The 72,089-nt window shown below is 44.1% G+C and overlaps 1 protein-coding gene across 1 annotated transcript; it reads right to left on the bottom strand.

Moving 5' to 3' along the window:
* Positions 1-28,373: 28,373 nt before the first annotated feature.
* On the bottom strand, positions 28,374-67,784 carry pcf11 (PCF11 cleavage and polyadenylation factor subunit). The gene is made up of 17 exons (XM_084339464.1): positions 67,484-67,784; positions 58,445-58,570; positions 57,403-57,585; positions 56,725-56,973; positions 55,343-56,343; positions 55,076-55,250; positions 54,503-54,914; positions 54,092-54,250; positions 46,069-47,675; positions 42,486-42,552; positions 42,162-42,311; positions 41,687-41,801; positions 37,644-37,827; positions 36,605-36,760; positions 35,845-35,937; positions 32,607-32,642; positions 28,374-29,977 (listed from the first exon to the last, which is right to left on the bottom strand). Exons 1-17 carry the CDS (start codon positions 67,631-67,633, stop codon positions 29,783-29,785), a joined length of 5,058 nt encoding a protein of 1,685 aa, XP_084195590.1. The 5' UTR covers positions 67,634-67,784; the 3' UTR covers positions 28,374-29,782.
* Positions 67,785-72,089: the final 4,305 nt, after the last annotated feature.

Raw genomic sequence — 72,089 nt, 5'->3', positions numbered from 1 at the left:
AAGTGAAGATATCACTTGTTGTTTCCGGCTAGTTGTCTGTAAGCTTGAATATATTCTGTAGATACCATTTTAAAATCCCCACATGGAAAAGGAAACAATGTCCCGTACAATCCTTAATGAGCTGCATCTGGAGGGAAGGCTCTGTGATGTGGTTATTAAAGTCAACAGCACTGAGTTGAATGCCCACAAGGCCCTCCTGTGTGACTGCAGTGACTATTTCAGGTACGTTTAGCTTGGTTCAGGTTAGCTTGGTTCAGGTTAGCTTGGTTAGTAAACAGATACCATACTGTACTTTTACTGTAAACAGATACTATACTTCTACTGTAAACAAATACTATACTGTATGTCTACTGTAAAAATATACTATACTGTACTTCGAATGTAAAAATATACTATACTGTACTTCTACTGTAAACAGATACTGTACTTATACTGTAAACAGATACTGTACTGTACTTCTACTGTAAACAGATAATATACTGTACTTCTACTGTACACAGATACTATACTGTATGTCTACTGTAAACAGATACTATACTGTACTTATACTGTAAACAGATAATATACTGTACTTTGAATGTAAAAAATATACTATACTGTACTTCTACTGTACACATATACTGTACTTCTACTGTAAACCAATACTATACTGTACTTCTACTGTAAACAGATACTATACTGCACTTCTACTGTAAAAAGATACTATACTGCACTTCTACTGTAAACAGATAATATACTGTACTTCTACTGTAAACAGATACTATACTGTACTTCTACTGTAAACAGATACTATACTTCTACTGTGCTAAGACCCTATACTTCTACAGTGAAAATATATTACTACTAGGGCTGTCCCCGACTAAGGATTTGGATAGTCGACTATGATTGGCCAAAATTTGCCATCGACAAAAGATAAATAAAAAATAAAAGTATAATATATATTTTTTTTTTATTTTATCATTCCATTTGGGCTGTGGGGGGTGCTTAATGTCTGAAGGAGTCGACTGAAGGCTTGTTGTCCTCTGCAAAAGCATGCAATTGGTCCACTGATGGATACATCTTGATATTTGTCTAGTCTAGTGTGTTCATTAGATGGGTGAAATCCTCTTTCAGTGCCTCTGTGCCTGTTTTCTTAGGCAGTTGGCCTCTGATATGCGTGCCATTAGAGTTAGCTACGCTTCTAAGAGGTTGGCAGTCGACTACGGCTCCTTTCGACCAATTAGTCGACGACTAATAGGGGTCAGCCTTAATTACTACACAGGACAGAATGTTGCTTACTGTTTACTCATCAGATATCTCTATACTCTGCGTCCCACAGAGCCTTCTTCACTCGCTGGAGCGACTCAGAGAAAGCAGTCTACACTATCCCTGGGGTGTCCCCGGGTATGATGCAGCTCATCATAGAGTACTCCTACACACGCTTTGTGGTGGTGACAGCAGAGAATGTGGAAGAGCTTCTGGCGGCTGCAGACCAGTTTCTCGTCACTGGCATAGTAGGAGCGTGCTCTGACTTCCTAGAAGGCCAGCTGTCTCTGGACTGTGTCGGTATCTGGAGGTTCACGGACATCTACTGCTGCCCTGACCTGAGGCGCAAGGCCCATCTCTGCATCGTGTGCCACTTTGAGGAGATGTTGCACGTCTCACAGGAGCTTGTGGAGCTGTCCCCGCAGCAACTGGTGGACATCATCGAGAGGGATGATCTGAACGTGAAGAGCGAGGAGACGGTGTTCGAGGCCGTCCTCCGTTGGATTGACCACTCCCGTGAGGAGCGTAAAACACACATCCCTTTGCTGCTGCCCAAGGTAACTAATTGTATTACGGATACACAAACATGGTTGCTAGTGTAGCCGGTCTGATCTTGTCTGCGTTGTGTTTTTTTGTCGATTCGACCCCTGTTAAGGGATCGCCCTGAGTGGGAGTTGAACCCCGGACGCCCGCGTCGCGGGCGGCATCACAGACCACTAAGCAAGAAGTGAATTCACTACTTGCTTCCGGGTCTGGATGCCTCTGGGGAGTGAGTTTACTTGCAGTACCGCTTACCATCCACAGCCACGTCACTACTTGTACCCGTGACTGTGGATATACTGCGGTACTATTTTACTATTTTATTTTACTTTTTCTTGTTTGTCTGTCTCTTGTCAAGGTCATTATGATGCATGTTACGAAGGATCAGATTAAACCGAATATATATATATTTATTACTTGATATATATTGCATAGTATTTGTATATCGTCTGATATCCCTTGTGTATTCTTTGTACATATACACGGAATATCCCTTTACCTAGTACAGACCATAATATTTCGTTCTCCTATTGGAAGCGATCCCCTAGGCGCCACGGCCATACCCCCCAATGTCTAGTTCAAAGTCACCGCCAAGGCTTGCCTGGACATGACCGGCTCTGCGCAAGAATACGAGACAGGAATAAGGCTGGTACTAGTTTGTTCACCTAACGTATAAATACGGCGCAGGTGAATACAGAAGTAGAGTTACCCAATAAGTTGAAGCCTCACACCACGATACAACGTGCTGTGAAGCGGGCCCGTTTTGCCCCAAAATAGAGCCTTGAGACCGCGTGCAAATTGATAGCTGAAGTGTCAGAGTTTAACGCTGTATCGTCGAGTTCGACCTATTCTATTATTTAAGTAATAGTCTATTTATGTATAGTGTATCGTGCGGCTACCGTTCCACAGTGACCAGCATTACCAACGCTTCCTCGTACCGAGCTAGTGTGCTTATCCAGGCTGGGCGGCTTAACCTGGTGCCGTCATCCGAGGAGCCCTAGACGAGGACCGTGTGGATATGTACACTGGATAACCTACCCGACGACTACAGAGCCCTTTTCGGCTGGATTATATTTGCTTTGGTCCTGTATCTGATGGAGCGGAGAATCGTCTACACCCACAACTGTGTGGGATTTACCCTGTGAGGAGCATCGTCGAGCCCGCCTCTAGGACGCCTGAGGCTGGCTAGCTTTCCTCCATGCTGCACTGCATACCGGAGAATAGCTGTTGTTCGTCTGCGGATCAAGAGATTATTGCACTGTCTCCTGTACCTGGAGTCTCCCTATTCTTCGTTGACCCAGACTTTCGTTACCGACAAATCCTCCCCCCTGCTGGCCTACAACCGGAGGGACCCTACTAGTATCTCCCGCTGCCCTACTAGTGTACCATATATATAATTCTTATGATACAGGTGGTATTCATTATCTCCTGCGTAATATGCTCATGGACTTACGCTCTTGACCTATTCATGCACATTCTTCGCCTTACAAGCGCGACTCTAATTCTCAAGTAATGTAAGATAATCTTCGTGCTGCTAATAAATATTATTCTAACCAATATTTGTTGTGGAACCGTGTCATTGTGGAGATGTTCATCTCACCTGTGTACTGTATGGCCAGTAGTAATGTACATAAGACAGTAGTGGTTTAATGATACCATACTTATTCAATACAGTCAGGGAATTGTACCCCTCAGTTACATTACTGTTATTATTGTTGTCGTCCCTGTTGTCATTGTTATTATTATTATTATTATTATTATTATTATTATTATTATTATTATTATTATTATTATTATTATTATTATTATTATTATTATTATTGTTGTACTGTTATGTTCTGTTTTATGTATGAAAAGAAAAGAAAAGAAAAGAAAAACATTTATAAAAAAAAAATAAAAAAAAATCCTTTCTTGTAAAAAAATGTACCTTGTTGGGACATAATTGGACCCTTATTACTAAATATGATCTTATACTCAGTCAAGGAGGGGAACTTCCATAAAAACGACAATATTGCACTCATAACAGTCCTTCTCAAAAAAGACAAAGACCCCACCGAGTGCGGTAGTTACAGACCCTTAAGCCTCCTCGGAACCGATATCAAACTGTACTCTAAGGTATTAGCCATCAGATTACAAAAGCATATGACGTCTTTAGTTCATCCGGACCAAACTGGCTTCATAAGAGGCCGCCTGATCACTGATAACATAAGACGAACACGTACTAGATGCCGACAAGGACGACACCATACCTAAGGCGATGCTGTCCCTGGATACTATGAAAGCCTTTGACAGGCTGGAATGGTCGTATCTATGGGCAGTATTAGAAAGGATGGGGTTAGGAAAAGGATTCATTGATATGATTAAAGTATTATACAAAGACCCATCGGCCATGATTACAACAGGTACAATCATCTCCAAAATCTTTCCGGTATCACGCTCAGCCAGACAGGGTTGCCCTCTTAGTCCCGGACTATTCGATCTATCATTAGAGCCTTTAGCACAATATATAAGACAATCCCAATCCATAGAACCAATCGTAATCAAGGGCACACAACATAAAATTAGTTTATATGCGGACGACGTAATATTGTTCATGCAAAACCCCAACACCACATTGCATTGCATTGAGAACTTTGGTGATTTATCGGGATTCAAGATAAATTGGCCGAAGTCGGCTTTCCTTCCACTTAACACCCCTGCAAAAAAAGATATAACCCTCCCAGGAGAGATACCTATGGTAAAACATTTTAGATGCTTCGGAGTGGAAATATTCCCCACCATAAGACAAACGGTGAAGCACAATTACACAAAAATCCAAAACAAAATCAAAGACGACCTTGATAGGTGGGCAAAACTTAAAAACTCAGTACAGGCACGGATATCAATAGTTAAGATGGATGTACTACCTAGAATCAACTTCTTCAGTTCAATGCTACCGTTACCCCCTCCAGAGGGTTACTGGAAAAGATTACACTCCTCCACATACAAATTTATTTGGAATAACAAACCACCACGTATAAAAATATCCACCATACAGAGAAATGAAGCAGACGGTGGCATGGCATTTCCAGATTTTTTCCACTATTTTAAGGCGTACACATTAAGACCATTGACAACATGGTTTGATCCCCAAGCATTAGTATCCTGGAGAAAATTAGAAGAAAACATAGTAGCCCCACATAGACTGAAGGACATAGCATACACTAAACTACCAATCAAGCACTGAACGAAAATTTGGCCCCATAATTACTCATGCGATCCGGATATGGCGTGAAACACACAAAAAATATCCTAACCCACATAAATGGCACAATCATACTCCCTTATTCAATAACAATGCACTCTTAATTGAAAAACGACCTATAAGATTCCCTATATGGGAAGAGCAAGGCATACACTCATTAGGGGATGTTTTTAACAAACAGGGTTTTTGTAGTTATGGAGAAATATGCAAAAAATGTAATCTCACCAAGTCCACATGGCTTTTTTACATACAGTTACGGCTATGTTTGAAGTCTCACGGTGTTCCATTAGACATACCAATTGAACACCACAGATACCACAAATTCTTCTATGAAAGAGAGACATCGAGAGGTTTTGTTTCAGATTTTTATCATCAATTACTAACGTCCTCGTATGAAACCCTCCAACTAGACTCTGTCTGGAGGAGGGATATACCAGACCTGGAAAGTGATTTTGATTGGCAAGGAGCCTGGGCAAATGTCCGACTTACATCAAGGAACCCGGACCATCAACAAATCAATCTTAACTATATTCACAGGACATACTTGACTCCTATAAGACTGAACAGAATGGGTCTTAAACAAGACTCCAAATGCTCCTAATGTACAAATGGGGACGAAGGGACATGTATGCACATGTATTGGGACTGCCCACCAGTTAAGATATTCTGGAAAGAAGTGACCCAACAATTATCAAAACTCGTATCTTGGGTGGTCGAGCGGAGATTGCGTTCGTCACCAGCCCCGGAGCTGTGAGCTTGGTTCGCCTGTTCGAATCCAGCTCACAGCTCCGGGGTTGTCACCAGCTTGGCTGGCCGTCTGCACTGATACAATTGGCTGTATCAGAGGGTGGGAGAAGCTGGCGGGGTGGGTCCGGGTCGTTGTAAACAGCGACTCCTACAGTTCGGTCGGGGCGCCTGCTAAGCGCGGATTGGACGTGAGGGGGATAGTGTGGTCCTCCCACACGCTACGCCCTCTCAATGAGAATCCGCGCTGCCAGGTGAAAAGAAGCGGTGATTGGCTGGATGTGTGTCGGAGGAAGCACGTGGTAGCCTCCACTCTCCCAAATGATCTGACTGTGGGGGGTAAAGCGCAGCGACCAGGAAGGGACTGGGAATTGGCATACGACTAACATTGGGATGGGAGAAAATCGGAGGAAAATGGAGGGAAAAAAAAAAAAAAAAAAAAAAAAAAAAAAAAAAATCGTATCTTGGAATATACCTGTACACCCCTCTGTATTACTATTGAATGATGTTTTTGAGTTTGCAGTAAATCCACAGCTAAAGAGATTGGTTTTATCGGGTATCACAGTAGCTAGAAAGCTGATCGCATCACGCTGGTTTCAACCGGAAGAAATGTGCCGGAAAGTTTGGTTTCTTACATATCTCGATGTGATTTATCAAGAAATATCTACAGCAAGAATTCTGGGTCTCAATGAATCCAAAATGTCAATGTGGTTAGAAGTGGTGGAGAGAATAAAAGCTAGCTTATAATGGTAGTGTCTGGTTAGGAGCGAGGGATAATGGAGGGGTCCAGGAGGGGGGGGGTTCGAGCTGGAGCATATGTGTGTAGGTTTTTAGATAACAGGTATTAGGGGTATATCCTGTATAAGACATTGGTATAAATGGTAATTTCGTTGGATATACACTGTATATTAATGCTTGTGTATCTTATCGTGTGTTGTCATGTTTGTTTATATGTGTGTTTAAAAAAAAATTAAAAAAAAATTATTACTGTGCATTAAATTAAAACAACACTAGGTTCCCTAGTACAGTGGTTCTCAAACATTTGGGTCCAAACTGTTCCCTAGCAACAGAAACCGTCTACAACCGATGTCTAAGTTGTACCCGCTGTCTGCTTGTCTCTTCCCAGGTTCGCATGGGCTTGATGAGGCCTGACTACTTCAGGAACAACATCCAGAACAACCCTGTGGTGAGGGACAGCCACGACTGCAGGCCCCTCATCCTCAGCGTCCTGAACCCCCCTGGCTCCGACAGGCTCCCAAACCCCCTGATGCGTCCACGCCTGCCCCAGGAGGTCCTATTGGCCATCGGAGGCTGCGGTGGCGGCATCCTGACTATGGAGGCTTACAATATCCGAGCCGGTTGATGGATGGACGTGAGCGTTGAGGGGGAGAGTCCCTGGTGGTGCCATGGCACCGCTTATCTCCACGGTCTGGTCTACTGCGTCCGCGGCCGGGACGGCGTAGAGCGTCTCAGCAGTGTGTGCAGGTTCAACCCTGTCACTCGCAGCTGGCTGCAGGCGGCTCCCATGCACTCACGCCGCAGTCACCTCAGCGTGGTCGTGTTGGACGGCTGTATCTACGCCATGGGAGGGCACGACGGACGCGTGCGACTGAACACCGCCGAGCGCTACGAGCCTGAAACCAACCAGTGGACAGTGGTCTCACCCATGCTGGAGCACAGGAGCGTCGCCGGGGCAGCAGCCCTCCAGGGCAAGGTGGGTGGAACTGAGGGACACAAGGTGCTAGATGAACACAAGGAACGTTAGATCAGAAATCATAAATGTCTTTATTTATTTATATAAGTAAGCTTGCACATACAAAAGATGTGTCTGGGTCCTTTGGTGCATCAACATTAACAGACAATTAAAGTAGAATGAAATCAAATGGAATATATAAACTAAATTAGAATATTATTTTTTATTACAGGTTTACATCTGTGGTGGCTGCAACAGGACGGGGCATCTGTTCACAGCTGAGTGCTACAGCCCAGACCCCGATCAGTGGACTCTGATCGCCCCCATGAGCAGCAGGCGTTACGGACTGGGAGTCGCTGCATACGGAGGACATGTCTATGCAGTCGGTGCACACAGAGACAAATGCTTTATACTAGATATTTCTATAGATATGTATCATTTGACTTGCAATGCTGCTGTGATGCCCTCATTTCCTTAAATGGATTAATACAGTGTCTGCCTGCCTGAGCCACACACTAAAACATTCCTCTCATGTGTTCTGTCCTCAGGTGGGAGGGGGGGACGGTGTAAACTACCTGTGTAGCGCGGAGGCCTACAGCCCCTTGACTGACTCCTGGAGCGCCCTGCCCAACATGCTCACCCCCCGCAGCAGCTTTGGCATCGCGGTGCTGGACGACCTGCTCTTCGAGGTCGGAGGCTACACTGATGACTTCAACCCCATCTCCAACGTGGAGCACTACGACCAGAGCAGCGACAAGTGGACTGTAGCCGAGGACATGAAGATCCCGCGCGATGGCCAAAGCTGCTGCATAATGCATGGCCTGCCATTTAATATGAGCCAGTACGCTGCTCCACGTGGAGGAGGAGGAGGAGGAGGAGGAGGAGGAGGAGGAGGAGGAGCAGGAGGAGGAAGAGGAGCAGGAGGAGGAGGAGGAGGAGGAAGAGGAGGAGGAGGCAGCAGGAGATCCATCTAAGAACCTTACACATTTATTAGACCAAAAGAAATCCTAAGAAATTAATAAATTACTATCAGCCAAAGGTGGTGCATTTCTTTCTTCAAATAATTCAGACAATATCGGTTTTTAGTTTGTGTAATGTAATGTAATATCTGTTTTTAGTTTGTGTAATGTAATGTAATATCTGTTTTTAGTTTGTGTAATGTAATGTAATATCTGTTTTTAGTTTGTGTACCATGCCTGCTCGCTGTGCCCTTGAGCAAGGCACCTCAGCTTTAACCGCTCCAGTGCTCAGCGGCCAGTAGTAGAGTGCCTGACCATAGTGTCTTTATACCTGTATCACTGAACATATAAATGCATATTAAATCAAATCAAATTGATTTGTAAAGCCCGAAATCACAAGTTAATGTCCCCATGGGCCGGACAAGTCTTCTTTAAACTATTCAAGAAGAAACATCCCAATAAATCAAGAACAAAAAACCCACCATGAAATCCAAAATAAATGTAAAGTAATAAATGCAACACTCTCAGACATACCCCAGCGAAGGTAAGGAAAAACCTAGCAATAGGAAAAAAGCACCACAGGCGATGTGGAGGATAGAAACCTTAGAAGGGCCGTTCAAGGGGGGATCCCCCTTCTTGGATGTCGGTGATAATAGTGTTGCTATGGATGGGTGGAGAATAAAAACAGGCAAATAGTTGGTATGTATGTACATATACGTGTAATAAAACACAAATATGTGCATGCAATAACAACTGGGGTACATAAGAACATTTTTTAAACATTTAAATATATTACAACTCATACATGTGATTAGCATTATACTCAGTAGAACAAATGTATATATCTTATACCCAGCTTAATCACTATATTAATTACTATTGCACTTTACTGTTACATTTGCACTCGGGTTGGATGCCCCACTTATTTTCATTGTAATGTACTTATGCTGTATGATGACATAATAATCTAATCTAACTGGTACTATGACCTGAATGATGGTCCTAGAGGTCAGTGATTTGATGCTCTTTTGGTGTTTTGGCGATGGTGGCGTTAGAGAGTGCTGTCTTAACGTAAGTGTCATGTACAGAGGTCTAACGACCATACAGGATAGTAACTGGGCAGGTGGTACATGAGCAGAAACAACCCTCTCAGTAGAAAATTGCTTTTCAAAACAGTCCCGTGTAGGCAGATAGTAAACAAAGACGTTTTTCAAATGGTAAATTATGTTTATTGTAATGTGGGGCTTCCAACTCACGGCCTTTTCCCAAAGGGAAAAGGGATGTTGTCAGTGGGGATTTCAACCCACAACACACACAAAGGGAAAGGGTAAGGGGAGAACAAACAAGGTGAAAACAATAATAAACAAGGCAAACCCTAACCACACAACCACATGCCACGTGGTTGGCAATCTGGGAACGAAGGAACACCACTCTAACCATGTAGCTTACAGTGTAGGATGAATCTAAAATGGCCAACAATATACATACCCCCCACAGGGTTTGGTCCACGCAGGCAGCACATAATCAAAAGTCCATACACAGTGGCAATTGGCATAAACCAGCAAAATAATAATAACTACACAACCAGAGGCAACCTCACTCCACTTGGTCACTGGCAAAATGACACAGTGAGGCGCGCCGACGTGTGTTGCTATCAGCTACTTGTGCACCCGTCCCTCTTGATGTGATTGCCATCAGCTGTCCCTCATTAGGCAATCAGCACCCTTCAGTATAGGGACGGGCAGCACCTGACAGGAAGAGAAGAAGAGATATCATTAGCTCTCATGTTCACACACACACACACACATACAAATGATACTAATCTGATGTTCACATGGTCTTCCAAATACAGTAATAATGATAATGACCAACCCACGTACGTCACAGTAAGAGAGTGCCGTCTTAACAGGTCGTGGGAAATCTCCCATATAGGAATTGGATTGGGTGGAGAGCTGGTGACTGCATGCAAATGCCCTTGTATGCCCTGTGTATGGGGACATGTCACCCATATAGAAACACACCTCTTCAATCAATATCTGAGATGCAAATAAATAAATAAATAACCTTCTTAATAAATATAATATTTATATTGCAGTGGGTTCTATAGAGACATAATTCCCCATGGTATTGTTTTGATGTGTTGATGGGGCACTGTCACTTTAAGGAGGTTGGTTTTGGGTTGGGCTGAGAGGAGACGCCCTGTGTGGGGTTTCATTGATAAATGTTTGATTACTACGAGCTGTCAGAAGCTAGCACGGCATAGTTCTGACAGCTGTCACTTGTGCTACTGCGAAATAAATGACACACGGCTTTGTGTTGTAAACTGATAGAAATTGTGCGTTTCTCTATTCCGATGATTTCTACAATATAATATATATATAAATAACTGTCTTTTACTAGTACCTTACTACTATGTACTATGTTACTATCCGTATACTACTACCTACCATGCTAATATGTCTATTTTACTATGCACTCAGGGTGTAACACTCAAGTTCAACACTATTTGACGAACAATGCCACTGACCATAAGCTGCCAGAGATGCACATCTCCTGCTGACCAGAAAACCACACACTTTTCTGATAGTGGGGTGCCTGGACACTCAGTCATTTAAAATGTATATGCGATTTCGTTTCCACTTCTAATTTGAAGATAAGGATCTATAGAACAATTTTGGCTTGAGTTCACACAATTGCTGTCTAATATAATGTTGTATTGCTATTTTAAGTTAATACTGTGTGAGGAATCAACTTGAGTTCAAATATTGATGTTTTGAATATTCTGGTATGGAAAAAATCAAAGATGGCTGCAATTTCTGTATTTATTTCGAATTACGCTTCATAACTTTTATTCTATTAAACCTAGAATGGTGATGTTGGTGCCTGTACCTAGGTTTTCATGAATGACTAATTGAATACAAATAAAATAAACATGATTGGAGCATATCTTATATGATATTTCACACAATGAGACAATAAATATGTGGAGAACTAGAGTTAGATATGAGAACTGTAAACAACAGTTGATTGTGAAGAACAAACGATGATTGTGAAGAACGTCCTCATCACAAGAAAGGATCTGCATCTCAGCACCAATGTCAACGCCATGCCAAAGACCTGATGGAGGTGTTGCTGAGCAATGGGAATCCCTTTGAGCAGGGCAGTAAAGACCTGGTTACATTAGACAATAAGGTGTGTGAGGGCGGAGCTTCCTACAGGCGATATAGGCAGTTGCCTAAAAATCTAAAACGGTCGGTCGGTCTGAGCCTCAGCTTTAGGTGTTCACAGTCAGAACATGCTAGAGCGCTGTGCATTGATGGGTATCGGTCAAGTGTTTATAGAATTGAACGTTGAGGAAAGAAAGACTAACGTTAGAGAACTATGAAGAGGCAAAAGCCATCCGGCCATCCAGTATAAAAAGAGAAGAAAAGAAGAAGACGAGAAACATGCCAAGGTGAAAGGTATGCAATTTTGTACAACTTCCAAGACCTGCCACACCAAATCAAATCAAATGTATTTGTAAGGCCCGACAACACACGTTAATGTCCGCATGGGCCGGACACGTCTTCTTTAAACAAGTCAAGAAGAAACATAACAATAAGTCAAGAACAAAACAAGAACACCATAAGGTCCAACAAATTTAAAATAAATGCAAAATAAATGAATGAATGCAAACACCCCCAGACATACCCCACGCGAAGGTAAGGAAAAACTCACTAAAACCTAACAATAGGAAGAAATGCACCACAGGCAGTGTGGAGGAGAGAAACCTTAGAAGGGCCATTCAAGGGGGGATCTCCCTTCTTAGATGTCGGTGATAGTAGTGTTGCAGACTGACAGTTGGTAAGCATGCACTCATGTGTGTAGTGAAACACAGATGAGTGCATGCAATAGCAACTGAACATTTAGAAAAATTAAAGATAGAGCTGATAGCGATAGCAACTGAACATTTTGAAAGATTAAAGATAGAGCTGATAGCGGATCTATTTGAGGCACAGGGGCGGCGCAAAGAGGGTCGCATCCTCCCCTCTTCTTCTGTGCATGCAGTAGGAGTAGGAAGACCCACACAGTTAGCCTAGCTTAGCGTCATTCACTGGAAGTAGGTTCCCAAAAAGTTGGCGTGTTCCTTTAAGTGTCTTGCTCGAGGACACTTTGACGCGCTGCGGGGAGGAGTTGGAATCGAACCGGGAACCTTCCGATTACCTGGCGGCCGCTCTTGCTCTTGAGTTTACTTTTTCAGGGACAACTTCACGATCGTGCCAGTTACCGCAGAGGCTGGTTTGGAAGACTTGGCAATTATTTATTAAACAGACTGCTTACATTGCGGTAGAGAATTGGTCTCAAGCATAATAGAAAGCACATTATTTTCACACCATATGTTCAGGTTACAGTTGAGTTGAAGGCTTGAAAGAGAAACTAGTTGGGCGACTAGGTGGTGCAGTGGGCAAGGCGCTCACCACCAATGCTGGAGACGCTAGGTTCGAGCCCAGCTCTCCACATTGCTTTCAGTTTGGCTGGTCGTCCGTACTAATATATTTGGCAGTATTAGGGGGTGGGAAACTGATGGGTGGGGATCAGACATTGTGGACAGCGACTCCTACAGGTCGGTTGGTGCGCCTGCGCAGTAGAATCAGGAAGCGACGGGGGCGGCGTCCCTCCAAAGCGCAGACCCCTGACGCTGAAAGATCGCGCTGTGCAGGTGAAAAGATGCGATGGCTGCTACCTCGAGTACCGGAGGGGACACGTGCAACGTCCACATTGCAGCCGGCTTGTGGGAGGCAAGAAACAGCGTTCGTGACAGGGGAGGGTTGAATTGGACGATACGAAATTGGGATGGGAGAAAAATTGAAAATGGGAGAAAAAGTGGATAAAAAAAAGAAAGAGAAACTAGTTTAAATTTGAACACTGTTGTGAAGGATCAGATTAAACCGAATATATATATTTATTTATGGATATATATTTAATAGTATTTGTATATCGTTTGATATCCCTTGTATATTCCTTGTACATATACACTGAATATCCCTTTAGTCTACTAACAGCCCATAATAGTTTCATTCTCTCATTGGACAAGAACCTGGCGCCAGCAGCCAAGCCCCTTGGTTCAAGTTCAATCGTGCCGACGAACATGTCGTTACTAGCCCCGGTTCCGCGTAGGAATACGTCTGCCGAAATACGAATGGTACTATTTGTTCACAGCGCATATATATATGGCGCAAGTAAAGTAGAATTGTCTTTTAGTCCCTTAGCCCTTAGTTCTTTACCCTACAACCTAGTGGCAAGACGTTAAGCCTCACCCACGATACATGTGTGGTGCAGTATGGTCAACTTGGCCTCAGAATGGCATTGAGACATCGTGTGGATTAATAGTTGAATTGTCATAGTTTGGCACTATACCGTCGAGTGGGACGTATTTCTATTAAGTTAATAATAGTCTATTATGTATGGTGCATCGTTCGGTTAGAGTTATAAAGTGAGCAGTACCCCCATCGTTCCTCGCGTTATCTAGAGTCTTAACCAGGCTGGGCAGACCACGTGTGGTGCTTTCATCCGAGGAGTTCTGGGCCAGGACGAGTGGACCTGCACATTGGATTACCTTACCCGGACGACGGCGAGCCCTACACGGCTTGGATTATCTACTTGCTTTGGGTGCTTTGATTTATGCCATGGATAACAGCCAACACTGGTGAGTGTTGGAACTACCCCCCGAGAGGAGTCCAGGTGAGACGGCGCTCTACCCCGAGTGAGGTCGCCTCACGTCTCTTCGTTGTGGACCGGCAGCTACCGTCTACAAGAGGGCCCAGCTGTATTCATCTGTGGACCGAGGTTCTGTGGGCACCGTGTTCAGCACTCTGAATTCTCCCAAGAAATCGTTGGCCAGATGGGATATCGCCAGCGGCTCTCCTAACCCCCCCCCCTACTGACTTACAACCAGCGGGACCCCCTTTTAGTATATCCAGCTATAATCATTTAAGTACCATCGCTATAGTTCCCTAAAGAACCAGGTTGTACACTTGCTTCCTGCGTAACCAGAGATTGGACATTCAATGTTGATTTGCCTACGAATACTCATTTGCCTTACAAGTGCATTCAAATCATAAATGTCATTAAGTGAACGTTGTATATACCCTTTGCTATATAAAATATTCGATTTATACATTTGTGTGGACTTCGTTTCATGGTGGGAAAGTGTTCATCATATCTATATCATGTACTGTGTGGCCAGTAGTTAAAGTACATAATCGGTAGTGGTTTAATGATACCATACTTATCAATACAGTCAGGGAATTGTACCCCTCAGTTACAAACACGGTACACATTGTATGTTTACAATGAGTTGTTGACACATGAATCTGTGTCTCTCTGGCATTCTATTGTTTGCCTCTCTCTCTCTCTCTCTCTCTCTCTCTCAGAGTGCATCTTCCAGACCTCTAACTCACACCTAATCCTGGCACCACATCACCCCAGTTCTAAAAGACCACTGCAGGCTTCCTGTCTCCAACCAGATCAACTACAACATCCTGGACACCTACGAAGCCCTTCACCAACTACTCCCCCCCCCATATCTCACTGACCTCCTCTCCCTCAGTTATACCTCAGCCTGCCTCCTCTCCCTCTACCAACCCTCTCACCCCTCAGCCTGCCTCCTCTCCTCCTACCAACCCTCTCACCCCTCAGCCTGCCTCCTCTCCTTCTACCAACCCTCTCACTCCTCAGCCTGCCTCCTCTCCTCATACCAACCCTCTCACCCCTCAGCCTGCCTCCTCTCCCTCTACCAACCCTCTCACCCCTCAGCCTGCCTCCTCTCCTCCTACCAACCCTCTCACCCCTCAGCCTGCCTCCTCTCCCTCTACCAACCCTCTCACCCCTCAGCCTGCCTCCTCTCCCTCTACTAACCCTCTCACCCCTCAGCCTGCCTCCTCTCCTCCTACCAACCCTCTCACCCCTCAGCCTGCCTCCTCTCCCTCTACCAACCCTCTCACCCCTCAGCCTGCCTCCTCTCCCTCTACCAACCCTCTCACCCCTCAGCCTGCCTCCTCTCCCTCTACCAACCCTCTCACCCCTCAGCCTGCCTCCTCTCCTCCTACCAACCCTCTCACCCCTCAGCCTGCCTCCTCTCCCTCTACCAACCCTCTCACCCCTCAGCCTGCCTCCTCTCCCTCTACTAACCCTCTCACTCCTCAGCCTGCCTCCTCTCCTCCTACCAACCCTCTCACCCCTCAGCCTGCCTCCTCTCCTTCTACCAACCCTCTCACCCCTCAGCCTGCCTCCTCTCCTCCTACTAACCCTCTCTGTCCCTCAGATCCTCGAGGGAAGTTTTTCCAATCGGGCCACGAGACCCCGTCTCGTCTCCATTGTTCTCCGCCAGTAAAAGTGAGAGCCTCGTAGACTCATAGACACCATGTGTTTATTCCACGTACGTGTCGTCGTTACAAACCATCAAAAGTCTCACTTTTCTGAAGACTGCATCTTTCAGAAAGCACTAGAGGCACTGGAGGGAATATTATTGTCTGTATTTAGTATGTAGTACTGTATGTATGTATATGTATGTATATGTGTATATATGTATATTTGTACTCCTGTTGGGGCCTCTTGGACCAGATCAATGTTTTATCTGGCTAAATAAAGGTTAAATAAATAAATAAGAAACTGATGATTTGGTCCTGTTAACTTTGAATTTTCTATGGGGACTGCCCAGATCCCTCCCATGGACCTGGACCTCACTTTGAGAACCTCTAATCTAGTTATTCAGTATTCATCTCTAATTACTCTAAAATCGCGTATTTCTGTGTTAAATTTATTTTTGAGAGAACCCCCCCTTCCTTCACCCAACGGCAGGCGACACCGACTGGACATTAAGTGTTTTCTAATTGTGCATCAAAGACGAGGATTCCCCGCAAGCCGAGTGTCTACCAGGACATCAGGATAGTCGCTACACAAGTAAAAACCTCCATCTTACCTGGACATGTCCTAACCCAACCCCCTCCAATGTACAGTAAATTACCAAGTATGGTTTTGTCAACATTCCAATGTACAGTTTTGCTTGTACAGTTGTACAGTGTCCCCCACCCACCCCTCCTACCCAGTACAGTACAGCTCAATACACACAATTGTTAAGGGGATGCAGACCAGAGAAAGACCAGGGTCCCCCATTTTCAATTCATCATAACATACATGACATACAGATAGACAGTGCTGCTACATCTAGACATTTATGACATACCAGACTTACAAATACAGTAGTTTGTGATACAAAAATAGTTAAAAAAAAAGAAGAGAGTATATACATTTGACGAAGAAACTGTACATTGTAGGAGGGGGGGGGGGGGTTGGGTAGGCGGGGGGGGTAACTGTACATTGGATTATCGACGAAACCTTACTTGGTCCCAAGAAGAGGGTCTCGTGTATTATTGGGTTTAATAGGACATTTACTGTACATTGGAGGGGGTTGGGTTAGGACATTTACAGGGGCCAGTTTCGAATTGCAGTCTCCCGTAGGTGTTCTTTGAGAGTGTTTTTGAAAGTGAGTAGTGATTCACATTCCTTTACAGCTTTGGGTAGGGCGTTCCACATTGTTGTGGCATAATTGCGAAACGTGTTTAGTCCCTTGTTTGAGCCGAATCTGGGTTTAACATGATTTGTGGAGCTCCCTCTGGTGTTGTGGTCGTGGTATTCACTGACCTTTGGGAAGTATCTTGACATGTACATGGGTACCTTAGTCGTGTAGTGTATCTTGTAGACCGGCCCATTGCAAGTTGCTGTAGGGTAATCATTTAAAAAATAATGATAATACAGAGCTTTTAGAAAGGTGTGGAATAAGGGCGGTCGGATGGCGTAGCGGAGATTGCGCTCGTCACCAATGCAAGAGGATGCGGTCTCGACTCCCGGAGTCAGCATTGCCTGCTGCTTGGGCCGATCGTCATACTAACTCGTTTCGCTGAGTTAGCGGGAGGGAAGTCGTGGGTGGTAATCTGGCGTTGTGGATCTACAGGTCAGGTCTGGGGGCGCCTGCTCAGCGAAAGGCAGGAAATGGTGAAGGCAGCGTGACCTCCCACACGTTACGCTTCACCAATGAGTAGTGGTAGTAGTAGAGGACGCGACCCTGGTCAGACGCCTCTGGTTTTAGCTCCGCAACGATGTACACACTTTTAGCTATTATGTTTGTTTTTTCGACTTTTTTATTTAAAGCAACACTGGCGGGTACGTCATACGACCGTCAGACACTTGTGGACCTGAACCCCGGGCTCAAAGAGGAGTTTGGAGACACTTTTGACCTAGAATGGCCAGCAGAAATCAGACGGGAGAATGGCGGCAAGGAAAAGAACAAAGGCTACGGCAGGAGGAGACACAGAGGGAGACGTGGAGGTATCAGACTGAGACTAAAAAGAGCTGCTTACCGCCCAGCAATTCCATCCATCTTTCTGGCGAATGCCCGTTCGTTGGAGGGTAGGATGGATGACCTGAGGGCGAGGGTCCGGTTCCAACGGGAGATGAGAGACATCAACATTATGTGTCTCACGGAGACATGGCTCACGTCGGCGACTCCGGACAAAAGCGTATCTCCCTCGGATGCCTTCACAGTCTTACGTGCAGATCGTACCGCTGCCTCAGGAAAGACCATCGGCGGCGGAGTCTGCCTCATCACAAACAATTCCTGGGTTAATCCCGAGGGGGTGCAGGTTCTCTCAAACTCGTGTTCTCCGGACATGGAACATCTTTCTATCCTGTGTCGTCCGTTTCACCACATTTGTGCCTCCCTCCCCAGTGATATGGACCCTATGCAATTTGCATACAGGACAAACAGGTCCACTGACGACGCGGTCTCCCAGGTACTGCACAGCACCCTCTCCCACCTTGACCGTCAGAAGGGGGGCTATGTGAGACTGTTGTTCATTGACTACAGCTCAGCATTCAACACCATAGTCCCCACCAGACTGGTGGACAAGCTGATCGAGCTGGGTCTGAGCTCCGCCCTGAGCGCCTGGGTACTGGACTTTCTGAGTGAAAGACCCCAGGCGGTCAGGGTGGGGGGTCAGACCTCCAACACCATCACCCTGAGCATCGGGTCCCCCCAGGGCTGTGTTCTAAGCCCCCTGCTGTACTCACTCTACACACACGACTGTGTGGCCAAGTTCAGCTCCAACTCCATAGTGAAGTTCGCAGACGACACAGTGGTGGTGGGGCTGATCTCGGACAACGACGAGAAGGCCTACCGGGAGGAGGTTGAGGTACTGGAACGCTGGTGCCAGGACAACAGCCTGCTCCTGAACATTGGTAAAACCAAGGAGCTGATCGTGGATTATAGGAGAGGACAGCAGGAGACGCACACACCACTGATGATTAACAGGGCTACCGTGGACAGGGTGAGCAGCTTTAAGTACCTGGGGGTCCACATCTCAGAGGACCTGACATGGTCAACACACATAGACACAGTAGTAAAGAAGGCGAAACAGCGCCTCTACCACCTGAGACAGTTAAGGAAGTTCAGAGTATCGGGGAAGATACTCCAGTCCTTCTACTCAGGAGCTGTAGAGAGCATCCTGACCAGAAACATCACTGCCTGGTATGGAAACAGCACGGCACAGGACAAGAAGGCCCTACAGAGAGTGGTGCGCTCAGCCGAGCGTACCACGGGTATTGCACTACCCCCCCTGCAGGTTCTATACAACAAGAGGTGCAAATCCAGAGCCTGCAGGATAATGAAAGACCCTCACCACCCCAATAACAGCCTGTTTCAGCTGCTGAGGTCAGGCAGACGCCTGCGAACCCCAGCTACTAGGACAGAGCGGCTTAGGCTCAGCTTCTTCCCCCAGGCCATCAGAGCCATGAACAATGAACATTGAGTGCTCAGAACATTGAACTATCCACACACAAGCACACAAGAACACACACACGACACGCACGCTGTGCACGCTCACACACGAGCAGCCACTTAACACTTTAACATGAGCGGGCACACACTCATGTCGCACACACGCACACTTATGGCCAAAGGAAAGGACACTTTAAATTAGAATAACAGGAACAGTGTATTGCACTACCAAAGCTAACTAGCATGTCCCATATGCTCTGTAAATAACTATGTACAGATACCGAGATGTCACTCCATGTTACCTGTTACCTGTTTACTGCACAATGTTGTTTTTTCATTTTTTGATTCTATTATATGTTGTACCACTGTATTGCACATCGTTGCGGGCAAGACCACCCGCATTTCATTGTATACCTGTATGCCGTGACAATTAAAACTCTTGACTTGACTTGACTATGAGAGTCCTCGCTGCCAGGTGAAAAGAGAGCCACTGGCTGTCTTCACATGTGTCGGAGGAAGCATGTGGTAGACTTCAGGGTTCCCTTGTACCGACCAGTAGGAGGAACATGCGCACAACAACCAGGTAGGGGAGGGGGGGAATTGGCTAAATTGGGATGGGGAGAAAAATTGAAAATCAGGCGGAGAAAAAGAGGATTAAAAAAAAGAAAGGTGTGGAATAAAAGTATTCCTTTCCCCCCAAAACTCCCTACCCAACGCTGTAAAGGAATGTGAATCACTACCCACTTTCAAAACCACTGTCAAAGAGCACCTACGGGAGACTGCAATTCGAAACTGGCCGCTGTAAATGTCCTAACCCAACCCCCTCCAATGTACAATAAATGACCTAACCAAAGAATACACGAGACCCTCCTCTTGGAACCAAGTAAGGTTTCGTCAATATTCCAATGTACAGTTTTGCTTGTACAGTTGTACAGTTTCCCCCACCCCACCTCCTCCAATGTAGTTTCTACGTGAAATGTTTATACTCTCTTTTTTAGACTCTTTGTATCACAAACAGTACTGTATTTGTAGATCTGGTATGTCATAAATGTATAGATGTAGCAGTACTGTCTATCTGTATGTCATGTATTTTATGATGAATTGAAAATGGGGGACCCTGATGTAAACAAGACGAAAGTCTTTCTCTGGTCTGCATCCCCTTAACAATTGTGTGTATTGAGCTGTACTGTACCCATTCTGCACAATCTGTTAAAGTTTTCAATCAATCAATCAATCAACGTTATCTATAAAGAACCCTATGATCCAGTATCCACCGATACTCATTCCCTTCCTATTGTGTCACAGAAAATCTGTCTTACAAGTTCCGCATCTCGGACTTTCAAATAAATGTTTGCTTAAATAGGGCTCTTAAGTTTTAGCCAATGTTGGAACTAGGGTGACCAGATGCAAAAAGTCCAAAAGTGGGACAACAGTAAGATTTTGGTGGGACAAAGTGGGACAACAGTACGATTTTGGTGGGACAAAGTGGGACAAAGTGGGACAGATAGATAATGTAATTTTTTGTATTAGAATAACTGCCATGGTCTTCACTGAATAGATTTAAATCAAAGGTTAAAGGTTAAATCAAAATAAATACAAATTAAATACCACCTAACATCTGTTTTAAATATTCAAACGTCATCACTTGACAGGAATGTCTTGTGTTTGATATTCCCTGTTAACACAGAACTAGGGAAAACAGTGTAGTATAATACAAAAATAATAATACAAATAAATTGTGTTTCTATATTAGAATAACTGCCATGGTCTTCACCGAATAGATTTAAATCAAAGGTTAAAGGTTACCACAGTCGGCTGACCTGTATGAATGGGAGTGTTGTACTGTGTGATAGACACTTGTTATCTCAGCTGCAGTGACCTTGTCCGTCTGGCTATCATTGTTTGGTTTAAAAAGAAACGTTTCCATAGATCTGGATGTTTCTTTTTGGTGAGCCACTTTCAAGTGAGACTCACGTCCACTGTGGCGCTTCAAGTTGTATTCTCCTCCATGCGCAATTGAAAACGAACTATGACACAAAACACAGAAAGCCTGCTGCGGATTGCCTGCCATCTGCCTCACCCAGTCATGTGTCGTTTGCCAGTCTTGGTTGTAACTGCAGGTCCGTTTCTTTTTACTGCTTTCCATCTTGAACTAGTTCGCTTGTAATGTTGTTGTGTTTTTTTTGACCAATCAGATTTGCGATATGAGGTAGCGTCACGACTCAGTCTCAGTCACGTCACAAGCAGGCAAGCAGCACGCTAAAGTACTATAACCAATCAGAGCAATATGTGTGGACAAGAGGCGGGTTGCTACGTTTACTGTCTGTAGGGAGGGGCTTTTAGACGCATGTTTTTTTTGGCTTCGAAAAGAGGGACATCCTCTCAATATGAGGGACGCAGGACATTTGGTCAAATGGTGGGACAGTACAACCAAAAGGGGGACACCTGGTCACCCTAGTTGGAACACATGTGGTAACACTGTGTAAGTGTCTTTATTGAAGAGGCTTGAGAGATTGGTAACACTGGTGAGTGTCTTTATTGAAGAGGCTTGAGAGATTGGTAACACTGGTGAGTGTCTTTATTGAAGAGGCTCGAGAGATTGGTAACACTGGTGAGTGTCTTTATTGAAGAGGCTTGAGAGATTGGTAACACTGGTGAGTGTCTTTATTGAAGAGGCTCGAGAGATTGGTAACACTGGTGAGTGTCTTTATTGAAGAGGCTCGAGAGATTGGTGACACTGGTGAGTGTCTTTATTGAAGAGGCTTGAGAGATTGGTGACACTGGTGAGTGTCTTTATTGAAGAGGCTCGAGAGATTGGTAACACTGGTGAGTGTCTTTATTGTGAAGAGGCTTGAGAGATTGGTAACACTGGTGAGTGTCTTTATTGAAGAGGCTTGAGAGATTGGTAACACTGGTGAGTGTCTTTATTGAAGAGGCTTGAGAGATTGGTAACACTGGTGAGTGTCTTTATTGAAGAGGCTTGAGAGATTGGTAACACTGGTGAGTGTCTTTATTGAAGAGGCTTGAGAGATTGGTAACACTGGTGAGTGTCTTTATTGAAGAGGCTTGAGAGATTGGTAACACTGGTGAGTGTCTTTATTGAAGAGGCTTGAGAGATTGGTGACACTGGTGAGTGTCTTTATTGAAGAGGCTTGAGAGATTGGTAACACTGGTGAGTGTCTTTATTGAAGAGGCTTGAGAGATTGGTAACACTGGTGAGTGTCTTTATTGAAGAGGCTTGAGAGATTGGTAACACTGGTGAGTGTCTTTATTGAAGAGGCTTGAGAGATTGGTAACACTGGTGAGTGTCTTTATTGAAGAGGCTTGAGAGATTGGTAACACTGGTGAGTGTCTTTATTGAAGAGGCTTGAGAGATTGGTGACACTGGTGAGTGTCTTTATTGAAGAGGCTTGAGAGATTGGTAACACTGGTGAGTGTCTTTATTGAAGAGGCTTGAGAGATTGGTAACACTGGTGAGTGTCTTTATTGAAGAGGCTCGAGAGATTGGTAACACTGGTGAGTGTCTTTATTGAAGAGGCTTGAGAGATTGGTGACACTGGTGAGTGTCTTTATTGAAGAGGCTTGAGAGATTGGTAACACTGGTGAGTGTCTTTATTGAAGAGGCTTGAGAGATTGGTAACACTGGTGAGTGTCTTTATTGAAGAGGCTCGAGAGATTGGTAACACTGGTGAGTGTCTTTATTGAAGAGGCTTGAGAGATTGGTAACACTGGTGAGTGTCTTTATTGAAGAGGCTTGAGAGATTGGTAACACTGGTGAGTGTCTTTATTGAAGAGGCTTGAGAGATTGGTGACACTGGTGAGTGTCTTTATTGAAGAGGCTTGAGAGATTGGTAACACTGGTGAGTGTCTTTATTGAAGAGGCTTGAGAGATTGGTAACACTGGTGAGTGTCTTTATTGAAGAGGCTCGAGAGATTGGTAACACTGGTGAGTGTCTTTATTGAAGAGGCTTGAGAGATTGGTAACACTGGTGAGTGTCTTTATTGAAGAGGCTCGAGAGATTGGTAACACTGGTGAGTGTCTTTATTGAAGAGGCTTGAGAGATTGGTAACACTGGTGAGTGTCTTTATTGAAGAGGCTCGAGAGATTGGTGACACTGGTGAGTGTCTTTATTGAAGAGGCTTGAGAGATTGGTGACACTGGTGAGTGTCTTTATTGAAGAGGCTTGAGAGATTGGTAACACTGGTGAGTGTCTTTATTGAAGAGGCTTGAGAGATTGGTAACACTGGTGAGTGTCTTTATTGAAGAGGCTTGAGAGATTGGTAACACTGGTGAGTGTCTTTATTGAAGAGGCTTGAGAGATTGGTGACACTGGTGAGTGTCTTTATTGAATAGGCTTGAGAGATTGGTAACACTGGTGAGTGTCTTTATTGAAGAGGCTTGAGAGATTGGTAACACTGGTGAGTGTCTTTATTGAAGAGGCTTGAGAGATTGGTAACACTGGTGAGTGTCTTTATTGAATAGGCTTGAGAGATTGGTGACACTGGTGAGTGTCTTTATTGAAGAGGCTTGAGAGATTGGTGACACTGGTGAGTGTCTTTATTGAAGAGGCTTGAGAGATTGCAAAAGGGTTCGATTTGTCAGGTTTTATACAAACATGAATCACTTGAGATTGTTTCATTGTGATGTCTTGTTCTCTGTTGGAAAATGGAAAATAAAAACATTTATACAGAAGAAGAAACATTTCAGTCAGCATTTTAACACTAGCACAGCCGACAAGGGGTCACATGACCCCGAGGCATTTTCAACAAATGTCACTCAGTCGAGCTCCAGCTCTGTCACTCAATGACTTTTCCTAAAAGTACCCGTTTTATCTGCAGCACGGTTTCTGACATTTCAAAATGACTTCAGGAAAATGTAATTAGAACGTTATTCCACCTTATGGGCCGTTGGAACAGACGAAAGTCACAGCACTTTGTGAGCGTCTAGCGCAGCGGTGGCCAACCCGTGGCTCGCGAGCCGCATGTGGCTCTTTGCCCGTCAATGTGTGGCTCTTCCATCCAAAAAAATATATATAAAAAATTATAATATATATATATATATATTTTACTCAAACCTACATTTCATTGTGGTAAACCTCATTTTTATATTCAGAGGTAATTATATAGTTTACACTGTTTATTTGTCTCATATTTCGTAAGCTGTCGGGTCATCTGACCCGTTCCTGGCGGGAATTAGTGGCATTTTCTCCACGGCTGTGCTAGTGTTAATAAACATCAATGCATCAAAACAGATTCCTGTGCATGGTGATCGTGTGCTTTAAAAGGGGACATACTATGTATCTTTGCAAAGGTTTTGCTGCACCAGTCTTCCCTTGTACCGAACTTGCCGTTTTTGGTGGGTATTCATTTAAATGAATTCCTTCCCTGCCTGGCTACCCCATCCAAGACCTTACAAACTGGGCAGGTAAGCAGTGTCCCAGACTCAAAAAGTACAGCAAATGTATTGCCTGTGACATTACAAAGGACCATCATTCTTTAGTTTAAGACTTCAAACCATGGCCAAATGACAAGGAGTATTAGCCCACACATGTAATCTCCCCCAGTGCTAAGTAACATTTCAGACTGCCAAGCCTATATTAAGACAAACCCCAACGCTTTTCCATGTTCCCTTTAAATATTCCTCTATAATACATGTTTTTACATTTGTAACTTGCATTCTGCAAAACATTGTAGTGCATAAGTAAAAAATAAAGTCCATTTTAAGTTTAGAAATTAAAGCAATGTCTATGTCTGGTCTCCCATAAGGACTTGGCAGTAGTGGAGAGGACCCTTAGTGAGGAGCTATCAAATGTGCAGACATGGCTGTCAGATAACAAACTATCTCTTCATCTAGGAAAAACAGAGGCCATCCTGTTTGGATCAAAGAAACGGCTTGGTAAAGATATTGAAATGAAGGTAAGAGTAGGTGAAAAGCAAATAACAAACAAGGATTCTGTTGTATATCTAGGCTGCATACTGGACAAACATCTTACAGGAGAGGCCATGGCTAAAAAAGCCCACACTAAAATCTGCCAGAAAACGAAATTCCTAGCTAGACAAGGGAAACTACTGGACCAGGCAACACTTAAAATGCTAGCGGGCGCATTAGTACAGAGTCACTTTGACTATGCTGCCACCTCCTGGTTCAGTGGCGCTCCACAGGTCCTGAAAAATAAACTTCAGACAGCTCAAAACAAATTAATTAGAGTAGTCCTTAAACTACCTCCACGCACTCACCTAGGGCCAACTTTCTTTAGGCAACTAAACTGGCTTCCGGTCAATAAAAGGGTAATTCACATCAAATTAGGTCTCACACACAAGATAGTTCAAAATACAGGTCCGAAATATCTATCTAATTATTTTAATCGATTCCGTGACAATCATTCATACTCCACTAGAAGGAGCAGTACGGATTTTATTCTGCCAAGATTTAACTCCCTAATGGGCACAAATACATTTTTATATTCTGCAGCACTGGAGTGGAACAAGCTTCCAGTGGCCCTGGAAAACATCGAGGAGGGGGGAAGTTTTAGACGTGCCACAAAGAAATGGCTAGCCAGTGAAGTATAGAATAGCCATAGGAAGGAGAGGGTAGGAAGTGTTTTTTTTGTATGGGGTTGCTATTATGTTTTATTCTGTTTTTTATTATGATGATCTTTGTTTTATTATGATGCTCTATGTTTTATTATGATGCTCTATGTTTTATTATGATGCTCTATGTTTTTATTATGATGCTCTGTTTTAGTATGTTTTATTATGATGCTCTATGTTTTATGATGTCTGTAGAATTCCTGGACCCCCCTCGTAATAAAATACTTTTTTTTGTCATTTTAATAACAAACTGCTTATACACAGACATATGCATCATAATTAGACCCACTATGCTTCTTTGACTTGTGCCTTCAATCAACAAAACTCATCTTGCACCATATGTATTTCAAAATGTTGGCCAATATTCAAATCCTGTATTCATCCTCTCAAATCAGGCCCTAATGGTGAACGGTTTGCATTTATGTTGAATGAAGTAAGAATCCACTGCAGTAAAAATATCCTCACCTCAAGTGGTGGTAGTAAGGTTGACTGACATAAGAATGTCCTGCTTCAGATCCTCATTTTCGATATACTGCACATAAACGATGAGCACAGCCTCGTCTGCGACAGTTGTAGTTTCATCAAGTTGTATGGCAAATGGACCCTTTCTAAGCTTTTCTGACAGCTGCTGCTCGCAATCACTTGACATCTTATCAATTCGGTCTTTCACTACATTGTTCGAGAGTGGTACTGATTTTAGTTTATCCGCCACCTGTGGGCCGCACAGTTTCTAAACCATTTTGATGCAGGCTGGTTTGATGAGCTGCTCGGCAATATTGTGCAGTTTCTTTGCTTTTGCAATTAAAAGCGAACTCAAGGAGGCTTCGGTAGCCTTCTGTAAATCACTGCCACCCCTGCTCCACGCTACTCTAACATCAACGGGCTTGTTCACCTTGACTGTTCTTTCCTCCGAAAAAAGTCTGGATCCTTCCCAACGGTTTCTGGGTGCTTAGACGCCTGATGTCTCTTCAGCTTGCTGGGCTTCTGGCTTGAGTTTGCCAACTTTTCTCCACAAATCACACACTCGGGTCGTTTGTCTGGTCCCTCAGTGAAGCCCATGGTGATGTAATTTTCGCGATTGCTGTAGGTCCGAACTTTTTTTGCAGATGAGCTGCCGTCATCTCCTTTTCGTTTGTCACACATTCGCCTCTGGCGGCTGACTGCAGACGAGCCGAGAAAGTTAACTAGCGTGCTAGGCTAGCTACGGAAAGTGATAGTCAACTGATTCGCGTTTTAGCGGTTTACCCGGTAGCCTACTGTTAACGTTCAAAAATCATGTCTAGATGTTTCTTTATTTATCTTTATTTTTTATTGTAGTGGAGAGACTATTCATGCTTCTGATGATAAAAATATGCTAATAAAATATTTCTCTGAAAATAAAAAAAATTTAAAGACATCAAATCATCTGTGGTCTGGCGGACCCCCAGGGTGTCCGCGGACCCCAGGTTGGGAATCACTGGTCTAGAAAGTTAGTGTGCAGTAAGTAGCATTAAGATTTCCCTTCACCTAGGGCGGCTACGTGGCGTAGTGGGCAAGGCGCTCGCCACGAAATCTGGAGACGCTGGGCTTGCCTGTTCGAGCCCAGCGCTCCACATTTGCTTTTAGTTTAGCTGGTCGTTCATACTAATACACATTGGCCGTATTAGGGGGTGGGAAACTGATGGGTGGGGATCGGGCGTTGTGGACAGCGACTCCTACAGGTCGGTTGGTGCGCCTGCGCAGTAGAATCAGGAAGTGTCGGGGGCAGCGTGAGCCTCCCACGCGTTACTCCTCGCCACTGAGATCGAGCTGCGCAGGTGAAAAGATGAGACTGCTGTTACCTCAAGTACCGGAGGGGACTTGTGCTATGTATGACTTAGTCCACATTGCAGCCGGCTTGTGGGAGGCAAGAAACAGCGTTCGTGACAGGGGAGGGTTGAATTGGATGATACGAAATTGGGATGGGAGAAAATATAGAAAATGGGAGAAAAAGTGGATAAAAAAAAAAAAAGATTTCCCTTCACCTGAAATAGGGGCAAAGTCAGAACCATGAAAGACAGCTCAGCCCATTAGCCGTATAGTGTCTTGTATAGTTAGTCATCACTGGCTGCCTTTCAAACCTGTATCCCTAGCCAATACTCTGCCTGCAACTCAATTTCATGAGCCAAGGAGATATCCTATTTTATTTGCGCTTTTAAAACAGACTATAGGACTAGCATCAAGAAATCTAGTCAGCCAGTGACGAGAACTAGATTTTTTGCCTAAACCAACCACATTAGCTCAGACAGTGGACTCTTTTCATGCACAATTGAATCATGATCTAATGAACTTAAACATCTGCTTGTTTCTTCATTGAGTGCAATAGTGAGATATGGTCATGAAACCAGTCACAAATACAGTTTAGTGCAAGAAAAGACAGGACACAAGCATTTTAAATCCAAAGAACTTTATTTAGTATCCAATGCCTGTGTAACAATTAAAACCAAATGTCAAGAGGGCTGGGACACCAGGGGAGAAGCAGGGTACAGGACACCACACCAATCACTTTTCACACAAACGCAAAACTAATTTTCAGATTTATTTTATTGAAGATCCGTTAAGACCAAGCAAAATATTTGCTTTCAAATCTCTGCCAAAAATAATTAAATAAAAAAAATACCCTGAAATGTTGCGACGTTCATCTCAGTACAAATTAGAAACCTAGATCACAATGACTTATAGAAACATAATGGCAATGTTATGTACACAGCAGTTCTCTTCAAGAAAAAGGTCAATATATTTTTGAAAATTTTGTAAACTCGACCAACAATTAGACAGGGTCCAAAATTAACCTTTTGGCTCATTGACCAAAGGAACAGTAAATCTAAGAAAGCTACCTGCCAACAATGTTTTAACCAATTAACTTTGTCAACTATACTAACACTTGCATGTTTTCATACACGTTAACATTTTGATTTAATGTACAACGTAAGCTATATAATTTTCCAAAAGAACAGAAGTTCAAATAATGAAAATCAGATTCAATATTGCAAGCCAATTCCAATATCGAGCTTAACAAAATGGCATCACGCCCACTTCCGATCCGTATCTCCTCTAAGATAAGGTCGACACAAGATGATCAATGAGTAGTGCTTGTGATCTGGTGTGCGAGCCACAGATGTGAACGAGAGCACAACGCTCAGAGCTGCTCTTGTAACGGTCAAATACAAGCAGTCTATGAAAAGCCTGTCTAACGTCAAAAGAGTATTTGGTGGTTCTGCATGGGACAGAATATATAACAATTGACCAATTTAATTTAATCCGACGTCGAGATATATTTGTTATAAACACTTTTTTTCTGGACCCCGTTACGCAGCCATTTCAATTCAATAACTGACAACTAACTCAAGATGCAAAATATTTAGTAATTTATTAATTCTTTCAATTAATTATGTACACCAAAATGTAGCTATATACAAATTGTTATCCTATTGGGGGGGGGGGGGGGGGAGAAATCATTAAAGCACTTCCCTGGGATCCATAAGCATGGCCCTCATCAAAATTACACAAATAATACCACACAAAGTTTCTCATAAGTTATTTTTTTTATACACATCTTCTCCCCAAAGCTCTTTTTGCAAAGTACAAATTTCAATTCAACTTTAATTTACAAAACAAAAACCTGAAATTGACAGGCAGATTCCAAATACAAAAATGTATTTAAATAATGGCAAGCTGAGGTCCCTGCCTCAGAGAAAAATATAAAAATATCTTTTCCTTATAAAATCATGGGAGGAGGGGCTGAGGTCAGCCAATCACAGGGAGGAGGGGCTGAGGTCAGCCAATCACAGGGAGGAGGGGCTGAGGTCAGCCAATCACAGGGAGGGAAAAGCAGCAGCGCAGTTGGTTCTCAGGAAATTGCACTTGTTGGCGTTTGGCCCTCCGTCACAACCTGATCCTCCTGTTTCACATTCTGAGCGTCGCCACACTTAGCCTCAACTTCCTAAAAGCGCAACAACTTTAACTACCTCCTCCTCCACCGGCTCCACCTTCACCTTCACCTCCTCCTCCACCTCCTCCTCCTCCTCCTCTTGCCCCTCCTCCACTGGCTCAATCTTGACAGCGGCGGCCAGTGGGTGTTCCGTCAGCAGCTTGTCGGGGGACGGGGTGGTGTCCAGGAACGATGACGTCTACAATGAACCACGAGAGAGGACACTGGATCAGTCACTGTGATCAAATATCAACATGTGCTCATTGACCTGCTGAACCACTCGCACAACAGCAACACATCTACAGACATGACTTCTACAGACATGACTTCTAGACATGACTTCTACAGACATGACTTCTACAGCAACACTTCTACAGACATGACATCTACAGACATGACTTCTACAGACATGACTTCTACAGACATGACTTCTACAGCAACACATCTACAGACATGACTTCTACAGACATGACTTCTACAGACATGACATCTACAGACATGACTTCTACAGACATGACTTCTAGACATGACTTCTACAGACATGACTTCTACAGCAACACTTCTACAGACATGACATCTACAGACATGACTTCTACAGACATGACTTCTACAGACATGACTTCTACAGACATGACTTCTACAGACATGACTTCTACAGACATGACTTCTACAGACATGACTTCTACAGACATGACTTCTAGACATGACTTCTACAGACATGACTTCTACAGCAACACATCTACAGACATGACTTCTACAGACATAACTTCTACAGCAACACTTCTACAGACATGACTTCTACAGACATGACTTCTACAGACATGACTTCTACAGCAACACATCTACAGACATGACTTCTACAGACATGACTTCTACAGACATAACTTCTACAGACATGACTTCTACAGACATGACTTCTACAGACATAACATCTACAGACATGACTTCTACAGACATGACTTCTACAGACATGACTACAGACATGACTTCTACAGCAACACATGACTTCTACAGACATGACTTCTACAGACATGACTTCTACAGACATGACTTCTACAGACATAACTTCTACAGACATGACTTCTACAGACATGACTTCTACAGACATGACTTCTACAGCAACACATCTACAGACATGACATCTACAGACATGACTTCTAGAGACATGACTTCTACAGACATAACTTCTACAGCAACACATCTACAGACATGACTTCTACAGACATGACTTCTACAGACATGACTTCTACAGACATGACTTCTACAGACATGACTTTAGAGCCATATGAAATCCGTTTTATTATTTTCCAAATTCCATTTTATTTTTTCCCAAATTCCATTTTTTCCGTTTTAATATTTCAGAATTCTGTATTTTGCCTTTTATGCTCATTTTACCATCAGAAATAGTGTCTAATAAGTGGGAATGAATAAATGTCCACAATTGAATAAGATATAACAGTCCATTTAATGTTTTTAAGTGCTGCAACTCAGAAATACAGTTCAATTTTACACAATATTTTTCAATTAATATTGTGACAAAATAAAAATACATATTTCAAGTGTAAACAATAGATACAGCTAGCTACTACTGACATCACAATGACAATGTCAGTAACCTAGCTATATCTATTATATTGTGATGAAATAGTAATGCATAATTTAGGCACCTTTAGTTTAGTTTATTTCGTTTATAAAGGACTGTGTATAATGGCAATGGTTTGCATTAAACAAATGGATGGGTGCACTAGATTTAGCAAGAAGCTATCATTTCCATCTATAGTCCTATGTACTGTAACGTTTCATAGCTATTTAAGTTTATTTAGATTATAAAGGGCAGTGTATAATGACAATCGTTTGCATTAAACAAATGGGTGCACCAGATTTAGCTAGAACTTCTAGAAGCTATCATTTCCATAGATAGTCCTATAACGTTACATAGCTGTTTAAGTGTATTTAGTTTATAAAGGGCAGTGTATAATGACAATCGTTTGCATTAAACAAATTGATGGGTGCACTAGATTTAGCTAGAAGCTAAACGTCCTAACGTTATAGCTATTTAATCACAATAGTGTCGCAAGTGTTTTTGCGGGTCCAGTCCACGGAACGTTGACAGAATTAGCAAAACACCTTATCACCGGAGGCATAAAAGTCATTAGGATACTGTTCTGCTCTGAATTGAGGGCTTATTGTGGAATTGTTTAGCTTCTTGACGATGTTAACACCGAAGCAGCGAGACGCTTGAGCACCGCGGCTGTGTTGTGTGTAACACGCTGTAGCGTCCCCGCCTCCCCGGTCGCGTGTGCACCAAACGTTCCACCCAAAAACGAAATTTCAGTCCAGATTAGGCCAAATTCTGCAATATTCCACGTTTTGCAGTTGATTCCATTTTTATTGGTTAATTCCGCGATTCCGTCCGCGATTCCGTGAACGCGGATTTCATATGGCTCTACATAACTTCTACAGACATGACTTCTACAGACATGACTTCTACAGACATGACTTCTACAGACATAACTTCTACAGACATGACTTCTACAGACATAACTTCTACAGACATGACTTCTACAGACATGACTTCTACAGACATGACTTCTACAGACATGACTTCTACAGACATGACTTCTACAGACATGACTTCTACAGACATAACTTCTACAGCAACACATGACTTCTACAGACATGACTTCTACAGCAACACATGACTTCTACAGACATGACTTCTACAGACATAACTTCTACAGACATGACTTCTACAGACATGACTTCTACAGACATGACTTCTACAGACATGACTTCTACAGCATAAAAACCTCTCCAACATTACTTACATTTTTATAATCTTCAAAACATGAAGGATGATATGTCTGTGAAAAGAAGAAAAACACGTCAATCTAGGTACACAGCTTTTAACTTTTGGGGGTTTACACATCAATTGTAACATTTCCCTCATCATTTCTTGCAGCAGTACCGATTACAGGGTAATTTTGTTTTTGATTCCACATCCATCTCAGTTATTGGTAGTGCCAGACCCCAGGGTTCATTATCCCTTCAAGAATTGCTCACATTTAAGACCACAAGAATAAACACATTACTGCAAGACATACCACAATGTTGGCCACAGTATCGCCGTAATTGCAATTTCTTATTTTTCCAAATATTTCATATTGGATTTGTCCTCGTTTTATATTTTTTTGCACATTTAAAACTGCAAGTGGATGGTGTGCATGCCCAATTTGATCAACCATTATACAACCAAGTGCTACGTTTATTAATAAAATTCAGGATCAAATAAACTGAATTTGTATATTCAGATATTTCAGTTTTTTTTTTTAACAGTTAATTAGTTAAGAAAACATTTTAAATCGTTCTGGGTTGTTCGTATCTCTCAAACTAATCACAATGGGCTAGGGTCGTGCTAAGTCCAAAATGCAAAATAGCACTGAGTGTAGCTTGTAGCTCCAAGATGGTTGTTGCCCACAGGCAGGGCTTTTGAAAATGGTCATTTTATTTTAAGAGCTGAAGAGGAGACTTCCGATGGAAATAAGTCTGCTTATACTAACATCCTGAGAGTCAGACTAGCATGCACTAAACATCCTGAGTCAGACTAGCATGCACTAAACATCCTGAGAGTCAGACTAGCATGCACTAAACATCCTGAGAGTCAGACTAGCATGCACTAAACATCCTGAGAGTCAGACTAGCATGCACTAACATCCTGAGAGTCAGACTAGCATGCACTAAACATCCTGAGAGTCAGACTAGCATGCACTAACATCCTGAGAGTCAGACTAGCATGCACTAAACATCCTGAGGGTCAGACTAGCATGCACTAAACATCCTGAGAGTCAGACTAGCATGCACTAAACATCCTGAGAGTCAGACTAGCATGCACTAAACATCCTGAGAGTCAGACTAGCATGCACTAAACATCCTGAGAGTCAGACTAGCATGCACTAAACATCCTGAGGGTCAGACTAGCATGCACTAAACATCCTGAGAGTCAGACTAGCATGCACTAAACATCCTGAGAGTCAGACTAGCATGCACTAAACATCCTGAGGGTCAGACTAGCATGCACTAAACATCCTGAGAGTCAGACTAGCATGCACTAACATCCTGAGAGTCAGACTAGCATGCACTAAACATCCTGAGGGTCAGACTAGCATGCACTAAACATCCTGAGAGTCAGACTAGCATGCACTAAACATCCTGAGAGTCAGACTAGCATGCACTAAACATCCTGAGAGTCAGACTAGCATGCACTAACATCCTGAGGGTCAGACTAGCATGCACTAAACATCCTGAGGGTCAGACTAGCATGCACTAAACATCCTGAGAGTCAGACTAGCATGCACTAAACATCCTGAGGGTCAGACTAGCATGCACTAAACATCCTGAGGGTCAGACTAGCATGCACTAAACATCCTGAGAGTCAGACTAGCATGCACTAAACATCCTGAGAGTCAGACTAGCATGCACTAAACATCCTGAGGGTCAGACTAGCATGCACTAAACATCCTGAGTCAGACTAGCATGCACTAAACATCCTGAGAGTCAGACTAGCATGCACTAAACATCCTGAGAGTCAGACTAGCATGCACTAAACATCCTGAGTCAGACTAGCATGCACTAAACATCCTGAGGGTCAGACTAGCATGCACTAAACATCCTGAGAGTCAGACTAGCATGCACTAAACATCCTGAGAGTCAGACTAGCATGCACTAAACATCCTGAGAGTCAGACTAGCATGCACTAAACATCCTGAGGGTCAGACTAGCATGCACTAAACATCCTGAGGGTCAGACTAGCATGCACTAAACATCCTGAGAGTCAGACTAGCATGCACTAAACATCCTGAGAGTCAGACTAGCATGCACTAAACATCCTGAGAGTCAGACTAGCATGCACTAAACATCCTGAGAGTCAGACTAGCATGCACTAAACACCCTGAGAGTCAGACTAGCATGCACTAAACATCCTGAGGGTCAGACTAGCATGCACTAAACATCCTGAGAGTCAGACTAGCATGCACTAAACATCCTGAGGGTCAGACTAGCATGCACTAAACATCCTGAGAGTCAGACTAGCATGCACTAAACATCCTGAGAGTCAGACTAGCATGCACTAAACATCCTGAGAGTCAGACTAGCATGCACTAAACATCCTGAGAGTCAGACTAGCATGCACTAAACATCCTGAGAGTCAGACTAGCATGCACTAAACATCCTGAGAGTCAGACTAGCATGCACTAAACATCCTGAGGGTCAGACTAGCATGCACTAAACATCCTGAGGGTCAGACTAGCATGCACTAAACATCCTGAGAGTCAGACTAGCATGCACTAAACATCCTGAGGGTCAGACTAGCATGCACTAACATCCTGAGAGTCAGACTAGCATGCACTAAACATCCTGAGAGTCAGACTAGCATGCACTAAACATCCTGAGTCAGACTAGCATGCACTAAACATCCTGAGAGTCAGACTAGCATGCACTAAACATCCTGAGTCAGACTAGCATGCACTAACATCCTGAGAGTCAGACTAGCATGCACTAACATCCTGAGAGTCAGACTAGCATGCACTAAACATCCTGAGAGTCAGACTAGCATGCACTAAACATCCTGAGGGTCAGACTAGCATGCACTAAACATCCTGAGAGTCAGACTAGCATGCACTAAACATCCTGAGAGTCAGACTAGCATGCACTAAACATCCTGAGAGTCAGACTAGCATGCACTAAACATCCTGAGAGTCAGACTAGCATGCACTAAACATCCTGAGAGTCAGACTAGCATGCACTAAACATCCTGAGGGTCAGACTAGCATGCACTAAACATCCTGAGTCAGACTAGCATGCACTAAACATCCTGAGAGTCAGACTAGCATGCACTAAACATCCTGAGAGTCAGACTAGCATGCACTAAACATCCTGAGAGTCAGACTAGCATGCACTAAACATCCTGAGTCAGACTAGCATGCACTAAACATCCTGAGGGTCAGACTAGCATGCACTAAACATCCTGAGGGCAAACAATGAGAACATATGTATTTATCCGACACCTACCTTCTCGTCGACTCGGATGGCGTTCTTCAGGTGCCACTCCTCCTCGTCTTCCTCCCAGTACATCTCAAACGCCTCCTGACAGATGTCACACAACTGAAGGAGCGCAGGGGATAGAAAAACCACCATCAGACAATAAAGTTCACCCACAAGCCTACATTATACAATCACAGTCAGTGGTAATGATATACAGTAAAACACTGCCCTTGTTAAAAAAAAAGATTACTTTCATTCCGACCACAGCAAAAACACATTTAGCTGATGGCTGGTGCCAATTTGTCACATTTTGAGCCCGTCCATATAGCTATAGGGTTATTTTATCCCTAAACTGCCAATTTTCCCATAAATGTGCCCGACTCACACCTTGTAGGACTTCTCCACAAAACAGGATGAGCTGCTAATGAACTCCCAACGCTTCCTTCAGACTACTTTTATTAAGTATACATTTAGTTTTGGTATGGCTACAATACATCCATAAAACCACACTATTCAAGTTTAGTCTGACACATTATTATTTACAAATCAAGAATTGCATAAAGCCCAAGTATAAATTCAGCTTTAGCGTGGCTACAACACATCCATATAACCCACTATTCCGGTTCCGTTTGAGACTGTATTCACACATTTAGAATTGACCACTCTCAACCCCGCCCTCTTTTCCCCATCCTCCAATCATGACTGTTGCGTCTGTCCGGGGACGCAACAGTCATGATTGGAGGATGGGGAAAAGAGGGCGGGGTTGGAGACGGGTGTGCACACCGACCTCGGCCACGACGTCAGTAGCGGCCTTGACGCTCTGGAACTCCTTCTCCTTGGCCGCCTCCTGGCTCTTCTGGACCACCTCCTCGTTGACCATCTCAAAGAACAGGCTCTTGGCGCGCTCCTCCAGGTCGGCCATCTCCTCGAACTCCACCCAGTCCTGACCAGAGGCATGCGGGGACACGGGCATGTTACATACATGTGGGCACACGGGCATCATGTTACATACAACGACCCCCCCCCCTTTCATGCATTCATGATGGAACATAATAACGATCACATGCATTTGATTTTTTAATTGTAGCGTGAATGGATTTGGTATAATACACGTTGCGGCTTATAACCAGCCTCTCAGGAATTGGCCTGGATCATTCCGAAATAGCGCCCATATTCACCACGGTATAAAACGGGAAGGTATGGATGGAAAAAAAAGTTTGCATCTTGACCAGGAGAAACTCACTGTCAAATGACTATAGTATTGTATCCATAGCTATAATATAGAATATAGTTATAGATCTACAAACAAGGTGACGGACTACATTGGTTTAATGGGTGGCATGAGCATAGCCGCTTCCTGGAAGAGGCGTGGCACAGAATGTGTTAAGAACCAGCCGGTCACTAGAACAGTGGTCACTAGACATAACTGGCAAGAATGAACCAGGTACGAGTACTGCAGGTACTGATTCAGTGTAATAAACACAGCATTGCTAATCAATCAGTGGTGGTGTGTATTAGACGTGATCCATCCAACCTTTACAGTCCCGGTACCGAGGCTTTGGGTCTCTGTGTATTTTAATGAACAGTATAGACTTGGACCTTCATTTTGGAGTCATTGGACAAAAGTTATTATAAATTGTTCTCCATTAGAGTTGATGTGTCAAAAATGCTGCAAATCAGTCACTTTGCGTAGATTTCTGGCATGTTGAGACACGTTTCTTGGCATCGGATTCAGCATTGCAGAAATTCCAACAGATATTCCATTTTGGCCCGGTACCTGTATCGGCGCACCCCTGGTATGCGTGCACGCGTCTCAGAAAACTCACCGTCAGAGTGTAGTACCAGTGGCGGTGAGTGACCTTCTTGCTGATGTCTTTCTCCGAGCGGTTCAGCCGATAGTGCCAGTCCAAGTGATCGGCGTACACGTCCGTCTGTGAGGAAGTGAAACGCATCCCGCACGAGTAGCACTGGATCCCCGTGTAGAGCTTTGTCACCACACTGTCGTAGCGCCTGGACGGGGACAGGAAGGACAGGACGAGAACGTTAGAACGCTGCACTACATCAGTGGAAACACTCCTTTCACAACATGCTGCTATGCTCGCTTTCACAGCCGAGGAGTAACAACAGATTTAAAATCAAAGTATTCAACTAAAGCCTTGACTGGGAATTAGCTATGATGGTAAATGGTAAATGGCTGCTTTTTTATATAGCGCTTTTACCCAAAGCGCTTTACAATTCTGTTCCTCACATTTTACCCACTCACTCACACATTCACAGACCGACGGCGGAGGCGACCATGCAAGGTGCCAACCTGCTCATTGGGAGCAATTAGGGGTTAAGTAAGGGCTGGGCGATAAAACGATAACGATAATTATCGCGATAAATAATTTCCTCGATAAATAAACATGAAACGTGGTCGCAAATTTTCGATATATCTATTTTCCATGCTTGGATATCATGCACACGCACTAACAACCAATCAGGAATAGAGCTACGTTACGTGATGACGCGCTCACGCACCACAGCAGTCCATTTGCTACCGTTTTGATTCGTTATCATTCTGAGGAGATTAGCTTAGTTAGGAAAATGAACAAAAATTCAAGCGACAGCGAAGGAGACAACCCTACGGCCAACGCAAAATATATTTTATATCCAGTACCCTTATGCCCCCCTAACAAGTTAGGAGAGTTGTATTCGTAAGCATGAAATGTTTGCCATATAATTCTTAATCTTTAATATTTTTTCAAAAAAAATCTTTCCAGGAAGTCCATTAACATCCTATCCTCAATATATATGGAAACGAGTACAACTATTTCCAAATCTTAACCACTTATATTCCAGTTTGTTTGATATTAAATCCCTTATGACAAAAAAAATGCTGACATCTGCATTTAGTTCACATTTATACACGTTTTCAACGCCAGAGTGCAGCGTCGAAAACATGCACAGAGTCAGTGTGAAAAAGAATATGTATTCATATTTACAAATTAATGACTAATTCTGCAGTTAACGTTATTAGTAACGTTAGTAAGCACTGCTGTTTGGCTGTTATACCCGCGGGGATACAGTATATGAGACCCCCGCTACATTCTGAAAGCTCGCCGCTGATTTTGAAAGAGCCAGCCGTCTTCCGCGTTCCTGCCATCTGGCTCTACAGAGCGAAGCCGGGCCAGTGAGCTTTCAAAGCGGCCGGCCAGGGAGCTCCACCAGCCCAGAGCTGGTTGCACCAGCCATAGTGCAACTGCGCCACTGTGTCATAAACGGTAACATTTATCAAACGGACATACTGACAGAGCAACAGGCTCTCTCGGTGATACTAAAACAGCATGTATTTGAATGAATTAGTGCAGATTAAAAATCAGCGTTTTAACATTGAAGTCAATGAGAACACGAAAAGATTGCCAAGGTTTGTCCGCTCCTAAAGTGAATAACCATTTTTTTAGAGGCATTCTAATGAGCCTTTGATATATTGAATAAATATCAAAGATGACCAATCTGACGCAATTTCATGACATAATAATCAACACAGACATCGTTGTACACAGAAACACAAAAGAATATAGGCAAAAAACACGAAATCTTTGCTAAGGGGGCAGAAGGGTTAAATAAATGGTAAATGGCTGCATTTATATAGCACTTTTATCCAAAGCTCTTTACAATTTGTTACTCACATTTTACCCATTCACTCGCACACCGATGGTGGAGGCAACCATGCAAGGTGCCAACCTGCTCATCGGGAGCAGTTAGGGGTTAAGTGTCTTGCTCAAGGACACTGACACGCTGTCCGGGAGAAGCGGGAATCGAACCGGGAACCTCCGGATTACCAGACGACCGCTCTACCTCCCAAGCCACTGTCGCCTCCAACCACATGTACATTGTATATTATTGTTGCACTTTACTGTTACATTTGCACTCTGGTTGGATGCACTGTATGATGATTAATCTAATCTGCTCAAAGTCACAACACGCACGCACACACCAAGCACAACTACTTGATTATTGTAATATTGGATATAGTCTGGTAACAAAGACAAATAAGAAAACTCAACACCCACTTTTATTTGCAATTAAAATTCTCACTTCCACCATCACTTTCTTCTGATGGATTTCCATCAAATACGCCACCATTGGAAATTAATTATTAATTATTTATTTTTAAATCACCACCCCACTACAACTATCCTGGGCCAAATGAGCTATATGTAGCCCCAAAGAAATAGGCCTTAAAGGTGTCGTCACTGCCCCGGATATGAATGACGGATAAAAGGGAATGTTAAAATAACGGATTTGGTAACCAGATGGCAAATATCACTTTTTCCAACACTAAGCCAGCCAAAGGTTTGGATGTAATAATTAATCCTTTAATCGCCAAGGACGAGTTAACACGTCATTCTCCGCCATGCGTAATCTGCCAATGATGCCGTAACACGTCATTGAGATCAATATTTAAAAAATCTGTGATGGCAATCATATTTCACCAACGGAGACTTGAGATCTCCTGTTGATGTCCTCTCAACTCTCCAACGGTTCAAGAGCGCCCAAACAGCAAACCGGAAACCGAAAGTGGTGCTCATCCAAATTCGGTCCGGCCACTCGCTATAGCTCCCGGGGCTCCATCTCGACACACTGGATAATCAATCGCTCGCCCTAACTCAATAAACAACGTTATTTGGACGTATATAGTATTATACAACCTGGAAATGGTTCATCTAGATCAACATCCCATAATAGCAAACTTTCTACTCCAAGCTGATCGCCCAACGGCCGAGGAGACTGGGGTAAGTTTCAGCGTTTATTATTACCGTGTTCGATACAAACTGCTCTGATGATCATATCACCCACACTACATGAATCATCTAACGTTGGCCACGGAATTATAAACGACCCCCCCCCCATCCGGGCAACATCAGATGATGAGTAGTAACTTCTAGAAGCACGTACATTTGAAATGTTTTATATCGCGCCGATCGCTATCAAACTGTATTTGATCATCAATATAATGCATTTAGGGCTATAAATCACGTTCTGCAGAATGCTGCAGAAAACGATAAAAACATATTTATACTTTAGACCGTATTTTAGTATGAATATGTGAATGAAAAAGTAGAACGTTGCTACATCCTAAATGATAGATAATTGACGTTGAATGGGCCATAATAATGTCAATTTAGCAATACAATTTAAAAAGTTATAGCCCTGCAAAGAAGGGGAACTTCTCCATAGACAAATAGAGCTGGCAGAGGATGGTATAAGGATGTACATAAGCGTGGCAGAGAAAGGGTTAAAAAACAATAAAAAAAAACATTGCCATACCAGTAGTGGCATCTCTGCTTCCCTAACTGATAAGAATAGAAACTGAACTCACGGCGGTTAGGTGGCGTAGCGGAGATTGCGTTCGTCACCAACCCCGGAGCTGTGAGCTGGATTCACCTGTTCGAATCCGGCTCACAGCTCCGGGGTTGTCACCAGCTTGGCTGAGCGTTCACACTAATACAATTGGCAGTATTAGAGGGTGGGAGAAGCTGGCGGGGTGGGTCCGGGTCGTTGTAAACAGCGACTCCTACAGTTCGGTCGGGGCGCCTGCTAAGCGCGGATAGGACTTGAGTGGGATAGTGTGATCCTTCCACACGCTACGCCCTCTCAGTGAGAATCCACGCCGACAGGTGAAAAGAAGCGGTGATTGGCTGGACGTGTGTCGGAGGAAGCACGTGGTAGCCTCCACTCTACCAGAACGACTGTGGGGGGTAAGTGCGCAGCGACCAGGAAGGGGACTGGGAATTGGCATAACGACTAACATTGGGATGGGAGAAAATCGGAGTAAAATGGAGGGGGAAAAAGACCACAAAAAAAAAAACTGAACTGAACTCACTGTCTCATGTCGTCTAGGATGAAGCCGGTCAGGTCTGGGTTGGTGTCCTCTTCCTCCTGCTCGTCCTCTTCCTCCTCCTCCACCACCACCACCGGGGCCGCTGGGGGAGGAGACTCTACAATACAATACAAATAACATTAAGAAGATTAACCGTTTAAGTCCCTTTTTACATTTCTTGGGACAGCCCACGTGTGTGCAGTTATGACACTATATAGAATCAGTTGACATAAATGGTACAAATCATGGTTTGTAGCTGTACACAAAAGAAAACCTACGTATTCAGATCCTTGCCTATTTCAGATCAGTAACCTGGTCATCAAGATTAGATTAAAATGTATCGTCATTATATACAGCACAAGTACAGTCAAATGAAAATAAGTTTAACCTCTACTCTACAGACCTCTCTTTGTCTCGAGGGTCCCAAGAGAGACAATGATCTTGAATGCAAGGCGGTTTGAGAGAGGCACCGACTGACCTGTGCCGGTGCCCGTGCCCGTCGCGGGGGCGGGGGCACACTCCGGCTGGGGGGGTTTGGCAGCGGGGATGATGCCGGTGGACATGAGCTTGGAGAGCAGGTCGTTCACGTCCACCTGACCGAAGTGGGTCTCGGGCGCAAACTGGGGCGCTGCGTCCAGGGGTAAAGAACACATCGAAATACATAACTGAGTCATGGGGGCAAGAACACATCGAAATACATAACTGAGTCATGGGGGCAAGAACACATCGAAATACATAACCGAGTCATGGGTTAGGTTGGGTAATAGTCGTTCAGTAAGCATTGCGAGAGAGATGGCCTTACCTGGTTGTCTGAAAGGCACTGGGTTTTGTGGCAGGAAGGGCTGGGCGAGGTTGGGCATCATGTTTACCTGGAGGGAAGAAAAGATAAACGGGGTTAGTACTCTGGATGGTGAGACCATTTCAGTGGACATACAAAGATCACATTAGTGCTCCAATGATTAGCAGAGTGAGTTTAGAAAACCGCAACCCCAAGCCCTAAAAATCATATTCAACGTACAGTGAATTACAATGAAATATAAAAGACGGCGCACACAAATGGCAATGATAAAGTAAACCTGGAGTATGATCTATGGAAATGACCACAAATATAGATTCTGGCTTTTGACTAGTTGGGACAAATTCACTTCAAGGAGTATACATTATAAATATACACACCACACTTACTACACACACACTGTTGCTAACATATACCGTGTATAGAATATATGTTGTACATTATGTTTAGTTTATATATTTATATAGTTAGTATAGTATATTTTGTATAGATAGAATATACATTGTGTATTATGTCTAGTTTATAGTCATTTATAGCGTATTCAGTTTATAGTTTTAGCTTATTTATATACCGGTAGTATAGCAGGGCTGTACGTTAACTTTTTTTGCACATAGCACTGGTGCTACAGAGGTTGATAGTTTTGTAGCACAGGCCAAAATCTGTGTAATGTGTTATTTAGTTGCAGTGCCATGTTTGGTCACTAAGTGGCGCTCCAGTGTTTGTACCTGATGTAGCTACAGGCTTAATTTGATTTAACCTGAGCCAGTGACTTCTTCACTTCCTGTTCCACCCGACGTCCGACAGCAGCGTCAAGCGTCAACTTGTTACAGTAGTTTCTCTAGTAACCATGTGGCTAGTAGTTGTTTTAATATACTGTAGTTGTGTATATTGAATAATGCCGTATTGTATATTTTTGTAAATAATAAATGGGTTTGTGCCAAATCCCAAAAGTGACAATGTCCGTTAAAGGGGAGATGAAGCAGTGAACAATGTGATCCTAGTTTGTTTGTTGTGTACCTTGTGTAAGACAGGGTCCTATAATAAAATGTGAAATCCTGCTTATTTGTCTGAAAAATCAAATATAATTTCCCTGTTTTCGCCATGGGCGGCGCCATTTTGTTGCCGACGTCACGGTGTTGGTTTGGTGTATACACTGTGGGTTAGCTGCATAGTAAACATGGACTGTCGGGTCAGTCAAATGTTGCCTACCAAACAGGACCGCGTGGTTCTTTTTGTATTGCTTCTGGCTGTTCAAACAAATTTTACCGTGTGAAAGAGAGGAAAGTTGGTTAATTTCCACAAACTACCAGTGAAAAAAACAGTGTTGTTGGCACGTTGGCTGGCTGCACTCAGGCGGCGCGATCAGCCTGTTGGACAGGGAATGAAGATCTGCAGCGAACACTTCATTGCCTCGGATTATGTAGTTGGGGGCGGGAGGTTTGTCCAGAAGACCACTAATCAGCTGAAGCCTGATGCGGTTCCCTCGGTCTTCAGTTCCCGGGAGCTAACGCCAGTCCCCGACTGGTGCCAACTAGCTAGCCATCGCTCCCAGTCCCCGGCTGGTGCTAACTAGCTAGCCATCGCTCCCGGTCCCCGGCTGGTGCTAACTAGCTAGCTATCGCTCCCGGTCCCCGGTTGGTGCTAACTAGCTAGCCATCGCTCCCGGTCCCCGGCTGGTGCTAACTAGCTAGCCATCGCTCCCGGTCCCCGGCTGGTGCTAACTAGCTAGCCATCGCTCCCGGTCCCCGGCTGGTGCTAACTAGCTAGCCATCGCTCCCGGGAGCCTGCGCCGGTCTGTCTGTCGAAGACCGAGGGAACCGCATCAGGCTTCAGCTGATTAGTGGTCTTCTGGACAAACCTCCCGCCCCCAACAACATAATCCGAGGCAATGAAGTGTTCGCTGCAGATCTTCATTCCCTGTCCAACAGGCTGATCGCGCCGCCTGAGTGCAGCCAGCCTGAGCCAACATGCCAACAACACTGTTTTTTTCACTGGTAGTTTGTGGAAATTAACCAACTTTCCTCTCTTTCACACGGTAAAATTAGTTTGAACAGCCAGGAGCAATACAAAAAGAACCACGCGGTCCTGTTTGGTAGGCAACATTTGACTGACCCGACAGTCCATGTTTACTATGCAGCTACCCAGCAGTGTATACACCAAACCAACACCGTGACGTCAGCAACAAAATGGCGGCGCACATGTTCATAAATGCTACATAAATGGACATTACAAATAGTTTTTTTCTTAGAAACGCCTTATTTTTATAACGTCATTTTTTTCTGTGGTTTATCTAAATACTAATTTGATGCTATGACTGTTTATCGCTATGCTTCATCTCCCCTTTAAGCTATTGTGCTAAACTGTTTGCACTATATGTCGCACTGTACAGCCCAGAGTATAGTATAGTTTGTATAGATAGAATATAAGGTGTGTATTGTGTTTACAAATCTACTACGGCTGAGGGACATGCGTGTACATTTAAAAAAAAGTTTTGCCAGTACTGTGGTACGACTGACAGCGTGTGGTTTAGAAACGGGGCGTTTTACACAAATCCAGCGCTCCCTTTCTTGGCTGTGACGTAGCCACGTAAGTTTCTGAATCAGCTCGGACGTTGACAACAAAGATGGCCGCGTCGGTACTCGGAATTTCAGAGGAAAAAGATCGCTTGCTATTTGTAATAAATGCAATGCAGAAGTTCCACAAGGAGGGAAAAGGGCAACAACTTGTAATACATCCAGCCTGACGGGTCATCTGCGGCATCACCACCGCTAAGACGGTGTTATTGTGTTAACTTAGAAGCCTACGACGACGCGAGGAGCTAAGCAAAGCTAGCCCCTTCCATGGCTGTGATGCAACCCTCGGTTGAACGCAGTCACTTATTGCTCCATAGTAGCCAGGTTAATTTGCACCACCAAGGACTGCTTAAAAGCTAGCGGCTTGAGCCCTTGGGTCATTTCTGTCAAACTTCTTTAATTTAGCAAACGACTCGTCAATAGCTGGCTTTGGATTCACAGCAGCTTCTAGCTTCTAGGTTCTAGCTTCTAGGTTCTAGCGTCGTAGGCTTTTAACGCCATCATAGCGGTGGTGATGCCGCAGGTGACTTGTTGTGGTGGTGATGTGTCCACTCAAAGCCTTCTTTTCAAGGCTCCGCTTTGAAAAAAGAAGAACAAAAAGCTTTGAGTGTCTTAGGTTGGATGCATTACAAGTTGTTGACGGATTGTGAATTTATTTGGAAAAAAAAATATGGTCACTTTATCAGTCAAAACTGTTGTCTTGGCTTTTGTTTCTGTTGTCTGGTTAGGTCACATTTAAGTTGGTGTTAAGTTATTGTCCTGGGAAGTCTTTTTATGTATTATTATTGTATTGTGATATGTTTTGTTTCATGTTGAAAAAAAAGATAAAAAAAAATATACATACATTAAATATTTTTTTATAATACAATAAATATCGGTTATCGGCTTGAGGAGCATAAAGTTATCGGTATCGGTGTCAAAAAATCAATATCCCTAAAAATAATCTGAATCATAGCACTGTAGAACCGTAATCAAAAGGATGAACGCCCAACTGACAAAGAGGAGGGGAGGCTCACCGGCTGTTGCATCCCAGCAGGTGGCGCCACAGGGTTGAAGAAGGGAGGCCCAGCAGGCTGGCTGAAGGCAGGGCCTGGCGGCACGTTGAAGTTCCCTCCCTGTAGGACGTTCTGCTGCGCTGGGAAAGGAAGTGGACCTCCGGAAAACTGAGGGTTCAGGGCTTGTTGTGGGAAGCACTGGCCGGGCATGTTGAAGCCGCCGGGCTGCTGCTGCGGGGGGGCGGGGTTCTCGTACATGGGGGGGCCGAGAGGCTGCATGTTGTTAGGAGGGCCGAATCTCGGCGGGCCCTGCTGTTCTGGGGGACAGTTAAAGCGTGGCGGCATGCCCTGGAGGGGCATGTTGGGCATGTCGTACCTTGGGCCAGGCTGGCCGGGACCGTGGAAGTGCATCGGTCCAGGCGGGGAGGGGCCGTCGAAGCGTACGGGACCCATCTGATTAGGAGGCCCATTGAATCGCATTGGACATGGTTGCTGGAAGCCTACTGGACCTGGGCCAGACATCGGGCCAGGCATCGGGCCAGGCATCGGACCAGGCATCGGACCAGACATCGGACCAGACATCGGACCAGACATCGGACCAGACATCGGACCAGGCATCGGGCCAGACATCGGGCCAGACATCGGACCAGGCATCGGACCAGGCATCGGACCAGGCATCGGGCCAGATATCGGGCCAGACATCGAGCCAGACATCGGGCCAGACATCGGGCCAGACATCGGGCCCATGTTGCCGTCAAACCTCTGTGGCCTGTCAAAATGGTTGGGCTGCATAGGGCCATCAAAGTGTCCAGGACCAGGCCCTTGTCCCTCAAACCGTACCGGTGGCTGCTGTCCAATGGGACCATTGAATCTCCCCGGGCCCTGCGGATGGGAAGGCCCTTCGAAGGGCCTCCCCCGCCCCTCCCCGCCCCTCATTGGGCCTTGAGACATGGGCGGGTTATCATACCTCACGGGTCCGTTAAATCTCTCCGGAGCGCCGTGCGGAGGTGGCCTGCCACCCTCAAACCTCCCGGGGCCGTGCTGGTGAGGCCCGTCATACCTAGAGAAGTCATCGTAGCGGCCGGGACCGCCTTCGTATCGCGCCGGCACGTGAGGCCGAGACGGGCCCATGTGGCCGGGCCCGTCGTATCGAGGGGCGTGGCCTGCGTCGTGAGGAGGCGTGTGTCCCGGGGAGTGCTGCCGGACGGCGACCAGAGGGGCACCGTGGGACGGCTGTTTGAGGATGGACCTGGGAGGAGGAGGAACGTCGAGGTTCAGGGGCCCGTCGTCAGAGTGCTCGCTGTTGGGGCTCTCGAACCGGGGGACGGGACTGAGCTCTCCGGAGTCTTTCGGATGGAGCGGGGAGAGGGGTTCTCGCTCAAACGCAGCCACCGGGGACCGCTTGGCCGGGCCCTCCAGGTTAGCCGGGCTGGGGCATCTCCCGTGACTCATAGGAGGAGGAGGAGGAGGAGGAGGGGGGATGGAGAGGGGCTCCTGCCTGCGCGGGGCACCGTGCCGGGAATCGGGATGTGCTCCGTAGCGCCTGGCTGTGTCATAGCCGCTCTTCTGCTCCCCCCGGTCCTCGTAACACTGTCGCTCCGTGAGCGGCGAGTTCCACTCTCTCTCCGCTAAAGAGAGGGGGATGAGATAAAGAGAGGGGGATGAGATAAAGAGAGGGGGATGAGATAAAGAGGGGCATGAGATAAAGAGGGGCATGAGATAAAGAGAGGGGGATGAGATAAAGAGAGGGGGATGAGATAAAGAGAGGGGGATGAGATAAAGAGAGGGGGATGAGATAAAGAGAGGGGGATGAGATAAAGAGAGGGGGATGAGATAAAGAGAGGGGGATGAGATAAAGAGAGGGGGATGAGATAAAGAGGGGCATGAGATAAAGAGGGGCATGAGATAAACAAGGACATGAGACACGCAAAACCCGTTTCTACAGATATCACACAAGGAAATAAGCCAGAGTGCGAATTGGGATAGAAATCACAGTGCTATGGTGCTTTAAGCTCTTTATAGTGATATCCATCCATTCATGTCTCTGAAAAATCACATGTACCACTTATCAAAAAGCTTCGCAACCGTTTCACATCAGAGTAGACTAATATTGAGTAGGGATGTCCCACTCCCATCTTTGAAATCGGTATCAGCTACATTAACGCATTGCGTGCCGACGACGAGATCAGTCGCGTTAACTCGCCATGCGTTGAGTGCCAATGACGAGTTCTCGTCTTTTTCTCGTTTTTGCTTTTATTAGCAATATCCATTCATTTTTCATCCATCCAGCCTGACGTTATCGTTGGGAATGGGTCTGAGCTCGCAAAGGGCAAATACCGCCGCCTATCGTCTCCCCGGATGGTATTGCACATCATTGGATTGGATTGGGTGGGCATGTGCATCAGAAAAAAAGTCCGGTCTGGGGTTTTCCCATCTCGGGCATGCAGTATCGTGTTACCAGATTGACTGAGGACCCTCAGAGCAGCGTCGATTATGTGTTTCGACTCGAGTACATAACGTTGGATCAATAAACACGATCAATATTTGGAATGGCGATCATGAATTGGATTAATCTTTTTGCAGAACATCTGATGTGAGGTAAGGACTCTATTTGACCAGTATTGGGTTAATCAGATGTTTTTTTTCTCAGCCATTGCAGCGTGTGTATGACGTTAGCGCTGAGCAGGTCATGGATAGATTTTTCAGCCCGCTTCTCTAGCGTGCATAAGTACACATATACTATCGATAATCTAGCGTTTATTTGAAAACGATTAATAAATCAGCCTAAAGGCGGTCAGGTGGCGTAGCGGAGATTGCGTTCGTCACCAACACTGGAGACGCTGGGTTCGCGTGTTCGAATCCAGCTCGCGGCGTTGTCACCAGCTTGGCTGGCCGTTCACACTAATACAATTGGCAGTATTAGGGGGTGGGGAAAGCTGGCGGGTGGGTCCTGGGCGTTGTGGACAGCGACCCCTACAGTTCGGTCGGGGCGCCTGCTCAGCAAGGGTAGAATCTGGAGAGAGGTAGTGCGGCCTCCCACACGTTACACTCTCCCAGTGAGAGTCTGCGCTGCCAGGCTGGCTGCCGGCTGGCTGCACATGCGTCGGAGGAAAGCATGAGACAGTCTCCGGCCTCTCGGACCAACAGTAGGGGAAAGTGTGCAACAACCAGGAAGGGGGTTGGGAATTGGCATAACGACTAACAGTGGGATGGGAGAAAAAAAATCGGAAAAGAGGGGGAAAAAAGATTAAAAAAAAAAAATCAGCCAAAAAATTACGTGTTGTGTATTCCACTAAAGAGCTATTATCGCGGAATTTCTCTGGAATTACTAGAACTCTCAAACTATACTCGTATTCAAAACGGTATAAAAACGGAAATGTATCAATGAAAAAACAATCCGTTTCGTACATGTTGACTGCAAGCAAGTCATTGATAAGCGACGGGTGTTTTAGACCCATAGCCATAATTTAAGATATAGTTTAAGCCTTCGCAAATTTCCCCGACCTCTCATTGACTTCAGTGCTGGCACTCTAGCCATATGGTCAAAGGGGTGTGGCACTCAGTGTTAAGCCAAATCAGATTCCTATTATTTTGTAAAATAAAAAAAAAATAAAACCCATTAACCTCTTAACACATTTATTGCCAGCCATTGTACCCATCAAAGTACCCAGTCTGCCACCGTTGAAAGCCTATGGAGATGTTTACCTTCTTTGCAGGACTATAACTTTTTTTTATTTTATTGCTATATTGACATTACTATGGCCCATTCAACATCGATTATCTATCGCTCAAGATGTGGGAACGTTATATTTTTTCATTGATACAAAAATACCTTCTAGAATATAAGTATGTTTTTAACGTTTTCTGCAGTAATTCCTAGAACGTGAGTTATAGGCCCCGACGCATATTGATTATCGATTGGCGTTTCTTTCCTATACACACACTATATACAAAAATTCAAATGTATATGATCGGTATACATTAAGCTTCATCATGCATGAAGGAAAGGTCGTTTATAATTCCTTGAATCTCACTAACGGCTTTATTTAGTATGGGTTGATATATTGACCAGATGGATTGCAAACAAAGAAATGCACAATCGGGTTGAAAATAACGTTAGTGTCCTCTTACCGTTCGCCGATGATACTGGAGGTAAAAGATCCCACTTATTTGACGCATACCTCCCAGATCCATTTCCAGTTTGTATGGCGCAATAAACGCCAAAATCATATTGATTATTGAGTTATGGAAGAGATCCAAATACACGTCAGTGTCTGTCTGGACCCACGCAACAAGATAGTACTGCCGGAGGTACTTCCTAGATGCACCGATCAGCACTTCCGGTTTCGAGGAGTGTAACTCGCCCGACCATCCACCAGGCGGCGGTATTGAGACGTTGCAATATCAGACAGGGGTCTAGCTGCGATCCGGAGGGAGGCTGAATTAATTATGAATGCCATGGCGAAAAAATTAAATATTGATCTCAAAAACGTCTTTCGCCGTTCCTGGCGGTCAACGCATGGCGGGCAAACACGGTTTACGACGTGGATGGCGTCCAATGTGTTAAGCCCGGAGCCTATTTTCTGAAAATCTGCCTAAAATACATGCCTAAGTAAATGGAATATTGCTCCACTTCTACAAGATCATTTGCATATTCTTGGTATCTAGGGACATCTATGGCTAGGCTTGCTTAAATTGTGATGAAACAAAGGAGAATGTGAATTATGATTTTTCTTTGCATCTTTGACAGTGAATAACACCATGCTAATAATGACTAAACATTAAAAAATCATCTCGTTCAATACCTTCTTGAGATCATGTGTACAAAAAATTTTAAGGAAATGAATAAAGGGAAGATTAAACGGAAGGTTCTGTAGATACAGTACTGAATTCTCCCATCTGAACCAATGCAATTTGAAATATTATTATAAAATATAGAATAGCAGGCTTATAAATTACCTTATTATAGCCAATTGGCACATTTATATATATATATATATACATATATTATCTCTCAAATGGCCGAGTTCAATTTAGTATCACCAGGCATGCATAAGAACAGATAATGAAATCTAATAAAATAAATTATTTTGACCAGGGTGCAACCGTTTTGAAACTAATTTCAGATCCAACTGTTGCTGCATGCTAACAATAGGGAAGAGAAACTAACTGCGCTTCAATATTTGTCAATAACGTTACGTTTTGTGGCTTATTATCCCGAAAAATTAAAAATGCATACAGAACTATGAAGGTACGGAACCCCATAGATCCTTTCAGGAAGTGTAGTTTTGAAAAATTCCAACGCAGATCCAGAGATATGGATGTGCTCTACAAAATGGCAGCAAAAAAACTACAATTCCCATGGTTCAAGGTTTTCCAAAATAGTCGCTAACACTTTAACCTATTCCTAAACCAACGTATTGATGATAATATACATTATAAATGCTGTTGTGACATGGTTATGTTTATACTTAAATACGTTTGAAACGACAGTCTAGAGATATTGATTTATTACATGTCATTTGCGGTCTACCGACGGACCGCGCGGGCGGAAGAGGTTAACTCATTCCCCGCCAACAACGATTATACTCGTTATTACCGGTAGATCGTTTTTCCTTTTTAATATTCTATTCAATGTCACGGACCCGTATGTTGCCGTTAGAAGGCAAATTGCGACCAAGGGCGCAGTACCGGCCAGATCATCCCAGGTGGCAGTATCGAGAGTGCAGTAAACCCTGTTCCAGACCCTGTGTTACACTCAAATGGCGAAGTTTTCTGGGTCAGGCGAGTAAAGTGGTTCTCCCGATTGCATTGAAGCGTGTCAAATGCCCCCGATCCATATGTTGTGGTGGGTTATGTCATGGACCAGATGGCGATCAAACAATTGGAATATTATTTTTGGAATACTCCCGATCACAGGTAAGGACTATCGGACGTCAATTCTAGCTTGATCGTGCAATGTTTTTATACCGATCCAGCTGATCAGCGTTTGTGTTCAATACGAATACCGTTACTGGCAATCAAATAATCAGAAACGACCCCCCCCCCCCCCTTTCATGCATTCATGATTAAACATAATACCCATTATATACATTTGATTTGGGAATAGTAGCGTGTCCAGGCAAGAAACGCCAACGATTATATAGAATTCACGTATAAGGCTATAACTCAGCCTTTCGGGAATTACCCCAGACCACTCTGAAATTATACTTATATTCACCAGGGGATAACGCATCTTGGACGGAAGAAAGTCACTGTCAAATGACCATAGTATTGTCCACATAGCTATAATATAGAATATAGATATACCGTAAATCCTCTAATATTGGAGGGTACTCAAATAAAGGACGGGGGGGTTTGATACATGCAGACAAATACAGGCCAGCTTCCAATACAAGGTCGCAAAAAGAAGTTTTATTTTTATTTTTCGTGCCGTGATATAGAATGAGAAACTCTTGCCAATGCAAATTAAGTGCTGCCTCTCTCTACACCAACTACATTAACGTTTCCCTCGCGTTAGCATTAGCGTTAGCTAACGTTGTTATAGCTAGATCTGTGGTGTCGGCTGGACGATGTTGGCTTCGTTTGCAAACGTTGGTTAACGTTCGCCATCTATATGGCGTTGGCAGGCGGGGCGGCGTACGTTGTTGTCCAGTTGACATTACAGATCATGATGCTATGACAGCGTCAGCTAAAGCAACTGCATGTTATCAATGCAACTCGATTCGACTGAGGTAGAGTCGAGAAGGTACCACACGCTAAATCGTCCCCGGACCCCGCAACCTATAGACCGTTCCAACTTCAGTGTGTGAATTACATTAATCCACCAGTTTCACCCTGACAAAAGAAAATACTCATGTGATCTGTATATGTTTATGTCTAAATAAAATCAATCACTTACAATTGGCCAGTTTGTGAAATTAAGGCCCGCCTCTTATATAAGCCTCTCTCTAATAAAGGCCTGGTGCTCTTTGCAGCTGAGGTAAATACAAGACCCGTCCAATATTAGAGGATTTACGGTAAATCTACAAACAAGGTGACGCACTACTATCTTTAAAGCGTGGCACAGCTACAACGGGACCCGTCTAATCCCCGGCGCTGAATGAGTTAAGGGAAAGCTGTGATGCAGGCTAGACGTAAGAGTCGAAAGGGAGAGACAAGAGTGGATTCATCCTCGCCTGCTATACAAGGGGATTGTACGTTGTGCTCGCAATTGTCTGGTTCTGGCTCTCGAGGCCAGTTTGGCCACATTGTCGATGTGCAACGATCTTCACTTGACATTGGCTATTCAACCGGCACGCGTCGCTAGGACTGAAACGACTGCTTTGAAGTTGGTGGCAGGAATCAAAGGGAGTGCTCGACTTAAATTTGGCATGGAATAGAGTTGGTGAATGTGAGAGGGACAGAGAGAGGGGGGGGGGGGGGGGCAGGAGGGAAGAGGGAAGGGAGCGGGCGTGTCTCTGAATGGTAGCGCTGCTGTAGGGAGACTGAGGGGGTTAACCCTTTCACTGCCACACGACAGCCGGTTAACCCTTTCACTGTGACAATACAGAAGGTTAGCCCTTTACTATCACACGACCGACTAACGATGCTAATGATGGAGCATCGCCGTCGGTTGTGTGATAGTAAAGGGCTAACCTTATGTATTGTCACAGTGAAAGGGTTCAAAGCAGGCAGTACCGCTTGTGTGTAGCCTACATATATTTATATAAAAAATAAAACACACTTCTCATAGACAAAGATGTGACAGAAAATATTGTAAATTGCAATAATCACACAAAACCTGCTGCTGGTGGCACTGGAGAAGCAGAGCGTATGATAATAATGCACTTGTGCATTTATGACTCAATAGAAATGCTGTAATATAACGTTAGCTGGATCGCTATACAGCATCATAATGATATTAATCATAATTGTAGCAACAGTTGTGACATTGCCCACCAGGCACCTTTCGGATGACATGCCAATGATTACAAGACTGGTATTGTCCAACGCCATCCGTTTTGCCCGCCCGTTAGGTTTAATAAAAGTATGTAGTGGGCACCATTACTGGTCGCTCGGGGGTCCACCCTCCTCCGGAAGCGGAGCCCTGGCAGGGACTTGAGCTTGGGGAACTCCTTGCCGTGGTTGTACTCCTCGATCATGGGCGCCTGGGGCGGCTGCTGCTCCGGATGCTTCTCCGGCTCCTTGCCGTGCCGCTCCCCTGGGGGCACAAGAAGCAGGCACGCGTTTCAGAGTTTCACCAAAACTTTAGAGCAAAACATTCGTCATTTTTCATGCTTTCTTCCCGATTTAATGGGTTATTTCTTGAGAAAATGACCACGAGAAAATCTCCGCTATGCACTAGATCTACAGAGGTCCTTCGGGGTTGGTTGCATGCAGGCAACAATAAAACATCACTTGGCATCCAGCCGTGGGACACCTAGAGACCCCCCCCCCCCCCCCGAGCGCTCACCTTGCCGGTCCCTGGGTGGCCGGGTGTTCATGTGGGGCAGGGGGTGCATGGCCTTCCCCACCAGACTGTCCTCCTGGTCCTGAGCGCCCTCACCTTCCCACTCCTCTCCGCCCCCCTGCTGACGCCTCCTCTGCGGCTGCTTGGACTTGTGCTTGTTGTGGTACGAGGAGAGGTCGGAGCCTCCTCCTCGCATGCCGTCCGCCGGGTGGTGCGCCTGGGGCGAGTGCCTGGCGGGCAGCAGGGGCTTCTTGGCGGGGAACTGCTTGGGATGCTGCCCACCGTCCTCGCCGGAGGCCTCCCAAGAGTCTGAGCGCAGGATCTCCTCCTGGTACTGGAAGAGCTGCTTAATCTGGTGAGCAACGTTCAGGAAGTCCTCGTGAGAGATCTCCCCGCTCTCTAGACGCTTGGTGGCCTGGGGGGCAGAAGGTATGAAGGAGGAGGAAGGTCAATTAAAATGTGCACGAGAGATGAAAGGAGGGGTACATTGGCCACTGGTCAAGGCCAGCTGGTCTTGATTGCCCTCAGGAGCGACTCAAAAGGTAACACGTTATATTATATATATACAAATCATACCCTGTTGAGCAGGTCTCTCTTGCTGGCAGAGTTAAGGGCCTCTGGGATCTGCAGGTTGGCGTCAACACTGAGGCGGTGTTTCTGGGTGCGGGGGGTGGTGGGCCGCGGGGGACCACTGTACGATTTGTGTCTCTGAAGAGTGGGTTTCCCATGGGGCTCCTCCGACAGCTTCAGGCTGAGGACGAGACAAATAATACAGTTGTGACAATACATTTTCTTTATATATTGTACTATTTATTAATATATATTTATATAAACTGAACTCACTGCTTGTTCTCCTTCCATCCACTCCAGCAGTGAGCAGAGTCCTTGTTCTCCTTGCTCTCCGCTTGGCCCCGGGGCGAGTGGGACTCTCTGCCCTCAGCGTGCCGCTCGTCCGCGGGCCTCTTGGCCCTCCTGGGCTCCGTCAAGCTCTTCTTGGGCGTGAGCCTGTCCTCCCTGCCGGGTTTGCCGTGTTGCGTCTCGTTCGTGTGGACCCTCCTGGCCTTGTTCAGCTTGTGAGACGGTGGAGGAGAGATGGAGCTGCTCCTGGCTCGGCCCTTGGGAGACCTGCGCTCTTTCCTCTTCGGGGATGACGTCGGGGAGCGGGAGCGCGAGCGGGAGCGCGTTCGTTTCCTAGCGTTTGTGCGGGCGTTTCCCCCGACCTTGAAATCTGCCTTTTCCAGCGACTCCATGCGCTCACGTTTGTTCAAAGAGCCGTTCGCCAGCTTCCCTTTGGGAGACGACTTCTGGGGCTCTGGCACCACATCTCGCTCCTGCTTGTCGGCGCATCGCTTCTTCTCCTTCAACTCGTCCTCTTTGGCCTCGACAGCCTTATCCGGAATGTGTTTCCGAACTCGGGCGTCTTTTTTGGCAGCCTCCGGAGGCTTCGCGCGCTCCACCTCCGAGAGCTTGGCCTTGCTCGGCACGACTTTGGGCATGGGAGACGGGGATTTAGACTTGGGCTTCTCCTCCAACAAGTCCTTCTTATTAGGCCGCATCTTCTCCGGCTTGCCGGTCTTCTGGGGCGGTCGTTTCTCATGACCGGGCCCCGCTACACCGTGGCCTTCTTTGTTGCCGCCGGGCTGATCCTTTGGCTGAGGGCCCGCCGAGGGCCCGGGGCGATTGAGGCGGGGGTCTCGCATGCCCGGCTTGCTCTCGCTCTGAGGGGGCATCCAGGGCGTCTTGATGACGGGGACAGACTGGTTGGCCGACTTTGGCACTGGGGTTGGCACAGCTGGAGCACCCACTGCAGGCGAGGCTGGCACAGTCAGCACATAACCCCCCGCCTGGCAGGATCACAAGATGACAAAACTACTATTATTTCTAATTCACAAGTAGAAAGGAATATTTCTTCTTAAATCGACTATCAATAAGTAAAATCGCTGTTCAAAAGAAAAGCCATTATGGTCGCCGTTCACCGGACCATCTGATCCCAAGTGATTTACAACGACGTACATTGGCGACACTGATGAATCCCCTAGCAACAAAACAACTATAACAACAAGAACAAGATCAGATCAGAGGTCTCAGTACCAGCTGTGCCTTGGTGTGCTCCAGCTATAAGATATATAAGATATATAAAGATCAGAGGTCTCAGTACCAGCTGTGCCTTGGTGTGCTCCAGCTATAAGATATATAAGATATATAAAGATCAGAGGTCTCAGTACCAGCTGTGCCTTGGTGTGCTCCAGCTCCAGCTCGATCTTCTTCTGCTGCAGCTCCAGCAGCTGCTTCTGTTTGGCCAGCAGCTGCTGCCGGATCACCTGCTCGCGGGTGAAGTTGGCCTCTGTGATGCTGTGGCCCAGCTGGGGCGGCGCCCGGGTGAAGCTGGCCTCCGTGACGCTGTGGCCCAGCTGGGGGGGCGGCGCTGCTGCGGGCTGGGGGGCCAGGGCCTTGGGGGCGGAGACATCCTCAGACTGGGGGCGACCAGCAGGGGGCGATGATGCACGGGTTGGGAAGGTACAGGGTTTGTAAAAGCACGTTAAAATAATATATATATACACACTCGCACCTGTTAACCTTGTGAAGTGAATTCTAAAATCCAACGAGTACAAATGTTAAAAGGTGTTCCATCACATCAAAATGTTTTAAGCCAAAGTGTCAAAAGGTGTAAGAACCCCGGTCCCAGTAAATCAGTTTAAGTTGCCAAAGCAATACAAAAGAAAATACATCTTCAAAGAAAATGCCCAGCTGTTCGTCAAAGAAAGCTTTAAAACTAGCATTTTTTCCCCTCTTAAAATACAGAGTTTCTAAGATGTAAATTTTTTTTTTTTATTAAAAACACAATACACAAGTTTCAATAGACCTTTTACCACAGAAATGTAGTTAAATATACTTGTACACACCTGTTTTAAAAACTTAGGATTCACATGAATGCTGGCATTGGTTGTGGGAGGCAGTGGTTTGATGGGCCAGGCTGGGTCCTGGGAGTTCACCCGGGCATCCAGGGCGTACAGTTTCTTCGGTGGGAATATGTCATCCCACGTGCAGCGCAACTTGAACAGACTTTTCCTAGTGTTTTCATCCACCTACAAAGAGAGGACATGACTTGGTCCGCAGCTAATTACAAAACTAAAACACATTCTATAGCTGAAATTCAATGCAACACACTCGTAAATCACTTCCGGATTCTCGCAAACGGCGTTAGTCCACACTGGAACAAAAAATGACTGAAAAAGCAGTTTGCCTTTGAAAACCTTTGTTCGTAGCACCAAACTACTTTTTATTAAGCCCATTTTGCTCCAGTGTCGACTGTAGGTATTCACTCAAGTAGTCCAGAAGTGCCCAATTGTTTACATACATATTACATACTAAATACGATTAAAAGCTACTATACATAACTTATACTGGAAATGTGTTAGTACAGCCAAGGGGACAGTTCACCCAGAATTCAAAAACACATTTCCCCCCTTAGCTGGAGTGCCACCTATCCATCCAGATAGTTTCAGTGTGATTTGCCTAGTTTGTGATATCGGCAGTCAGTCCAATATGGAGCTGAATGGCACTCCGATCCAGTTTTTCCCAAAATGCGTTTCTTTGAGCACCATTCAGCTCCATTGTATTGGAGTGAAGCCAGATATCTGGGTACGGGTGAACTGCCCCTTTAAAAAAAAGGTAAACATTGGAGGTTGCAATACTGTAAAACACCCGGTGTGAAAACTTAAAACTATCCAACATTCAATGTATTTGCATATGTGAAAATGATTAATAAGCAATGCATACCACCCCCACGCCCACCATTTTATTATTAAAAAGGCATTATATTCATAGAAGCAGAGTGCAGGAGGCTACATAAGCGCAAACACAGTGGTCACACGGGGGGAGGGGAGGAGTTACATGTGCTCAATCTTAAATACGTATTGGCAGAAAGTAGAAAAAAGTTTGTACCTTTTCAAAGACACATATAAATGAAGTGACTAGGTTTTTAGCAAACACTGCAAGGTATTCCCCTCCAACATTCTTCACTATGGAATCCACTAAGTACAAAACTGGAAGCTTCTCGGTAGCTGGAGCCTGGAGTGATAGAGAACTCAACAAGTTTAGACGACAACAGGGGTTAAACAAACATTTCAAATCAACATTAAAAAGACCATGGAACAATTGGAAGTAATTAAGCAAAAGGGAAGTTGTAGCCATGTGTTAAAAGCTGGAAGAAGAAGAAAAAAATCCCAATCCCCCAACCCGCCCCCCAAAAATGGTAAAAAAATTGCCTGGTCAGGAAAGTCAATGTCAAGTGAGAAAATCTGTAGTCCGGCCGCCAAACGAGGTGTCGAAAAATCCAACCCCTGCTCCAGAAAAAGAAGAAAAAAACGCCATTTTCTCATTCTGGATCAAATAAGTGCTCCAGTTGAAATGCAATTTCTATTCAAAAAATAAATTAAAAAAATATCCAAAAACACATTTCCAATTGTCCATAAAAAAAAAGAAAAATCTTGAGGTGCCACTATCGGGACAATACAATAGCCAGGATACAACAGGAAAAGCCGGAAAAAATGTATTCTCCATTATGTCTCTGAGCATTAAATCCTTGTTGTGTGGGGGGCAGGGACGGGGGGCATATCACCGCATCACAAACTAAACAGTAGGACATAAGGGAGGAAACAAGAACACAAATCTGGGAGTTATGTTGAAAAGCCTAAAAATCGATACTGGGGGGGGGGGTCCATATCTCCGCAAAATGTGTTGACCGTACAACACAAAAGAGGTTTTCATTAAAAAAAAATGATGTTTGCTTTTCTCCAGTCCTTTAAAAACCTTTTTAAATTACCTCCAAAAAGGGTTTCCATTACAGAGACCACTTTTTGTACATTACCCATTAAGTCAGTCATTAAACCGTTCCACTCTGCTACACTTCTGAAAATGTATCTCCCTCAATAAAAACAACAAAAACAAAAAATCTAACTCACAGGATGTAATAACAGTAAGTTTCTTAAAGCTTCGTGTGTGTAGAGATTTTCAACATCAACATATCAAATTTATTTTTATATCTTGGTATATCTACCTTAAAGAGTCAGTACAATGAAAATCTAGTTTATTTTACATAATCGACTGAGTTACCCTGATGGGACAGTGAAGCAGTTCTCAGTCGTTGTAAAAGATAGTCCACAACAAGTAATGAAACTATTTTGCCACAATTCAGTTACTTTGTGGTTTAAAAAAAAACTCCACAGCAACTGTGCTAGTTTATTTATAACATGCTAGTACAGGTTAGCCTATTTTTAATGTCCCATAGCAACCACTGGTCCTATGAATTAGTTTACAATTGAAAGCTTCATGTATTTATGATACTAACTTGACATCTCCTTTTAATGAACAGAGGGCCACACCCCCTCAACCTACTGGAGTTGGTTGTGCTCAGAGGGTGTACTAAAACAGCAAATCAAATTATTCATAAAGCTGAATAAGATGACACTCCTGACATCATTGTACCGCTTCTTTAATAAAAAAATAAAGTAGGGAAAATAGATATGTGCAGAGATTCAATAACTTTAAGGCACAGCTCACAAAAATAAACACATGTCCTCCCCTTACCCAGAGTGCTATATCCACCCAGATGGTTGTGTGATTTGCCTAGTTTAGAGATATCTGCCCTTACAATACAATGGAGTGGATGATGACTCCTGTGGTGCATAGTTTACTCAAGATGATCTACAGACCGTTCTGCAAGCAGCTTCATGTAGGAACTCTTTTCTATTTAATACACAGCATAATAATGAATGGGGATGTAGTTGGTAGAAAACAGTTCCTACGTCAAACTGCTCACAACAGGGTCTGTGGATTCTCTAGAGTAACAGGGTCATGATTTCTGTAAAGACATTGCTTTGGAGATTTTAACTTATTATTTTATTTGGCGCTTTAAGCCCAAATGGGGTGACCGCAGATATTTCCAAAACTAGGCAACTTACACCAAAACTATCTGGATCGATTGATGGCACTCTGTGTAATAGGGGAAATATGTTTAGTTTGTTTTGGGTGAACTGTAGTATTTATTGAAGATATTTCCCATAAACTCATTGCTTCCTTTTGCAAAGAGGATTTTGCCATATTGACCGCCATAGCCATGTTTACACGAGCCAAATGATGCAGCAAGATACAGATGAAACTAATTTGTTTACTAACGAGTTATGCCAACACAAAGTTGTAATTATGTAGCTTTGAAAACAAGGCATTCCAGCACAATTTCCCCCAAATTGTACCAGGAAACACAAATATCCCTATAGGCTACAGAACTCTGCAGTGAAGATCTACTTTTTCTTCTTCTTTTTTTAAGGTTATTAAACCAAGCAATAAAAATCGATTTGATAGTGATATATTGATGTTAAAATGTCAAAATACTACACATGGCTTCTATAAGTAATATAGATAAGATACTGCAAATTGAAAGTACACTCTAAGGTAAAGAATGGAGCCTGAAGCCTTGATATAATCTTTTTGTGGTTATGATTCAACATGCGTTACATCAGGTAACCAAAACTGCATGAATACTGCGTATGCGCAACTCTTAAAATAACCAATAAAACCAACCAAAGTGCACCCTCTGATGAGTGATAGTAATCACAATGAGCTTTAAACATCATTCAGGAAATATAATCAAGAGTCATACCAATAAATTACACTGGGAAATAAAAAATGACAAAAAGCACATTTTACATTTTTTATTATCATTTTTTTTTTTTTTTTTACCATTCATTGACATTTCAAAAATTCACACTAGTGAATTATGGTAGAATAAGTTATCTAACTGGCCAAGCTTCAAGTGACCACCAAAAGAATAAATTTGCCAGTTGTCAAATAGCAAACACCGACTACAAAGCTTTATTGGCATCTCCTGGATGTAAAGGTAATGAATTATGTGAGAATGACGAAGTTTACATGCACATCAATATGATCTTAATATGATTATGACAATACTTGTGATTTCAATATGCGTCATACAAAAGCCTTTATCGCATCATTCTAATTTAATTAGTCATTCAGAGTGTTACAGGGGGTGGGGGGGTGTTTGTAGAACAATACATGTACGCTTGGCTACTGGCTACTCATCTGTGTACCACAGTACCTGCCTCCTTTCACCACGTTACAGCCTTTTAAAAACTATAAATTACGTTTACATAGTATCAAAGTGACTGGCCACGACACAGAATTCTCTAGGTTGTGGCGCAATGGCCATCGATGGCCACCCACATTTCCAAAGAGATTGACGAGCACGACGACTAGCTATAAGGAGGATCTGCAGCACATCTTTCCACCCAACGCATTAAGTATGAACAGGATCTGGTAGCGCAATTAAAAATCTGCTGAAGAGTGCAGCATTTTGGATATCTTACAGGAAAGGTACCATCGGGAGGAACATGCAGCAGCTGCAGTTTTAATGGCGCATGGCCTATAGGAGGGGCTACTGGAATTGCGTTAACATAATCTCCTGTGAGATTTAATGTAAACAGGAATGCTGGGGCATAATTGACCCCTCTCAAACCCCACCCTCTTCTCTTGATCCTCCAATCACAACTGCTGCTTCCCTTGGTTGCAAACTTTGTCAGAGGGAAGCAACAGTTGTGATTAGAGTAGAGTTGCCATGGTGATGTGGAATTTCCAATGACTAAAACTCATGACAACACCAGTATTGCCAGTCACCGAACATCTTACAAAATTACGCTGAATATCTGGAGCGCTTACTTTGATCTTTAATGGCATACGACTAGGGGTGGGAATCACCAGTTTCATCATGATACGATACGATATCGATTCTTTGGACAACGATACGATATTTGCCGATATCACAAAGTCTCTCACGATACAATACGATACGATTAGATTCAGGTGCCTGCGATCGATATGAGATGATATCATATGCCCATTTAATACAATCAGTAACATTTAGATCAACAAAAAAAAGGTAATGAAAATATCATTTGACATTTGTATTTTTGAGCTCTTCCAGACATTTAAAGGAAAATCAATCTATTGTTTTTAATACAAATAGACCTCCTGTTCACTGTAAAGTGCCACGTTTTTATATATTGAGCTTTAAACTTTAAGCTACATTTTTTGGAACTCAAAACTCACAACCTCCCTCTCCCAAACCGTTCCTACAACAATTTGTTGATGTTGCATGATCATGTATAGGCCTACATTTATTATGTATTATATTGTTTATGTTTAAATAACATTTAAACATCAAACTCCTCTGACCTCATCTGGTCTTTCCAAAGACGCGCGCACACACACACACAGAAAGGGAGAATGCTATGCTGTAACGTCTACACACACGGAGCTACTGCTGTTGTTCTTGGGTGGATATGAGACTCGCCACAGGATTTTCAAAATAAGAGTATCGATATGAATCGATCTTATTACATCGCATCGATCCGATTCGATTGTTGATAATTACATCGATGTATCGATCTGGATCGATGTATCGTCCCACCCCTACATACGACTACATCGATAGGCTGTGTGTTCGTCTACATCCGTTTTTAATTCATTTTCGATGCATCTCTCCTTCGCGTGAAGTTAAAATTAAGTGAAAACTAAAAATAGCTAATGTCCGCAGTGTTGTCTGATTTACATGCTTGATAAGTTATAACACGTTTAGCACCCTTGGTTGCGCTACTGAAACAATAAAAGAAAGGGGGATAATCGCAAGGTTTATGAAGTACTTAGAAAGAACATAAGGGAGCAGGGAATGTGTGGTGTGTGGCGTATGTGTGACTACTGCAGCAAGCCTAGATTGGAGGAACAAGAGGGCGGGTTTGAGATAGGTACAGTTTCACTGAGCAAGCAAAGTGCTCAGCCGTACTAGTCTCATAATCACAACAGTCATATAATTTACTTGCATGTAAACAGTCATTGAGGCATATTTCTAACGATATTGCAGTTCTACTAGGAGGGGTGGGAGCTCTCTAATTTAAACGTTGATGCCTTCTAAAATATAACAACTATAGTAACAAGTTCTACGGAATACAAAGCAGGAAATCAATGATGTTGGCTATTAGCATAATGATCAATACGCAAACACAATGCGTTTTATTTGTCAACTATCGAATTGGATGCTGAGCGTGACTACATTTTTATTAACTCGAGGCCCAAAACTTCACCTAAACAAAACTGAAGAAATGACCCACCGTAAAACAGAATTCTCACACCTTACAATTGACATCTTGGGCTGTTTGTCAATATTTGTAAATCTGAGTGACTATTATATAATGCCATAAACATCTCTGTAAAATGACCGTACCTGCCAGTACAGATGGCATAGTCCCAAATAGACAGTAGTGATATTGGGCATGTGCCATCTACCATCTCTACAACTATCATTATTACAGATTACCATGTCACAAATAATCGACTGAAGCAAATAAATATAAAAAAAATATTGATTTTAAGATTACTGCATCAATGCTTCGAAACATTTCACTGATGGCAGCTAAATATTCCAGCATCTCGTCTAATTAAAAAACAAAATCATTAATTCAGAAGCACTAAGATAATAGAAATAGGGATGCACGATAATTATCTGGTTTTCCATGGTTTTCCATGATTTTTCCATGGTCATATAAGGGACTGTATTCACTCGTCCAACCATGTTGTCGTGCATCACAGACCCGAAATGGGCTAACTAATAACGACATTACATCCCCCATACAGGCAATGCACACCATATTTTAAGAGTTTATACACACACACATTATATATATATATATATATATATATATATAATAGTAATCTGCATTCCATCATGGCCATCCATTTAGTCACTGGCAAAATAAATGTGGCATGCAACCAATATCTCCATCTACTGCCTCATATTGGTACTACAGGGCCCAGAAAATCCCTATAGCAGGTCTCGTGATTGCCTCTCCACGACATCAAGATTATTGGATCGTGCTTGAGAAAGACTTGTTCAAATCAAGAGTGAATTGTTCAAAATCATAGGAATAAAATGTGAATTCTGTTTTAGGGCAGTATTTCCCCTTCAATGTGCCAAAGGCAATGCTGTGGTAAATTTCAAAGTGAACAGATGGGTTTCTCTTTTTCTCTCAACAAAATGGTTAGCTGAATTTGAGGCAAGCTAGCAGCCTTATCACCATATTGATAGATTTTGATATTTACAAATATAAATTTAGGAACTTACAAAAGATTTAAGAACTCCGTAATCTAAGCCCTTGGATAACCCGACACCATGCCATTGACTAGCGTCACCAAAGTTAGCTGGCAACAAGGGCGGTGAAGAAAGAGTAGTCTCCTACACAGTAGATGTTACTTATGATAAATTATTTGCTTCAGCATACACGTCTGTACATGGTTTTTATTATGGAAAAATAAACAATATTTTTTTAATCTTTTAATATGTTAAATTAAAAAAAAACATCTAGCTTTGAGGCTGTGAGGCTCAAACAAACATTAAAGCTTTGTTTAGAGCGATTCTGTAGTATTGCAAAACAAATCGTAGGCCCATGTAATCGTAGGCCCAGTTTACGTATAATTCCGATTTATTTCAACACACTAGGGTTTTGTCGCAATATCGCCGGGGGGAAAAACGATATTGAATAGATTATTTCGCTCGTTTTAATCTAAATGTTGTTTTGTTTTTTTAACACCAGCGTTATCAGCTGATGGGATCAACGCCTCACGTACGACTAAATGCTCTCACTAGGCTTCCAAAAAGAAAACATTTAGGTTTAATTTGTAGGTGGTGGGAGTGGCTAGGTTAATAAACAACTTTTAAGGTAAGAATTATGACGGCGGCTGTAGCTTTGCGGGCCGGTGAGAGCATTTAGTCTCCCCTCATGCAGACAGCGAGAAGTTGAAATATTGGCTGAATCGTTCCGTCACGTAACAGACCCTGTGCAGGACTTGCCACATCAAAATTAAGTTTCCTTATCAAAAGGTAAGGCAACAATGTGTCTATTTTGGGCAACAATGTGTCTATTTTGTATTAATCAATCAAGTTCTGGAGCAGCATGTACAGAGTAAATTGGTCTCAATTTGCTCTATTACACACACACTCCAGAACTTAATTGATTAATGCAAAATAAAGAATTAAATACATTTTCAAAAGACACATTGTCGCTTTAACATAAGATAATTTTGGGATGGCAGGTCACCTGCAACATTGGCCACTTTGCAAACAGTGCAGATTATAAACATTGCTCTAGAAGTCTATACAAACAATCAAGTCAATAGTTCAACGTCGTGGCATCTGTAATGACAAAAACCATGCCAATCATTTTCAAGGCTCTAAATGGCATCATGCCAGTCAGGCAATGATTTGACTTCAGGCCCATGGCATCGTGTCAACCTAATGCGGGAAAGCATAGGGCTGCTGGCCTGCTGCAATAATCGAATAATCATGTGTGATGCCAATTATATGATAACTACGATTATTTTGAAATAGTCACTCATTACAGAATTGTTCCTCTATATCATATCAAGTTTCAAATAAAACCAAATATGTTTGAAATTGGTCAAAGATCTTGTCCCCAATTCGTTACTTTGATTCAGATCAATCCGTTATTAAAATGGCCAGATCCCTGTGCAGTTGAGGTCACATTAGGCCGTTTGTGCACAAACCCTTTGAACTTTACAGACTGTCTCCGTTTCTCTGGCTCCGACGTCACCACAGTAACCCTTTCAGTGCCACACGACAGAAGGTTAACCCTTTACTATCACACAACCGACGGCGATGCTCCCATCATTAGCAGTGAACGGGTTAACCTTCTGTATTGTCACTTATTGTCACAGTGAAAGGGGTAACCTTCTGTATCGTCACAGTGAAAGGGTTAACATTCTGTATTGCCACAGTGAAAGGGTTAACCGGCTGTCGTGTGACAGTGAAAGGGTTAACCTTCTGGCATGTGGCAGTGAAAGGGTTAAACTTCTGTCGTGTGGCAGTGAAAGGGTTAATGTAGCAGCGGTGAGCAACAATTATATTATATATATTATATACACGAGACCGCTTATCTGGGAACACTTTGAACTGTGTGGCAAATTAAGCAATTACATGGCCAATGGCAATTATTTTGCCTTGTATATATATATATTGATCTATTTTTACCTTATTATCTAGCACTGGCTTGTATTTAAAATATGTTTTTGTTAAGTATTGTGTGATTTTGTGTGAAGGGCAGACTAGCAAAGTAAGATTTTCATTGTATGGCAAACTGTCTGTTTAACTTTGCACATGACAATAAACAATCTTGAATCTTTAATTTGCCTGACATGACAATACACGTTTTACACTTTAAATATGTTTGACTGTTTTACACTTTAAATATGTTTGACACTGTATTTAAATATGTTTTACACTGCATTTAAATATGTTTTACACTGTATGACACTGTATTTAAATGTGTTTACACTGTATTACACTGTTTGACACTATTTAAATATGTTTGACACTATTTAAAAATGTTTGACACTGAATTTAAATATGTTTGACACCATTTAAATATGTTTACACTGTATTACACTGCGCATGCGCCCAGCAGCTAATGGCGTCACGTTCTAATGTTACCAGACACTAACGTCACGGGTTGTTGCTCAACACTTAAGACACGGAATTATTACCGTCCAAGTGAACACGACTAGTAGTTGCGTTGGTCATGTAGGACAGTTACTCGCCCTAACGTTGTGCCTATATTGACATAAGTAAATAAGTAGTTTGTACAACAGGGTGTAGTCGTGTTGTTGACAGACAGAGCAGCCCTGGGTCTGTAACGTTAACCCTGCTCCCCCCAGCGCCCCCTAGGGTCAGGGTTAGGGAGCTCCCCCCAGCGCCGCCATGTTGTCCTCAGCAGCTAACAGCTAGCAGCTAACAGCTAACGGCTAACAGCAGGAGGCCCCTCGCCGCGGCGGCTACTTCACGGCGACGTTATTAGCGTCGTTAAAGCCTCTGAAAATTAAAATTCTATATTTCATAAAAACCTTGATTATTTGTGCTTCGATAATCGCGACGATGCTCTGCGCCGCGTGCAGGTTCTCCTCGGCCAGGATGGTCAGCATGTTGATGTGCGGCTTGCTGTTGAACGTCAGGTCCTCCAGAGACGAGCTGTACTCCCGACACGCGTCCTCCATCTCGCCGCCGCGCGCCGCCGCTACACCAAGCACACAAGCACCATCACAACAACCATGTTTATTATTCACGGTGAACCGGAGAGTCTCGAGAACAACACTTCGGCTTTTATTAGTTCAGTTCCTCCTCGCTCCGTGTTTCCAGTTGGTCAAACAAGATGGCGACCGCAGCCAGCTCGGAACAGCCCCGCGTGACGTCACCACGCAGACTGTTCTACATGCGCCGTGACGTCAGTGTCCTCTTATTGGCCTGTTCCCTGGTCTCTCGAGACCACAGCTTTATTCTCATTGGTCCACACTTTGACAGACTGTACACGGTAACCAATCGGAGACATTGTGTTGCATAACGCTCAAGCGACAAAGATGAGCCGCGTGATTATTTTTTTTCTTTCGTAGCCGCAGTTTGAGAAGACACTCTCTGATTGGCTAGCCCGCGTACAGCGAAGACCCTCTCTGATTGGTTTAGCTCCGAAGGGCTCTTCCGCCTTGTACATATTCTCTGCTTCGAAGTGGTTATGCTTTGGCCCTCTTTCGAAGTGGGTTATGCTTAGAGTTTGGAATCAGGGCTGGTGGTCCATCGGCGTGTAGCTTTATGCCAAGCAAGCAGTGCAAAAATTTACCGTAGTGGCATGCAGTAATGCGCCTTTCATTTTCCGCCGCCCAGCGCCCAGGTCGCGCGGAAATAGGCTGTCTATTGCCATTCTCTTTGACAAACTCTAACCTTAACCAGCTCCTTAACAACGCCTAAACTTAACCGTTCTAACCTTAACCAACTCCGAAACAATGCCTAACCTTAACCTTAACCATGCCTAACCTTAACCATAGAAATTATATTGCCATTCTCTTTGACAAACTCTAACCTTAACCAGCTCCTTAACAGCGCCTAAACTTAACCGTTCTAACCTTAACCAACTCCGAAACAATGCCTAACCTTAACCTTAACCTTAACCATGCCTAACCTTAACCGGCGAAAGAATACACGTTAAAAAAAAATCACGTTAAAAAATATTTTCGATGGGATTCGAACTCGCCAGCAAACAAGCCATAGGATCCACAGCCATGTGTCCTTGCCAATTGAGCTATTGCTAGATACTGAATAAGGGGCGGTGACTTATATATATTGAGCTCCGCTCGTGTCGAACCAAGGCGGGATCTCATGCGCATGCGCGGGCACCTCGCGCGAGCACGCCGGCGCACGCACGCACCTGAGCGAGCACGCCGCCGCCGGTGCACGCACGGTAGCATTTGTCTGAAAAGAAGGGCGCTTTACCGCACTAGCGTGCGGTGACGAATGCGGAAGCATTTTTGCACTGCTTGCTTGGCATTAACGTACAGGCGGTCCATCGCCCTGCTCTAAAGATTGATTGATTGATTGATTGATTGAAAACTTTATTAACAGAATGGGTACAATACAGTACAGCTCAATACACACAATTGTTAAGGGGATGCAGACATTGCAGACCAGAGAAAGACTTTTGTCTTGTTTACATTAGGGTCCCCCATTTTCAATTCATCAGGACATATATGACATACATGACATACAGATAGACAGTACTGCTACATCTATACATTTATGACATACCAGATTTGCAAATACAGTACTGTTTGTGATACAAAAAGAGTCCAGAAAGAAGAGTATATACATTTGACGTAGAAACTGTACATTGGATTGGGTAGGTGGGGGTGGGGGGGACTGTACATTGGAGGTGGGTGGGGGGGTTGGGTAGGAGTGGGGGGGGGGGTTGGGTAGGAGGGGTGGGTGGGGGACACTGTACAACTGTACAAACAAAACTGTACATTGGAATATTGACAAGACCATACTTGGTAATTTACTGTACATTGGAGGGGGTTGTGTTCGGACATTTACAGGGGCCAGTTTCGAGTTGCAGTCTCCCTTAGGTGTTTTTTGAGAGTGTTTTTGAAAGTGGGTAGTGATTCACATTCCTTTACAGCTTTGGGTAGGGCGTTCCACATTGATGTGGCATAATTGCGAAACGTGTTTAGTCCCTTGTTTGAGCCGAATCTGGGTTTAACATGATTTGTGGAGCTCCCTCTGGTGTTGTGATCGTGGTATTCACTGACCTTTGGGAAGTATTTTGACATGTACATGGGTACCTTGGTCGTGTAGTGTATCTTGTAGACCAGGCCCATTGCAAGTTGCTGTACTCTGTCGTCTACTCTAAGCCATCCTAGGTTGTCAAAGTGGGCAGGGGTGAGGTGGGTTCTAGGAGTAAGGTCAAGCAGTAGTCTGACCAGTTTGTTTTGAGATGTTTGTAATTTTGTTTTTAGCGCCTTTGAGGTGCTTTGGTACCATGAGGTGCAAGCATAGTCGTAGTACCCTTGAATGAGTGCTCCTGCCAGAGTCTTCAGGGTATTCTTGTTTACCAGAGAGGAAATCCGGTACAAGAATCGAGTTCGTTGGTTGACTTTTTTTATTACATTGGATGCCATTTTGTCACAGGAAAGATTTGCCTCTAGGATGGAACCCAGGTAGGTAATATCTTCTTTCCTTGTGACAATATTGTCACCCACTGTAACTGAGAAGCCGTCGGTCTTGCTGAGTTTGTTATTTGAACCGAAGAGAATGGACTCTGTTTTGCCCATGTGTAATGATAGTTTGTTATCAGCGAGCCATATGCAGATTTTGCCTAGTTCTGAGCTGAGGGTTTTTTCAACCTGTAACTTGTTCTTGTCAGAGACCAGCAGGGCTGAGTCGTCCGCAAACAGGAACAAGTTGCAGTCACAAGCTGACGACATGTCATTTGCATAAATTAGGAACAGTAGCGGACCTAGTATGCTTCCTTGTGGAACACCACAGCTCTCTGTGAGGGGGGGGGGTAGGGTACCGTTTACCTCCACCATCTGTTCCCTCCCCTCAAGTTAGGATTGCATCCAGCTCACTGATAGACTATCAAAACCAATTGCTTTTAGCTTGTCAATCAGAATGGTGTGATTGACAGTGTCGAAGGCCTTTTGTAGGTCCAGCATGACCATGCCGCAGTATTTGCCCGCGTCCACCTCTTGTTTGATGTTGTCGTTCAAATAGACAAAGCATGTGTCAGTGGAGTGGGATGTTCTGAAGCCAGATTGGAATTCGTAGATTAGATTTTTTTTCCGCTAGGTACTTTTCGACCTTTTCGTAGACTATTTTCTCCATGACTTTCGAGATGGAGGTGAGAATAGAAACAGGGCGGTAGTTGCCTGGGTCTAATTTGCTGCCCTTTTTGTGCAGAGGGGTCACCCTCGCAATTTTGAAGTCCTTGGGGATGTGTCCCTGTTTTATGGAGAGGTTTATTATGTGTGTGATGACTGGGGTGATGGCGGCTGCTGAGTCTCTGAGGAATTTGGAGGGGATGTTGTCATGGCCAGTGGCCTTGTTAGGTTGGAGGGCGCTCAGTTTTTTGAGCACCTCATCTGTTGTTACCATTTCCAGCTTGAAGTCGTCCTTGCGGACCCCTAGGTTTTTGTAGTAAGCTACTATGTGTTCTACCCCATAAAGCCATGAGTGGGAGGGTAGTTTGTTTACCAGTGTTGTGGCTATGTTTGTGAAGAACTCTAAGCATAACCCACTTCGAAAGAGGGCCAAAGCATAACCACTTCGAAGCAGAGAATATATATGTACAAGGCGGGCTAGCCAATCAGAGAGCGTCTTCGCAAACTGCGGCTATGAAAAAAAATCATGCAGATGAGCCCCGTGATTTTTTTCTCGTAGCCTCTGTGAAGGAAGACGCTCTTTGATTGCAGCGAAGAAGAAAAAGACGCTCTCCGATTGGCTAACTCTAAGCATGTCGAAAGAATGCCTAAGCATAACCACTTCGAAAGAGGGCCTAAGCATAACCACTTCGAAAGAGGGCCTAAGCATAACCACTTCGAAAGAGGGCCTAAGCATAACCACTTCGAAAGAGGGCCTAAGCATAACCACTTCGAAAGAGGGCCTAAGCATAACCACTTCGAAAGAGGGCCTAAGCATAACCACTTCGAAAGAGGGCCTAAGCATAACCACTTCGAAAGAGGGCCTAAGCATAACCACTTCGAAAGAGGGCCTAAGCATAACCACTTCGAAAGAGGGCCTAAGCATAACCACTTCGAAAGAGGGCCTAAGCATAACCACTTCGAAAGAGGGCCTAAGCATAACCACTTCGAAAGAATGCAGAGAATATATGTACAAGGCGGAAGAGACCCTTCGGAGCTAAACCAGTCAGAGAGGGTCTTTTCTTCTTCGCTGTACGCGGCCTAGCCAATCAGAGAGCGTAGTCGGAAACAGAGGCTACGGAAAAAAACACACGCAGATGAGCCATGCCTCGTGTTCCTGGCTGACTTCTTCTTCTTCTTCTTCTTTATTTTTCCGGCAGTGTAAACGCAACATGGCATATTTATTACTGCCCTCCCCAGTTCTATACTACACCCACAATTGAGAAAAACTTAAATACGCATAGGTTTAAAAAAAACTAAAACAATA

This window comes from Notolepis coatsorum (assembly GCF_963971535.1).
Source record: "Notolepis coatsorum genome assembly, contig: SCAFFOLD_150, whole genome shotgun sequence".
Lineage (NCBI taxonomy): Eukaryota > Metazoa > Chordata > Actinopteri > Aulopiformes > Paralepididae > Notolepis > Notolepis coatsorum.
Note: the sequence above shows the minus strand (reverse complement) of the source record. Positions and strands in the feature narration are given on the sequence as shown.

Excerpts from the sequence above, each read along its gene's own strand:
- pcf11 (XM_084339464.1), bottom strand. The coding sequence starts at position 67,633 with ATGGAGGACGCGTGTCGGGAGTACAGCTCGTCTCTGGAGGACCTGACG. Across the intron at positions 47,676-54,091 it reads CCCCCGAGCGACCAGTAATG|CGGAGAGAGAGTGGAACTCG; the intron begins GTGCCCACTACA and ends CCCTCTCTTTAG. Across the intron at positions 42,553-46,068 it reads CTGCTGGGATGCAACAGCCG|GTAAACATGATGCCCAACCT; the intron begins GTGAGCCTCCCC and ends TCTTCCCTCCAG.